This window comes from Hibiscus syriacus, unplaced genomic scaffold (genome assembly GCF_006381635.1).
Source record: "Hibiscus syriacus cultivar Baekdansim isolate YM2019G1 unplaced genomic scaffold, ASM638163v2 tig00117032_pilon, whole genome shotgun sequence".
NCBI classification, from domain to species: domain Eukaryota; kingdom Viridiplantae; phylum Streptophyta; class Magnoliopsida; order Malvales; family Malvaceae; genus Hibiscus; species Hibiscus syriacus.
The window spans coordinates 1,354,745-1,426,833 of record NW_024063532.1 but is presented as its reverse complement, the minus strand read 5'-3'; the positions used below and the strand labels follow the sequence as shown (position 1 = coordinate 1,426,833).

Here is a 72,089-nt window from a genome sequence, read left to right as displayed (position 1 = left end):
ACTTGAACTCAAAAAGGCTCGAACTCAAAAAATAATTAGAAACTCGATTGAAGCCTAAAATTCGAGCTTGATTGAAGTGAAAGAATAGTTCACTCTATGTTCACCAAAAGGCTCCATGATTTTGAATGTCAAATTACCTCTATTATTTATAGAAGTTAGTTGGAATGCTCTTCTATGTTTCTTAGCCATGTGGGATTGTTTTGATCTCATATTTTTACTCTTTAGACTTTTGTGACGTTCTTCTATGTTTCTTAGTCATGTGGGATTGTTTTTTTTAAATTAAACCAAACAATATCATTTTGTTATGATTTTTTTTAACCCCAAATTTGTTTTTTTATTATAGTTATATAATTATATTTATTATTTAATATATTTTACCTTAAATATTATGTTGTAGTTAATTTGAATCATTTTGTTTCACTTGATTGTATGGTTTTTAATTTATATATGTTTATGACTTGTGATATAAAAAATTATTTTTTATTAAATATTTTTTATATTTTTATTTAATTTTTTAAATAATTATGACGTAATCCGGTTCTTCCGACCGATCGGACCGATTCGACCGGTTAAACCAATGAACTAATAACATGATCGGTTAACTAACTAGATAATTGGTCCGGTTCTGAAAACCCTGTTGAGTAGGACCCGATCAAGGTGGCTCGCCATAAGGGACACAGACATGAAACGTGGACCCTTTGTAGACATCAATTTTTTTCATTTAAGTTTATTATTATTATTAAAATTACTATTATTATTATTATTATAATTATTATTATATATTATTTATTAAATATTACAAAGCCCATTTACAACTCGGTTACATCCAGGCCCAAACATGACCCAAAACCCTTTTAGGGTTATCAGAATCTTCTCTCAGCCGCCTTAGCTCATCACCGTTGGATCTGGCTTTGATCCAACGGTCTCCAGATGCTTCCGGTTTGAAACCCTAGGGTATCATAACCCTAGGGACCACGCGGCGCCACCTCTTCCAGGTGTCTCATCTCGCCGTTGCCGACGCTTCAGTACTGCCACGACGCCTCCGACGAACATTCCAGAAGCTCTGCTGCCACGACTCTGACCGTCCACGTCGCAGCTATGGGGTGAGTCACCACATAGTTTGGTGACTCACCGAAGCTTCCCTCTCGGGACCGGTCCGACGAGAGCCTCGGTGGTGGCTATAAAAGCCACCACACCTGCAAGAAAGACAGGGACAGAGAGCAACCAAGATACAAAAACAGAGGAAAACGGACAGAAAAAAAAGGGAAAAAAGAAAAAAACAGCCAACGGAAGACAACAACACCAACAGCAAGCAATCCAACCACCATCAAACACCAAAATAACGAGATAAAAATCGAAAGAAACCTTACCGAGGAAAGCCAAACCACCACGCGCCTCCACGCTCCACCACAAACCTTCAAAAACCGAAGGTATTTTTATAGATTTGCTCTGATTGAGAGCTTTTTTAAGGGAAACAAATACCGGAATCGTCATTGGGACGATCCGATCTATGTTGTGGTATAAAGTTTGATTTTCCGGCCACCGGAGGCGGTGGCCGGCGGTGAGGTTGGCGGTGGCTATCGGCGCCAGAATTCCCTCCGGTGAGGGAATTAAGAGAGAAAGGAGAGAGAGCTTCTTCTCTCGTTTTTGAGAGAAGAAGAAAAAGAGAACAATGAGGCTGCTGGCCCTTCGGGCCAGCTATGAAGGGGTATATATACCCCTTCTCGAACGACGTCGTTTTGGGAAGGGGTATATGCGTAATTTACTTGTATGGCTAAACCTCTTCCGTAGCCATCTAAGTTTTGTAATTATTCATTTTAGTCACTAAACCTAATTTTTTGAATGTTCTAATTCAGTATTCGAATTTTATTTTATTACGTTTTAGTCCTTACCAGTATTAAATAATATATTTAGGATAAATATCACATTTAGTCCCTAATAATTTTTAATATTTTTATTTTAATCACTGATTAAATAATTAATGGCTAATTACACTACTAGTATTTATATTTTATGATGACTCTAGCCATGTCTCTTAAATATTTATATTTTATAATTTGATCATTAAATTTTATATGATCTTAATTTTAACCATAAGTTTTATTATTTTTACATTTTAAGTTCATATATTTATGAATATGATTCAATAGTTTTAATATTATTACTTTTATTTTCTTTCATTTTAATTATTATTATTTTATTTTATTATTACTTTTGATATATGTTTAAATTATTATCTTCATGATTATTTTATTATTATTATTAAAATATATAAATATATATATAATAGTTATTTATTTATTCTATTTTTTTATTAAATAAAATACTATTTTATAAATTTAATTTTATAAATTACTTTTAAGAAAAAATAAAACATATTTTGATATGTATTTATTTTTTAAATATCTAAGAAAAGAACTGTCTTAAAATACCTAGAAGTCCTTTTCTGATATTATTAAATAAATAAATGTCCTATTTTTTATATTAATATATTTTAATTATTTTTAGATAAATGTTTTATTAACATTTATTTATTTATTAATATTAAGAAAGGAGCTGTCTTAAAGCAACTAGAAGCCCTTTTCTGATATTTCTAAGTAAATAAATATCTTATTTATAAAAATAAAGATATATATTAATATATTTTCTTTAAAATTATAATAATAAATTTAAATTAAATAGGATTATAAATTAAATATATTTTGAATTTTTAAATTTCTAATAATAGAGACAATTTATAATTAAAAAGTACCAATTTTGGGCGTTGTAGGGGTGCTAATCCTTCCCTAAACGTAACCGACCACGAATCCCTTTTTATTATTAAAAAGAACGAATTTTTGGTTATAAACGCAGATCAGTTCATTTTTAATTGATGTTTTCTTAAAACTCTTTTAAAAAATAATATTTAGGTATTCGACCTACCTGACCCTAAAGGCCGATGGCGACTCCCAAATTATTTTAAAAAACCATTTATTCATATTACTTTTCCCGCCAAATAAATATTTCGTGCCCGGACAAAAACCGGTTACGACAGTTTGGCGACTCCGCTGGGGACCGGTCAAACTTTTAAAAATCAATTATAAATTGTCTCTATTAATTAAAAATTAAAAGTTAATATATTTAATTTTTAATTCTTTCTTTTCAAAATTTTTATATTTACTTATTATTTTCATAATATTTATATGTTTTATTTTATTTGTAAGTATTTTATTTCATTATTTATTTTGTCAGAGGTATGAATATTTCTCCTCACACACAACACTTGCATTGCATAACATAAAACTCTATAATTGAGTTGTCCCTTTTAAGTGGGAGTGAAAGCGACGTCTTCGTGAGAAATTATTCTCCGTGTCAGACCTAGCAAGTAACTTTCGGGATTCATATGCTCTATGTCTTCGTGAGAATTTATTCTCCGTGTCAGGTATAGAGAAATGTATCGCCTCGAATTGAACTCGATCCGCTTAAATCTGTAATGGACTAGGATTGAGGGTTGACAGCCCAAGAGGGCATCAACAAGGACAGTTCGAGTACCTTTATTCCTAGAACTAAAAACCTGCATATAATAAACCCTAGAAACTCTCCTGATCTGAAACCATTGTAAGTAAGTATACACAAAGGAGAAATAAGTTTTAGCTTTTAATTTATTTTATTTCCTTTTTCCTGAATAAATGCATGCGAACTAGAAATCATGCGGTTAGGTTAAATTTTCCAAACAAAGCATGGAACTAGAAAGCATAAGGTTAAGATTTATACATTGATAAATAGATTTTTTTAGTTGGTACTAACTATTCTATTTTTTTTTCATGCATATTACATTGCTCTAATATGTTCATATTGATTTCTTTTGTTTGCATTACATGATCATGGCATAACCAAAAGGTGTTGGCTTGAAAGACTGTTCATCATATTGGAAAGAAATCGGAAATGTACAAAAAGTTTTATGATCAAACAAAATATGATACGACCAAGGAAAGACATCCTGAAGAAACTACGAGGATCGAGGGAAGTTATGCACACAGAGAACCGGTTATATTAATACCAAAAGTAATCCATAAAGATTCTGCCAGATTGATACCAAAAGCAGTCTATGGTAAGAGTATCAGTCGGGACATTCAGAATAGTGGAGATTTTTATGAAGCTCAAGCATGTTATTTGAAGGACTTGAACGACCAAAACGAGAAATTGAGCACAGAAATGAAAACCATGCATGAAGATTTTCAGAAGATCAGTCAAACCTTTCAAAATGCTGGCCTAGGAAGTACCCCAGAAGAATGGATAGCAGGGGTCACCAAGCTGAAAAAGAACTGCAACATATATGAAGATCTTGTTCAAGAACTTCTTGGACAGAAAAGATCTCTTACAAGGGAAAATGAGCAACTCCGAGAAGTGACACAGAAAATGAAAGAGAATGTCATGGAAGAGGTTGCAGTCCAGACAAGCAATGTCCCTTAAGTTGATAGACTAATTTGGCTTTGGAGAAGTTAGGAATGAAATATATCCCTATATGTAAAGTTTTGTTTGATGTACCGAAACTTTTGCGTTCAATGAAATCTGTTCTAAGATGATCACTCTTGAGTAACACCTTTTCATACATGCATTTGTATTTTGCATTTGTACATTTTTACGTTTGTATTTACATTTACATTTTTAAATTTACATCATGCATTAAAATATATTTAATTAAATAATAATGTTTATTTATTTTCAATATCAAAGAAAAGGGCAGTCTTAAAATAACTGGATGTCCTATTCTGGTATTTTAAAAAATTTACATTTACAATTTTACATTTGCATATTTACATTTGGCATCTTTGCATTTGTATTGCACAATTTGTATTCTTGTTATTACACTCACATATTTACATTTGCATTTGGCATCTTTGCTTTTTTTTCATAATACATTAAAACATTCATTCATTAAAATAAGGATTTCAAACGAAGTGATCTTGGTTTTTCCTTGAAGCAAGAACGCTCAGCACGACACAAGAAAAATGTCTAAAGAAACTGAAGATAGGCTAGCCAAATTTGAGATAAAGCAGAAAGAAATACAAGAGGAATTGAGGAGCAAGTTGGCACAAATCGAAGCTAATTCTCAGATCGATCTACTGAACAATATGAAAGAAATGATTGATAAACATTTGACTGCTAGAAAGAGTCTTGTTGAAAACTCCACAAATCCTTTGGGTATTACACCTGTTCATATTCCTGAGTTCACCTCTGTACCCCAGGAAATTCAATCACCGATTTACTTTGCTGTTAAGAACTCACCATATCAAGCTGGAGCATCATTCCCCACTGATTGTCCTACTACTTCTGAGTTGAAGCCTGATGAATTTTGTAATGAGGTCCTTGACCTAAACAAATCAGTTGAGAAGGAAAAATTCACTCAACTACTGGAAAATATAGAAGAGGTGATAAAATCTATAGAGACAGTTGAGACATTTTATGGGTTTGACGCCAAAGAACTAAGTTTGGTCCCTGGCCTGGTTATTCCACCAAAGTTCAAGGTTCCAGATTTTGAGAAGTATAATGGGACCACATGCCCTTCATATCATATCATTATGTATTGTCGTCATATGGCTGGCTATGTAGAAAATGAAAAGTTGTTGATCCACTGTTTCCAAGACAGTTTATCTGGGTCTGCATCCAGATGGTATAATCCACTAAAACGTACTCAAATACGTTCTTGGAGGGATTTAGCTCAAGCATTTTTGGGTTAATACAAGCACATGACTGATATGGCCCCTGATCGAACAATGTTGCAAAGCATGAATATGAAGTACAATGAAAGCTTTCGACAATATTCACAACGATGGAAAGACGTTGCTTCTCAAAGTACATCCACCATTGACTGAAAAAGAGTTCACTACTTTGTTCATTAGCACATTAAAATTTCCTTATGTTAATCACATGATAGGGGTTGTCCCTAATAATTTCTCTGACATCATCATAAGTGGAGAAATCATCGAAATGGCTAATAAGAATGGCAAGATAAGAGGCTCTGACAATACTAAAGTCAAGAAAGAAGCTGGGGTTAATACAATGAGGTCTTATTCGGTTAAACATGGTGTCAAACCTTATAGAGTGATCAAGAAGAAAAAGAATGTGCAGGGATTTCAATTTCCTCCCTTCCACTGTTCGAGTGAAAAATTGCATCCAAAAATGCTCTCAGCCAGATCAATTACTCCACAACTTGATCAATCACAATGGCCTCCAAATAAGAATTGGACCTATAAGGAAGTTCCTTGGATAAATCAGACTAGAATTCCAAATTGTTCAGCTAAGGTTCCTGGTAACCTTAAGGGAAATTTCCAAGACCCTTTAGAGCAAGCAATTCAAAAATGCAAGATAAAAGAAAAGGTTAAGGTTCAATGTTCAGAAACCATTGTTGCAACAGAGACTAATGTGACCAATCCTGCAAAGAAAATGGGAAAAGAAATCAAAAGGCTCCCATGGATGTAATTCGAGATTGGCCCATAGGTCTAAGAAGGAATGAGGCAGATATAACCCAGAAGACACCTCAGATATATGTATCAGATTTTCCGAAACCCAATAAGGCAAAGGACAACTTAAGAAATCTGGTTAATATTACCCCAGTTATAGCTAAAATGAGCATTCAGAACCCCCTCGATAACATGAGAGCATTCATTCGGTCAGAACGATCAAAGAAAGTGATAGCCTCGCGAGTGAGAAAAACTCTAAAGGTGTTTCAAGAATCTATCTCAGACCTGTACCCTCATTTGGTTAAAGGTCACTACATTACACCAAGATTGGTGAAGGTGTCACCAAAGCCTTATGTCCATTGCTATGATCAAAATAGCTTCTGTAATTTTCACTTGGGAGTATCTGGACATTCAACAGGGAATTGTTGGTCACTGTTAAAGGAAATAGAGACGCTCGTTGACAAGGGAGTCTTGACACAAGAAACAATCAAGAAATGGGGAGCAAATAAGGATAAAAATCATGGGCCAAGTACACACCCAACAATAGAGGAGTAATGATGCATAAACAAGTGGAAGTATTATTTACCACTGTAGTACCTTTGTACTTTCAGAATCTTGTTTGAATATGTTTTCTGTTCATTTCTCTGCATTTTGTGCAAAAAAAAATAAATAAATTGTGTTGCTTTTATGGTTATGAGCAAAGAATCAAGTTTTAATCTTGAGATTATTGAGTATCAAGTAGATTAAATATTCTTTTAAATTTGCAAGAGTTATAGATCTATTGGCAAGTGGTAAAATTATATCTTCAATATCCCATCCAATGTCAATTACTCGACCCTTACCAAAACCAAATCCTGACACTACATTTATCTGAGATTCTGAAGAAATGTCTCTACTTGTTTTTGAGACATCAACTCTAGATGTTTACCTTCTCGGATAAAGTTAGTTGGTTTATGAGATTACCCCTTCCACCATATACATGACTTTAAGAGTCACACATTTATCCTTCCAAACACAAAACCATCATAAACCAAAAGACCTCAAAAGAACCAAACTTTCAATTATCCGTGAATTTTACTGCAAGAAGAGACGAGATGAGGCATCATGGACCAACTCATTGATGATAATTTCGAGTGATTAGGGCATACTCAAAGAAGAAGGAGAAAGTGATTGATTGAAATAAATATATCATGCATTAATTACATTTTTCATGTAAGTAAAATTAATCTTGAATATTCATCCACCTGGAGATACCTCTTTTTACAAAGGTTTCTGTGTATGAGATTACGAACGGCATTGTTTCATTTATCCTTTAATATATATATATATATATATCCTTTGTTGTCCCCACTTGAGCCTGAATGATTTTTCTTCTGATTCAACCCTAACCAAGGATCACCCTCCACATTAGGGGGCAAGGTGAAGGATATTTGCTCACAAGAATAAAGATTGTTAATACATTTTTATTACGAAGACAAGTTTCCATGAAATCATGAAAGTTTTGAACTACAAAGTATGTCAAATACAGAGTGCTTGAAGATCAATCCAATCAAGAATAATGGAAAACCTCCAAAATACAAAAGGAAAAGGAGGTGTTCAAAGCAATTGAAGTATTATACTCATCCAGCAAAGAAAGAAGAAGAAAAAAAACAAAAAAAAAAAAAAAAAAAAGGAAAATTGAATCATGATGGGTGATTTATTGAGCCTCAAGTTACAAGGTTGATCAAATACAAACAAGAAGAGCAAGAAATGCTGGAGATATGAGAAAATGGAAATGAATCCAAAATTTGGCAGTCTAGAGGGATCCAGTTGATGGAAATTTCCCCAGCAAGGCAGATCCAAGTCAAACAAAACAAGATTGATGGCATCAGAATGAATTGATCCTTGGTTTGATGACCCTTAAACACTTATTTGGGCCTTTTTATCCCTTTCTTTCGTAACCATAAGTCATGGCCTACGTTACGTACCTAGAAAGTCCATTCTAATCATACATGGATTTCTAAGTAAAAGATGATATCTTTAGAATTCATTCCGCCTTCCAAGATTGATTTTTATTTGCAAAAATTAGTTTTTAAAATCTTTAATGCATGATATGAAAAATGATAAAGGTGGGTTCAAGATATAAATTTTTAAATAACATCTTGAAACCAAAGGAGGATTCGAGTTGAAAACCTGAAAAGGTGGCTCGAATATTGAATGGTGCAACAACGACATAAGAGACGATCTTAAGCTCTTAATGAAGCACCACACATCTAAAAAACGTTCCTGAGATTCTGGAAACGAGAAGCATCTCTACAAGATGAGCATAACAACCATTTCTTCAAGTTAGTGGAAGTCCGAAACGACATACTGAACCAACTTGAAAGAACCTACTTTACCAAAATCAACCTACACCTCAAATCAGTCAATAATTTTGACACTTGCCATAGAACTATGATTTTTGAATGATTTAAAAGTGTAGTTGATTTATTTGATATTCATTAAACTCATTGTTTATGATTCGATTATATTGTGAACCTGAAAGGGGTAATACTTTGCAAAATTCTTTCATTCTTCAATAAAGAAAGGAGAAAAAAAACATTTTCAAACAGTACAGTCTCAAATGAGGAAGGTCCTTAAAGCAATTGTTGCTTATTCTACCTCTGTTGTAGAAAAAGAATGAACGAAGCCAGAAGAATGAAGCGCTTCACATTTTTGAAGGCAAGTGGTCCAAGAAGCCAGAAAGTCTGGAGAATTGAACTTGTGACACTCTCCTATGACATTAGCAATTCATCAAGAAAGATTATCGTTTATCTCATGCTGAGGGCGATAAGCATCACCAGACAGATTATTTTCCCCAACCATCAATTCATGTTCTCTAGAAGATTACATCACAAAGCCATGAACAAGTTACTACCTGCACTCTGGTGTTAGCTCAAGTCTTGATACATCATTGTTACTTCTTCTACGCCGATCACTTTCTTTGTCAAAATGATATCCATTATGTCCTTCAGAAGATTGTTGAATTTGAATTTGAGGACTTATGGCACAGAATAAGACGTTGGAACAAATTCTACATTTGTATGCCGTACAGGATTCTAAAAGTTGAGATAACCAGTTTTACCATCAACTAAACTTTTCCATGGTTAGGGAAGAGTGGGATATGGCAGTGTGTATTTTAATAGACAGTCACTGTGGCAGTCATTGCAAGAAAATGCACTAACAAAAATCTTCTAGTTCATCATGATGATGTTTATTTCTTCTAGTAAGGTTGTTACACTGGATGCCATTTACAACAAGGTCGAATTCGACAAAACTACTCATCAATTGCTCCAACCGATCATCATTCAGTTCTTGCACATCTGTTTTCAAAAGTATGACAAGACAGTAAAAGGCAACTTCTGCATCATTGATCCCAGAGAAAAGAGACAGGACATTGATACCATCATGAAACATGTCTCTATACAGATCCTTGTGTATGGTTTTTAGGGAAACCTAGAAGCATTTCCACCTCATCAGATTCAAGTGGAACAATTTTATTCTTTTCAACCCATACCAGATTCCATTTTCAGCACTCATCAAGAACATACTTCTGGACATTCGAAAGTGGCTCTTTGTCATAAGCTTCAAGAGCCATACAGATCCTTTCTGTCAATTTAGCACTTCTTGTACATGTTTATAAACAATTCAACTTTGTTCTTGGATCCCAAGAAAGCCATCATTTCTTTGTCAATGGAAAAGCATCAGCACATTGATGAAGCAGAATAAAAGAAGATCTGTTCTTAATTGGCAGAATTATGAATATAGCTTTTTTTAGTAGCATGAAGATGCTTCGAATCTACAAAGTCTGGCTCTACATTTAGTAAAGTACTATGATATTCCAGTCCAAACATTAATTGGAGCAAGTGCCATATGCTCATAGCATCTTTTGGAAATGTTCTTTGAGTTATCTGATCTGGTTGGACAGAACAATCATTGAGTTTAGAAGATGAATTTGCCAATAGCATCTTCTGGAATTGTTCTTTGAGTTATCTGGTTTGGTATGAACCCACAAAACCAATCATTAGATTTGAAAGATGAATTTGCTCATAGTAAAAATAAGGATACTTCAATAGCATCTTCTGGAAGTGTTCTTTGAGTTATTTGATTCAGTAGGAACCCCAGAACCGATCGTTGGAATTAAAAGATGAACTGCATGATTATCTTCATTAAGAAGCTTCTTTTCAAGCTTCCTCTGCTTCTTCCTTTTCAAAAATCATAACCCAAGTTTCGCCTTTGCTTGTAATTGGGATCATTACATAATGGCTTCCTATCTTATACTGAAAGAAGTGCGTCAGCAGCCTTAGCCATTTGAGCAGCACATATAAAATCTGTCAATTTTACAATTGATGAATCTGAACCACAACTCTCCATGGTTATTGAAGCTTCAGCCTCTGAGAATCCCATTTTTGTCAAGTATAACAGTTTACTCTCCTCATCAGAATCAGAATACAGGATTTCCTCGGTATCAGAATAACTATCAATATCTGTGAAATCATCCTGAAAAATCACTTCATAATCAGATGAGTTGTTATCAGAATCAACATGTTGCATGGGTACGGATTTTTGATGAGCCTGTACCACTGTATATGTAATCTTGCCATTGCATCAGATTACTACTCGCATAAATTGGTTTCTCTCCCACAGAAAAGTATATTTCAGAGATGGCCTTCACTGAAAGATGATAAGCCACTGTGTCAGCCTGGAACGGATTACCAAGCTATTTTTACTACTCTGTCTGATTAAATCCCTCTAGATTCAGAAAATAGTCACCTCATTCAGAAGACACATATCTCAGACATTTCCGTCAGAATGATTAAGTACTTCTTAGGTTTGTGACAACATGAAGAGAATTCCTCCAGTTACTTGACAACACTGCTGTTTATTGACACCATAATGAGAGCATTCAAGATAAACAGATTTGGGGCACGAATAAATCCACAAGTACCTACAACAGTGCATTGTCAAAATTAGACCTCAAGAGGATCATGATATTCCAGTCAAACAAACATTAAGAGTAAATCAGAAGCAGAATATTGGGGCATCTCGAAAGCCCATTTCAGATAGAAATGTTTCATGTGGGACATCTTGAGGGCTCATTTCCATCAGAAATAGAATATTGGGGCATTTTGAAGGCTCACAACAATATGAATATTTGAGCATTCTTGGAGGCTCATCTCAACAAGAAGTAATGTTGAATATACTTTTGGCATCTGTATCAGCAAATGTTGGGGCATTTTAAAGGTTCCTTCAGACGGATCCATGTGGGGCATTTTGAAGGCTCAGATTAACAAAAAGCAAATGTTGGGGCATGCTGAAAGCCCATTTCAATCAGAATCAAGAATGTCGATGCATTATGCACGCTTGTATTAGCCAATGTTGGGGCATGCTGAAGGCCCACAATATCCTGTGTCAAGATCATTGACTTGAAAAAATATTTCCAATGAGATAGAAAGATATGAAGAATGAAAATGGTAAAACAGTGACAGTCGAACTGACTATACATAATTGCTTCGTTCATCAGGCAGTTATATTATGATCATGTTGTTGAACAAAATCTACTCAGCAAGTATGTTTTCAAATACCTAATCTTCTTAACCGTATGTCACATGACAGTGTGTTCTTTGATAAACTACATTACGGTTGCATGAATAAAGATGATCCCCAGGTAGACTACTTGATCCAGGGTTCAGTTCCTTAAGATCTCAGCATTGAATTTGGCCTTATGTGTGTCGGTAATAACTGAAAATATTTCTTTGAGATTCCTAGAAAATAGTTTCAACCATACTATTGAGATTATGAAGCTGTTTTTCACATCAGTTTTTGCTTCTTTGATGACATTGAAAAGGGAGACTCGACTCTCACTTATATTACTGTTATTCCCGTTGTTATTTGGGATCATCATTGCTAGCCAAGATGAATTGAGTTTTCATCTATTTTGATTTTATCATTTGTATTTCATCCCTAGCTGCAAAGATTCCACGGATATCTTTCTGTACATTGATCCTACAGTTGATGTGTTGCTACTTCCTACAAAGATCATTATAGAAGAAAATGTGATCAGTATCACATTTGTCTTTACCCAAGATGATATCAAGATCAGTTAGTGTCTCCTATTCAATTCGACACCAGCATATCTTGTGAATTTGACCAACTTTTTGGTCATACCAACATTACACTTGAATCCCCACTGAGTTTTTGTTCTCAAATGGTCTTGTGACATTATTCAAAAGCTTTGGAAACTAGGCAAAGAGGTTCAATGTTTGAGAACATCTGAGCAGAAGCCACAAAAAAATGAATGTGTTGTCAAATGTTTTACGAACATCTGAACAGAAACCACAGGAAAAGATGAATGTGTTGTCAAATGTTTTACGAACATCTGAGCAGAAGCCACAGGCAAGGATGAATGCACTGTTAAATGTTTTACAAACCTGTTATTCTGATGCTGAACCAATGTTACGATCATATGGTTTCCATTTATTGATCCAAGATGAAGTTTGTCTTCTTCAACCCCAAGATTAAAAGTGAGATATAATGAAGATTTCTTTCCAAGGAAAGCTGAAAATTTTGACAATAAGAAACTAGTTAAATATGGAGACATATTATATGGTCCAAGTTGCTTTGTTCGAGATCCAATTAGATGTGGAGACATGAAAGGAATTGGAATAAATCCTCCTTGTGATATGTTTCAAGAGTTAAGTTAGAACAGACTCTACTCTCTTAATTACTCCCTGCTGAGTCAGGCATATCTACATCTACGCTCTTCAAAGATGATAGATTCTCTTTATAAAGATGACAGATTCTCTTTTCAAAGATGAAAACTTTATGGGATTTCTACACAAGTCCAAACAAATAAAGTTGGTTTTATCCAAGACAAAATGGGGCATTAAGGTCATAATTCTGACTACGACAAGAGTTCCACAAATAAAACAATTCTTCTGATACTTTCATGAAGCAAAGAATACATAAAGATACAAGTTGATCAGATAGTTCTTCAGAAATGCAAGCTTGATAGCATAAGTTGCTACAGTGATATCCAGAGTTGACCCTGGCAATAAATGATGAAGTGGAGGAAAACCGAGTTCACCATTTTGAAGTCAAATGAAAATTGCATCAACATTCATGCATCATATTTAGACATTTGCAAAATAGGAGCATTTTCATTCATTTTATCCATGTTAAAATTTGACAGGAATTTCAAAGATTTTTAGCAAAGATATGAATTCATCATTCGATGATTCAGCATTACCAGTTAAAGTTCATAATGAGAAGAACTCATCTGAAGAAAAAAGAAGAAGTTCATAATGAGAAGAACTTGTTCAACTTTTCGCTTGAATTCATCATTCGATGATTCAGTATTTCCAGTTCGAGTTCATAATGAGAAGAACTCATCTGAAGAAGGAAGAAGAAATTCATAATGAGAAGAATTTGTTCAACCTTTTGCTCAAATCCATCTCTTGATGGATCAACATTGCCAGTAAAAGTTCATAATGAGAAGAACTCATCTGAAGAAGGAAGAAGAAGTTCATAATGAGAAGAATTTGTTCAACCTTTTGTTTAAATTCATCATTCGATGATTCAGCATTACCAGATCGAGTTCATAATGAGAAGAACTTGTTCAACTTTTCGCTTGAATTCATCATTCGATGGATCAACTTTTCCAGAGAAAGTTCATAATGAGAAGAACCCATCTGAAGAAGGAAGAAGAAGTTCATAATGAGAAGAACTTGTTCAAATTTTCGCTCAAATCCATCTCTTGATGGATCAACATTGCCAGTAAAAGTTCATAATGAGAAGAACTCATCTGAAGAAGGAAGAAGAAGTTCATAATGAGAAGAATTTGTTCAACCTTTTGTTTAAATTCATCATTCGATGATTCAGCATTACCAGATCGAGTTCATAATGAGAAGAACTCATATGAAGAAGGAAGAAGAAATTCATAATGAGAAGAATTTGTTCAACCTTTTGCTCAAATCCATCACTTGATGGAGCAGCTTTTCCAGAGAAGTTCATAATGAGAAGAACTCATCTGAAGAAGGAAGAAGAAGTTCATAATAAGAAGAATTTGTTCAACTTTTTGCATAATTCTATCACAGAAGGAGATAGATTAGCATCAGCCTTTCTAGAGAAAGTTCATAATGAGAAGAACTCATCAAGAGCTTATTCAACCTTTTGAATGACTCTATCACAGGAAATAGGTCAACATCATCCCCAGCGGAAAGTTCATAATGAGAAGAACTCTTCTGAAGAAAGAGAAGAATTTATTCAACATCTCCATATTAATCAAGTGAAGAAGAGATGGATGCAATCCACAAGAATGAAAATTATCTTGAAATTGGGGCATGTTACCCAATCAACATGTTATTTCAAAAAAAAATAATGAGAAAACGATTTCCATAGTTTCTCATTCAATCTTTTCTGAAAATTAAATTGTTGAATAGTAAGAAAACAATTTTCATAGTTTCTTACTTAGTAAACTATTTCCCACATCTATAAGCCCTTCAGTGCATGATGTTTCCAAAAAGCCTTCGGGAGCTTTTTGATGTTTTCAAAGCCTCAGGGTCATCTGTAGGTCCTTCAGTGCATGATGTTTCCAAAAAGCCTTCGGGAGCTTTTTGATGTTTAAAAAGCCTTCGGGTCATCTGTAAGTCCTTCAGTGCATGATGTTTTCAAACATTTCCATCCTGCTCAAAAGAAGCCAAATGAAAAAATTATTGTCTTTTTCGTCTTTGCTCTATTCTTGTTAACACAAGGATGAGCAAAAAGGGGCAGCTGTAGACATCAATTTTTTTCATTTAAGTTTATTATTATTATTAAAATTACTATTATTATTATTATTATAATTATTATTATATATTATTTATTAAATATTACAAAGCCCATTTACAACTCGGTTACATCCAGGCCCAAACATGACCCAAAACCCTTTTAGGGTTATCAGAATCTTCTCTCAGCCGCCTTAGCTCATCACCGTTGGATCTGGCTTTGATCCAACGGTCTCCAGATGCTTCCGGTTTGAAACCCTAGGGTATCATAACCCTAGGGACCACGCGGCGCCACCTCTTCCAGGTGTCTCATCTCGCCGTTGCCGACGCTTCAGTACTGCCACGACGCCTCCGACGAACATTCCAGAAGCTCTGCTGCCACGACTCTGACCGTCCACGTCGCAGCTATGGGGTGAGTCACCACATAGTTTGGTGACTCACCGAAGCTTCCCTCTCGGGACCGGTCCGACGAGAGCCTCGGTGGTGGCTATAAAAGCCACCACACCTGCAAGAAAGACAGGGACAGAGAGCAACCAAGATACAAAAATAGAGGAAAACGGACAGAAAAAAAAAGGAAAAAAAAAAAAAACAGCCAACGGAAGACAACAACACCAACAGCAAGCAATCCAACCACCATCAAACACCAAAATAACGAGATAAAAATCGAAAGAAACCTTACCGAGGAAAGCCAAACCACCACGCGCCTCCACGCTCCACCACAAACCTTCGAAAACCGAAGGTATTTTTATAGATTTGCTCTGATTGAGAGCTTTTTTAAGGGAAACAAATACCGGAATCGTCATTGGGACGATCCGATCTATGTTGTGGTATAAAGTTTGATTTTCCGGCCACCAGAGGCGGTGGCCGGCGGTGAGATTGGCGGTGGCTATCGGCGCCAGAATTCCCTCCGGTGAGGGAATTAAGAGAGAAAGGAGAGAGAGCTTCTTCTCTCGTTTTTGAGAGAAGAAGAAAAAGAGAACAATGAGGCTGCTGGCCCTTCGGGCCAGCTATGAAGGGTTATATATACCCCTTCCCGAACGACGTCGTTTTGGGAAGGGGTATATGCGTAATTTACTTGTATGGTTAAACCTCTTCCGTAGCCATCTAAGTTTTGTAATTATTCATTTTAGTCACTAAACCTAATTTTTGAATGTTCTAATTCAGTATTCGAATTTTATTTTATTACGTTTTAGTCCTTACCAGTATTAAATAATATATTTAGGATAAATATCACATTTAGGATAAATATCACATTTAGTCCCTAATAATTTTAATATTTTTATTTTAATCACTGATTAAATAATTAATGGCTAATTACACTACTAGTATTTATATTTTATGATGACTCTAGCCATGTCTCTTAAATATTTATATTTTATAATTTGATCATTAAATTTTATATGATCTTAATTTTAACCATAAGTTTTATTATTTTTACATTTTAAGTTCATATATTTATGAATATGATTCAATAGTTTTAATATTATTACTTTTATTTTCTTTCATTTTAATTATTATTATTTTATTTTATTATTACTTTTGATATATGTTTAAATTATTATCTTCATGATTATTTTATTATTATTATTAAAATATATAAATATATATATAATAGTTATTTATTTATTCTATTTTTTTATTAAATAAAAATACTATTTTATAAATTTAATTTTATAAATTACTTTTAAGAAAAAATAAAACATATTTTGATATGTATTTATTTTTTAAATATCTAAGAAAAGAACTGTCTTAAAATACCTAGAAGTCCTTTTCTGATATTATTAAATAAATAAATGTCCTATTTTTTATATTAATATATTTTAATTATTTTTAGATAAATGTTTTATTAACATTTATTTATTTATTAATATTAAGAAAGGAGCTGTCTTAAAGCAACTAGAAGCCCTTTTCTGATATTTCTAAGTAAATAAATATCTTATTTATAAAAATAAAGATATATATTAATATATTTTCTTTAAAATTATAATAATAAATTTAAATTAAATAGGATTATAAATTAAATATATTTTGAATTTTTAAATTTCTAATAATAGAGACAATTTATAATTAAAAAGTACCAATTTTGGGCGTTGTAGGGGTGCTAATCCTTCCCTAAACGTAACCGACCACGAATCCCTTTTTATTATTAAAAAGAACGAATTTTTGGTTATAAACGCAGATCAGTTCATTTTTAATTGATGTTTTCTTAAAACTCTTTTAAAAAATAATATTTAGGTATTCGACCTACTTGACCCAAAAGGCTGATGGCGACTCCCAAATTATTTTAAAAAACCATTTATTCATATTACTTTTCCCGCCAAATAAATATTTCGTGCCCGGACAAAAACCGGTTACGACACCCTTGTTAGGAGATATTGTCATCCTGTTTAACCTTATCCACACAAGGATGGATAAGACTTGGCAAATAGTAATATTATATTGTTCTTAACAATTCAATTCAGATTCAAGTTTTCGTTTCCGTTGTAACTTGCATAAATATAGATTTTATTAACGAGTGCAAGGAGTCTAAGCAAGCAAGCGTTGTATTTGAAGCTGAGCTTTCGCTTGCCTGGATTCACCAATCAGATCAGCTGAGTGGTGAGTATTTAAAAAATGATTTCACTTTGGAATCCGGTGAGTCCGCCAGAGCAAGCGGGCAACAAAGTTGTCTAATTGTTAGGACCAGACCTCTAACATGTAACCTTGTGGAAATAAATAAGATATATTTCAGAACATATTTCAAGTTGATGGTTAAAATTTTAAATTTGTCAATAACCATAACACTTCAAGGAGCTTATAAGAATTGATTGAGACGATGAATTCAAAACCCTAATTCAGTCTCCCTTTATAGCATGCTGTTAATTTCCTTCTTTTGTTTCGTTATTGCACAACTGTTCTGCAACTATAAATATAGATATGGGATTAATTCACTTTCTTTCTACGTACAAAAATGAAAAATCCATTTCTAAGAGGCTTTCATTTGTCCTACTCTATTTCCCATTTCAGAATAGGGATACAGGAGCGATTATTAAAGGAAGCGGCCTCCTTTGAAGCCCAAATCACGCATCAACCAAATAAGCCCAATTTAAGACCGTTGGTTTCATACGTGCTATAGCCTACAAACAATGCACAAGTTTAAAACGGAAAAATTTTCCCTTTGATAATGATTGAAATATTTATGAGCAGCCAAGGGAGAAGGATGGCTTACTCTTCTCATGATTAGGGGTGCTTATCGAGTAAGTTAATTGCGAGTTGATTGATACTCGACTCATGCTCGTTAAAAAGATTTCATTATTCGACCTTATTCATTATTCGTTGAGTTTGTTAAAATTTTATTTGACTCGTGCTCGTTAAAATAATTTATTACTCTACTTGTTTCTTATTAAACTCATTATAAATTCTAAGGTAATTGAGGTTTGATTTTTGAACGTAGTAAATAATTATTAATTTAAATTTTTATTTATTAAAAATTAATATATTAATAGTAATTATTAATTAATAATAAAAATATTTTTATTATATATTAGTAAATTAATCATTATTATTTATACATTTTTATGCAATAATTTTTAAGATAACTATTAAAAAATTATTAAAAATTTAACGAATTACTCTAAACTTATTAAGTTGAGCTAGACTTTACTCGACTCAACTCGTTAAAATCTCAAATCAAATTAACTTAATTTAAATATTAACTAAATCTTAATCTATTCAAATTCGAATAACTCATAAACTGCTTAACTTCGAGATCCATTTCCATCCCACCAACACCGGCAGACAATCTAAATTCCCAAATCAAACTAACAAGTTGGCAATTTAACTTCGCCCACTTGTTTTGCGAGACGCATTGTCATCATTGTGATGGATTTGGTTAAAATATTTACTTGTATATATAATACCTTTTGACTGGAAAGATTACGTGACAATTACCTGCCAAGACACACCTTAATTACCTGCCAAGACACCTTCCCCACTTCTCACAAGTTTAATCAATACACCGACATCAATTTAAAAGAATCAAAGTAAAATATGACAGCAACCTTTTTTCACGTTTTCATTTGGCATCTCATCAACACACTAAACATTCTTGCTTCTCAATCTTACAAAAAAAAAATATCAGACCTGCACTTTCCAGGAGCCTGTGCAGATTATACATTCACCTGTGCATTATAAAGCCAACTCCACTTGTTTTCTGGCAAGGAAAACACCAACACAATTATATATATATATATATATATATATAGTAAGACCAAAATTCCTAAAACAGAATTTCTAAACTACAGAGGTTGCTGCATTGTCACAATTATGGGACTAGTGACATTGTGCTTCCCATCAGACCACACTATCCAACCACTTTTCATGCTAGTGCTTCCGGGGGCAAGCTTGACTGCCATGGTCTCCACTCTTACAACAAAATTCAATTTCTGCCCTACCCTCCTAAACACGAGCTGCTGTGGCTCTACCGTCACAAGTGTGCCACCAGGTGGCCTGATTGTCACTTCGTACACTGAATTTGGGTCCCCAACATTAGTCACTTGCCTAATGAAGTGTGTCGACATCTTATGATTGCCAAACTGTAGGAAAACAACTGAAAAAGATGGGTAATTCAGGTTCCCAATATGGCCAGCTCGTTTTGCCCCACTGCAATCTGCATTCCTCCTGGTGATCACTTGAATGTTGTTGATTGTATAGTTCGAATTGCACAAGAAATCCACGTAATCCATGGGATTTATATCGTAAACCAGACCAGGATCCATAGCCTTTGTGGGGTGAACATGACCGGATCCAAAATCGAAAACCGTTGAAGTATTTCCGTTCGATTCATCAATCATAGTTTCCCCGCGATTATCAACAGTGTAAGATGTTGTCATCAGGGCAGACTTAATGGCTGCTGGGCTCCATTCAGGATGAGCTGCTTTCAACAAAGCAGCCAGTCCCGAAACATGGGGACAAGCCATTGAAGTGCCTGAAAGAATATTGAACTCTACCCTTCGATAATCCGATGGAAGCCCAGATGGACCAACTTTATCAGGCCAGGCAGCAAGGATGTTCAATCCAGGAGCTATCACGTCAGGCTTCAAAATTTCTGGGGTCTCCGGGTTAGGACCTCGAGCCGAAAACGAAGCCACGACAGGTGCTGGCCTGACCCCTAACCGAGTCCCTTTAAAGATGATAGTTGCAGTGGCAAGTGAGTTTGATTTTGATGCAGAATCAATGTATCGCCTAATCTCATCTGCGTTTGATGCACCAACAGCAGTAGCTGGCAAGACATGACAATCAACAACTAAACCTTCCCCATCGAAAACTCCATTAGCTAAAATCATTCCTACTCCTCCAGCTTTCTTCACAACATCCCCCTTTAGCGGCTCTGGAATTAATCCCTCTATTGCACAAAACGATTTTGGCTTTCACCAAATTGGGATCCAAAGAACCTTCTAAGCACAAAGACGAAGAATACCCGTCACCACCACCGGATCCACCATAAACCAATGGATACATCCGACCCGAAGATAAACCCGGCCCATTATACACGCCGACTCCAGGCACAACTTTCCCATTTCCAAGTTTAACATCAGCTGGAAAATCTCTGTCAATCGTCCCAGCACCAATGGTAGCCACCCATGGAGCCACATTGGTAACAGTTAATCCACCGGGACCCCCATTGCCTGCCGAGGCAGACACAAAAATCCCTTTATCCGCTGCACCGAAAGCGCCAATCGCAATGGCGTCAAGATAGTAAGGCACCACGGCACCGCCAACACTCAAAGAAATCACATCAACGCCATCAGCAACAGCGGAGTCGAAGGCGGCTAGAATATCAGAGTCATAACAACCAGCATTCCAGCATACTTTATAAGCTGCTAGTCTCGCCTTTGGCGCCATCCCGGCAGCCACTCCTTTAGCATAACCTAATGTAGAAGCTGGAAACACATACCTTCCGGCAGCGATAGAAGCAGTGTGGGTACCGTGGCCGTCCGAGTCTCGTGGGGAACGCAACTCCGAGGTTTCATTCATTTTGCCGTTAGTTGCTTCGTAGCCACTGCAGAAATACCTTGCGCCGATAAGCTTCTTATTACAAGAATCGGAACCGAAGTCTTCTGTCGTCACGCATTGGCCATTCCATTTAGAAGGAATAGGACCCAAGTCACGGTCGTTGAAGCTTTGACGCTCGGGCCAAATACCTGTGTCAATGACTCCGATAACAAGATCGGACCCAAAGTCGGATTCTTTCAAAAGGCCAGCTTTGTCGGTGGTCTTGAGTCCTAAGAAGAGAGGAGAGCGCGTGGTTTGCAAGTAACGGACTTGTTCAGGGATGACGGCTATGACATGGGGAAGTGCTTGAAGCTTGAGGGCTTCGGTCGGCAAAAGCTTAGCCGAGAAGCCGTGGAAAACGCTGTCGTATACGTGAAGAACTTGGGTAGGAGTTGAAGGGGAGAGAACAGAGGAAAGTGAAGATTCGTACCAGTGCTTGTGAGTGGTGAAAATGGAAGGCTTGGCTTCATGTTTGACTCTTACGATGAAGGTTTTCTGCTCGACCCGGGAAGCTGTAGAAGCTAGAGAGAGAAGTGACAGAAAGAAGACAAGTAAGATACCCATTGATGGGTAAAAGGATGGAGCTTCGAGAGTGTACGTTAATGGAGAAGTGGAGAATAAAGAAAAACTCGAATAAAAAGGAGAGATTTGAGCAACTAATACATCAGTGAATAGATGAAAGAGAAGCTAAATAGTAATGGCGGGTGGGGTTTGCTTTGCTGTGATGCTATTGTTGTTTTGTCGGTAAACTTACACATTCCAATGCCCTTCACCAATCCTTCACCAGCTTACAGTCGCTACAAAACTTTTTTTAAGATTAAAATAAGAAATGCTAAACGAATCAGTGATGTGATATAATAGCAATTTACACTAATTTTTATGAAATATTTATGATTCTAATGCGTACTTCATATTAATTTTTATATATTATAAAAATAACAGTGTTGAAATTCGATTCACAATTAATTATAATCATATCTATATAGAAACTAATAATGTTGTTTGCACGAAAAATCGCGGTCGTTTTACGAGACATCATGCACTATGTTTCAGTGACTGTTCAGCTCCACCTCTTGTATTTCAGTACCTATGTTGGCTGGTTTGATAAAAAAAATTATATGGCTATAATTTTTTAATATAAAATACGAAAGTTTCATATAAATGTAACTTCCACATGGATATATTTTAAAATTCCAAGATTTATTTAATAATAAATAAATAAAAATGGAAGTTTGGCCCGTGACAATGTGGTAAGTAAACTAACATATATTGTAATCCGAAACCTTCCAAAAACCACTTAATTTATTATTCTATACAATGCTATCAAGTTTTTCTTTTCCTTTAAAAGCTGACCCACACGTATGATATGAAGATTAAATGTCATGTTCATGTAGATGCCTCTTATCAAAGCTCTTTGTGTTTGGTTTTTAATTCAAATGTATATTTGTTCTGTTTTGAATTAAACCTATGGGTTGGGGGCTCTCACTCTTTGGACAAACTTTCAAAATTTCTCCTTCCAATTCCAACCATAAATATAATATAAAAACATTATATATATATATACATATTTCTCTCTTTCCCACCACTATTTGTTGAATTTGCTTTTATAAAGTAACAGAAGACAAGAAAAACAAAGCCGAGTTAAGGTGGCATTCCACGTGTTTATGTCTTTTAATGAAGGTTCATTACTATTAATTTCATTTGATGAGGCTCTGTGATATATTTTACTCACCTTCATCTTAAATCATGTCCGATTTTTCTTGGTTACATAGTTATGTCCAATTTGATTCTAGATAAAGATGGACTTTTTATATAGTTTATAAATTATTTTAATTTTAAGAGAGATCACAAATTTAAGTACACTCAAATTAATGGTTTTTAAATTATTATTATTATTATAATAAGACAAAATCAATTAATTCTAGATTAAATTGTTTGAATTATTTTTTACGCAATAAAATGGTTATATTAAATGTAATTATAAATATAAATATTCAGTATTATTTAGGGAGTAAAATGTAAGTAAAAGAAATTGAAAATAGAAAGCTACAACCTGTGTCAACCCAGTCCATGAGCAATTATATTCGGTAATCTTATGAAGAACGCTTATCATTTTTCATAAAACATATGTCTCGGGCTACATCTTAATTTTATTTTATTTTACGAAACAATTAAGGCTACATATCTTACACTTAACAGTAAGATTGATAGAAGTGGGGTTTGGTAAAGTCTAAAGACCACATGCAACTATTATTAATTTCAAGTATTAGTAGCAAAATGAGGAGAGGAAGGGGCCTTAAGTCAAAAAGGGGTTTTGTTTTGAATCAAAATTAAATGATCCTGAAAAGCTTTTTATTGTGTGTTATGCTTTAGACAAACATTTATTTAATTTAAATATAATGTCATTTCACTTGGTATTGGCATGGTCATGGTCTTGTATCTAGAGCTACACCTTTTGAAAGGACAAGTATTATTTTAGAATTTGAACATTGAGGACATAAAAGTTGTCGATATAAATAACCTTCCATGCTTATATGTGTTCTTCCTTTTTTTTCCTTCAGTCATTGTCACTATTCCTTACTATTAACATAATAACATATTATTTATCTCAATCAAGATTAAAGTCTATTAACGTCTACTTTCTCTCCCTCACCGTCCAACATTTTTAATATATATATGGAATCAATGATCCATTCTTCTTTTCTGTGCAAAATGGAGTCCCACATGAAATCTGTAGCAGTAAAGTACAGTAGCAACAGCAGTTTCATTGTAGACTTGGCGAACAAGCCGACCATGTTAGTGTTGTGAGAATTCTGGCATTTGTCTAACAGGTGTATCTTTACATAACAGTAAAGGAGGCACAAGAAGAAAAGGGAGAGCATCAACACAGTGTCGATTTATTCTGTATGAAAAAGGGAAAGGCACGTCATATTGTGCTGAATTGGATCCAAGGTTGTCTCAGACTCGGTTTCTGAATTCATCCATGAAACTCTTATGGAAATCTGTTAGACGGGTGACAATTGCAGGAATCTTTTCTTCTTGTGGGAGTATTGTGCACCTAAAATGCCAAGTACCAGGAACCTATGACAAAAATCACATGCCAATGATAGGAAAAGTTATCAAGGAATACAACCAAGAAGAAGCCTTCAATTGTTTAAGTTGATCCTATCAACTAGTCCTTTCCCAAACCCAGATTCCTTTTGATGTTTAACAGTTTTTATAGTTGCTAACTGCTGCAATGTTAAGGGTTCACAGAGTTCCCAACTAGATACAGCAGGCAAGTAAGAATGAACTCACCTGTCCAAAGCCAGAACCAGGAACAAGAACAATTCCAGTGGCAGTGAGGAGACGCTGGCAGTAATATGCATCTGGTGCCTTTTTTTCAGCTTCAGCAGATTTGATTGCCTTTTCAGGCAGCTCAATTCTGGGAAAGAGATAGATTGCACCTTCAGCCTTGTTGCATGTTACACCTTCCAACTTGTTGAATGCATCTTCCAATGTCTGCACCAGTAAAAAGGGGTATTGAATAGAAACAACAAAACCATTTCATTTCAGTATAATCTAATTGAAATAATTTTTTCAGTAACATGCTTTAAATAGGCTCCGGCTCTGCTACACTAGCAATCAACTTCAAATTTCCAAAATTTCAGGATAAAGAACCATATTCGAACGTGGAATTTAGAATTCACTTTTGCTAAATCTAAACGTTAATGCTCCTCTATTCATATGAATTAAGATGATCAAACCTAAGAAAGGACTAACCTTTGCACGCCTCGCTAAAGATGATAGGATTCCATCTCTTTCAGCACTGTATGATTCATAGGATTCATCTCCAACCTGCAGCTGCAAGTGTCCTTTGCTTTATCATTAGCAACAAATATCACAAGCCTATATAAACCATGCATGATTCAATCAATGATGTACTTTTACTTTTCCCATATGTGAACATTATATTTCACTCCATTGTCCACATAAGTACTGCCTAAAAGACCAAATTGTGTACCAGACAGCTTCCAAATTATAAATCAACCACAATAAAACACAATAGTTTAGAGACTATATGTTTTTTGCAAGTTTCTTATCTGAGAACCACTGCTTACAAGCAGCAGCTAGGAAAAGCTCAAAATTCATCTGGTCCAATGACATCGTATATTCATATGTTTATGTCAAGCAACTAATGCAACTGGGATAAACACAGAAAAGTAATTTTAAATGGCAAAAGATTTAACCTTAGGTGGACTCTTAACAAGACTAGCAAGAATTTGACCAGAGATGTTGAACGCAGATTGACAGGTGCCACTTTATATATTTGCTCCCTGACATCAGCACCGAACCCAGTTACCTCCATGTAGCCACCCCTTTTTCCACACTCGCCATAATAACCTGGATACAGTAAAAAAAAATGCATATTCTTTATGTCAAAAATTCAAAATTTTGCATAAGCTCTTTCACCTTCTAAAACTGAAATAATAGAACAATGATAAAACGAATTTTACCTTTAGAGACTGACTGAAAAGATACCAAGGATATATCCTTCTCACCATATCCCATGGACCGGGAAACCTTCTTGAAAGAGTGGAATTTCTTTAGCCACAATAGCATTTGGTGTAGGCTTGGACTCCTGCAACAGTCTCCTTTCAGTGGGACTAATCCAAGCTGGGAACTCTGAAGGTGCAGCTTTTTGAAACCCAAGCAACCTACGGTGAATGGGAACATTGAAATCAGTCAGCAAACCCGGGATTTTAGCAACGATAGCCAAACTGTTGCTGGTATATTCACTAGAGTTCTGCATGGCAGCTCTGAGTTCTTTGATAAGTGTGATGTTGAAATGCCTGTAGTGTTCAATTCCTCCAGAGTATCTAAGCATGTTTCTTGATCAGTTATCGTTGTGCTTAGCCAAGTCTTCAAATCATTGATCTTGGAATTCGACAATATCGACCCTCCTTCCCCGACTTCCAGGGAAGTTGCCGAATCATTGAGCCGATCAACCGCATCATCAAACAGGGTTCCGCATACATCTAAAGCATGTTTCACCTGGGTGTCATCGGTTTCAGCTTGCAGCTTCTTGGGATATTGAGACAACTTCGAGAGCTCGTCGATAACTACTTTCAGATACAGCTTGAAGAGGATCTCTGGGTCAGTTGCGTTTGAGGAAGCAATGGAAGAAATGCTGGAGTAGCAGGAAAGTGAGTAATCGGTCACGCCGCAAACTGCCTTTAACGAAGCTGCCGGAGTCAAATCGGTTGGGGGTACATTGTTGGAAGACGAGTTGTTCCTCTTGCGTATCAGAGTCCCTGCAACAGCGCCGATGATTACAGCTAACAGCACGACAATAGAAAGACAACGAGGATGATGAGATGCCTTCGTGTCTTTTGCTTGATAGCTCGCTCTTCGCCCTCGTCTACTTTACCATAGCCCTTGAAAGACTTGATTAAATCCGTAGCTCGTCTTTTTTATAATTCTCTAACGATCTTTGCTTGTAGGAAGTCTCTTTTATACAAAGAAAGACACAAAAAAAGAGGCGAAAGATAGGATCTCTCTTCGATGCTTCTTGTTAAGATATTACTATAATCATCATCGATTATGAAAATGGACAGAATTATGATTATATAATTTTATATAATAAATTGGGGGTAAATTACACATTAGCATCACTTTGACTGTATTTTTATTTTGGTTAGTTTTAAAAAGTTCAATTTGATCACTCTACTTTGAAAGTATTATTTTTTCACTTCACCTTTATTATTTAATATTTATATTTGACGGCGTTACGACATACATCTATCTTTTTAAATTTATAAAAAATCTTGTAAATTATGAAAATACATATGAAATATTCGTTCATAAAATTTTAACTTAAGTTTTTGGATTCTCTTTAATTGTTTGATGTTGGATCATCTTTTCATATCTCAACAACGACAAGATGAAAAAAAGAAAAGGCAAGTAATATATCAAGCAAGATTCTAAACGTTGATCAAACAAACAGTGAGGATTATAGATCAAAATAACTTTTTCTAAGTTTTGAGTTGAAGGTTCGCAAATTTTTAAGAGATTCTAAAACGTAAATTGATGAAGTGGTAAAGGATGATAAGATAATTTATTGATATTCAAAGTGGTTGAAGAAGACTTTAGAGCGTGGAGATTTTGACAACGATATAACATGATGATAAAATTCTAAACTATTTTTTTGAAAATATGATGAAACAAAAAAGAAAAAAAAATAGGTGAACGACATGTGACTTTCACATCAATGAAAACATATCACATCACCCTATCATTTTTTATTTAATGTTGGACTAAAAATGTAATACTTCAAAAGTTGAGCATTAAGTTAAAAAAAATAAAAATGAATGATCAAAATAAAAATATAATAAAAGTTAATTTACCCAATAAATTAACATCATTATTTATTTGTCTAATCTACATACATATAGGCTTCTGCCATAATCACAGCTTGTATTCAAATTTTCATAAGATAAGAAGAAATATTAGTCTTTTTGATAGACATGCGTCTCGTCTAGATAAAATAAAAAATAATAATGACAAGATTTAACCTACAAACACCGAAATGAACATGTGAGCTCTGGTAAGTATTTCTAGGAATCATTTAGTTTTCAGATTTTGTGGGCAACTGGGACATCAATTCCTTTGACAAATAGGCGATTTCAAGGGGGAAATGGCCTATTGGGATTTAACAAATTGTCCTTCCAAAGTAAGGGTGAAACTCGACTAAATTTGAAATATTAAATTTTTTATTTTGAATTATTTGAGTTAAGTTATTCTAGTCAAATCAAATTATCAATTCGGTTTTTGAGTTCGAATAAAGTTAAATTTTTTAAATTTCGAGTTACTCGAAAAAATTAAAAATTTGACTAAGTATTTTGATATTTAGTCTTTAATTTCATTATTCCATCAATTTCTCCTTCATTTTAAGCCAATCTTTTTACCAAATTTGAATCACATTATCCTAAACTATTTTAGAATACATATATACTTTCAATTTCTCTTTTTGACAACAAGTTTTTTATTTTTCAATTTAGTCCCTCGGTTTTTCATAATCTCCTTATTTCTTCAATTTATTATGTATTTTAAGTTTGTTCTTCACCAAATTTGAACTTCATGCTCATATACCACTATAGAATACCTATGTAACTTCAATTCTTATTTTTTTTTTACTAAAGATAGACTATCTTTGTTATTTAGTCCCTTAACTTTGCATTTTACTCAATTTGATCTCTTGATTGCAATTGTTTGCAAATTCTTTCATCCCATCAATTCCTTGACTCCTTTATACTCTCATCAATATTTTTATCCTCAAAATACTTTCTTTAAAATATAATGTTATGAATACATTTTATAATTATAGATTGTTTTTGATATATTAGATAACATTATAATGTGAAAAGAATATGAAATATATATCTTATGTGGTTAGAGAAAGTAAAAAAATTAGAACCAATCTTTATCATGATACTATAAATAGTTATAATAAAATTAGTATAGAAAATCGAATAACTCGATTCAAATTTCTTAATCTCAACTTGACTCGAAAAAATTTCAAGTTAAGTTCGAGTTATAAAATACTACGCGTCAACTCAAAATATTTTGAATCAACTCGATTCGATCGAATGCTCACCCCTCCAAGGGTCTTGAACTTTTTATTTCCTTGAATTTTATAAGAAAAAACCCATTACAAAACCAGGTGCCAGCATTGGGCCATGACAATGGTCAAGTGACAAACATTGCAAGCAGGCAGGAATCATTTACACCTCGGGTATTCGAAATCCCTCTCTAACCAAAGCCCGGTTAGTAATCAGCCCATTCAGTTACTGAACGTCAATGCCTTAATCTTTTGTTTCACATGGAATCTTGTCATGAACTGAAGTTGCGTCATCAAATACAAATTTGAAGAAAACCTTCCATACAAATTTAACAGATACAAGTCCGCTAAGTAATTTCAAACCAGACAAGAAGTAGATGTTGCATGACAATACAAGCTTCTAACTTATTACAACCCAATAGAGAAAGGAAAGCCTGTAGAGCTTAACCAGACTGTAGAGCTTAACCAGCCTGTAGAGCTTAACCAGCCTCCACCACCAATGAACCTGCCAGGAGTAAAATCCTGAGCTTCGGTTGCGCTAGTGATCACCTTGTACCCTTCCCAATTCGCCCTCTCAGAAGTCGAAGCACCGGCACCAGTGTTCATGTACTCGGCGTAAAACAATGTTTTCAGGGCGAAACTCCCGCTCCACTCGTGCCACCCGACAGGGTGAATCACATTACTGATAGTCGATTGCATTATGACAGTTCTTGAATATTCCTTCCAGGGTCTGCCAAGATATGTTGGGAAGTTTAAAATTACAGGCTGCAAATCAGAAGTGGCACCTATCCTACATTTCTGGATCACAATGCCAGTGTTTTGGTTAGGGTCGGTCCTGCCTTGGGCTGTCACCATATTTTTCTGCCCTGAGTTCGGTCTCCGAGCATGAATGTCGCAGTTTTGGAACACTGCTGCAGCGTTGCCGAAGATGAAATCAACGGTTCCTGCCACGAGGCAGTTGACGTAAAACTGCCGATTGGAGTGAGCGTAGAGAGTGTCCTGGTATGCCAGTATGTCACATTGGTAGAATGCCGAGAGATCCGAACCAACACGGAGGGCGACGGCTTGATGCTTTGAGGGACCTGATGTGTTTTCGAAGGTTATGTCTCGGGCAAGGAACCCTGCACCAACCGCAGCTGCAACCACATGGGAACATATATATATTAGGATGATCAGCATGAAATTCAAACTTCAAAACCTGTAAGATTAAATCAGCAATGTTTTATTTGGCAAGTAATACTCAAAGGTAAGTGTTTCTGCAATTTAATGATGCCAGCTGCCTGATAAGACATATTGCTAACCAACAAATCAATTGTTTTTTTATTTATTTAGATTTTATGGTTTCAGCTCAAACGGGGTAACGAGGGGACCAAAGCCAGGTACTATTACAGCTAAAGAAACAAAGTCTGGTTCAAATATTGTTTCATTACGAAAAGCCAAATGTTTTATGACAAACCAACACCAACTATTATGCCTAAAGCAAAGGACGAGAATCGGGGACCAATAATCAAAAGCGAAAAGTTACTAGTGCTACGATGCCATGGACTGCCTCAACTGCTCACAATATCATTGTACTGTTAAGTGTTAACGTCGCCTAAAAATGGAAATCGATTAAACGACCTCCATCGTTCAGCATGTTTTGGCCCAACATCAGCCATTGGAGCCTTATCGGTATGGCTTCGAAGTGTTTAATCATAAACGACAAAGAAAAAACAACTATTGTACTGTACGTTGGCTTGGCGTGCCGGTTGTGATGTGAATGCATGAACTGGTCACATGGTTTCAGATGAATATCATCCATTAAAGGAAAACTGGGGGGAAATTGTTATACGATTGAAGAGACAGGTAGATGAAGCAAGAGATGGAAAAGATGGAAATAAAGAAGACGAGGGGGAAAATTATATACTAAAATCAACGCTTAGAGATGTAAGTAAACCTATCTCCAGAAAAATAAGATGAAAGGATTTATCTGAAAAGTTCATTGGTAGGTTTGATATTCCGTTCAACTGTAAATAATGATGGGAAAACGACGTGCACAAGCTGTAACCAGACAAATGGTAATTCGGTGGATTATTTGCCCATTTTGCATAATATTCTTTTATTCTTATATATACTGCATATAAAGCGTAATATCATGTTTGAAGAATTTACCTTTAGTGAATCAGACCATGTGCACTTCTCCCTAAATCTAAGGAGGTGATGTAGGAAAGTTCAAACAATATGGTTTGACAATATGAATCACTCTGAAGGGATAAGCTGAGGCGTATGGTACTTTACCAAGTTCTTCATTTTTATGGAAACAAATTCTCCTGAATCAAACTAAATGATCATATGTATCAGTGTTGTTTTCAACCTAAGAACCATTAGTGGTGGACGCACACTTCACGAGAATTTTTTATAATAAATAAAATGTAACTGAGAAAATAAGGTAAATTGATGTAAAATATATAGGAAGTGAACATGGACTTACCAACTGTAGCAGAGTGGAAAGTGGTGCTTCCATCTACAACATTCCTACTCCCGGTGATGATCGTTCTGGTCCTCCCGTCTCCGATGAACATTACGTTAGTCTTCTTCTTTGGGATGTCTACGTTTTCTCTATAGACGCCTGTAGACACTCATTTTCTTAAAAGATAGAACTAGCAAGAGTTTCTCTCCTAGGAGGACTTTTCCACCACCATATCTTTTAAAGTAACAACCACACCAACAAACGTGCAACAACCGAGCAAGGAGTCTAGTTGCATTAGGAGTCTAGTTGCATTAGGATTCTATTGTTAATAGGATTCTAAAAATAGTTAGTTTTTTTTACTATAAATACATGTAATCCTCCCCATTTGTAACACAAGATTTACATACAAGATACAGAGGAAAGCACGAAAAAATACAAAGACAAAACTATTGTAAACGATTCGAAAATGAAATAAAAGGTAGCATCTTTTTACATTGATTCGTTCATTTCTCGCATGTGCATGTTATTTTTTGTTTGAATAACCCAAAGCGTGGCGCCGATAACCAAAAAGGGGTGGGGTTTCAAAGTTTCGAACCTAGATGTACTCTCGATGCATGTTCATTTTTTAAAAGTATTTAATATTCCCCCTAAGTCAATCTTAATCTTTAATTTACCTTGAAATTTACCCTTTAATTTTACTTTTATATTAATTTTGTCCCCTATATATATATTTTTAAATATATTTTTTTTATTTATTTACTATATTCCTCTTTTTTTTATTTATATTATATTATTTTTATTATATATATCTTATATCATTATATATATATAGATGTATTAATTTTTCTCCATTTACTATGTATATATTTTTTCTTAATATTATATTTTATACGTTTTTATATTTTTTTTTAATATTCTATTTTTATTTTTATTTATTTATATATATATATTATATTTTTACTTTATTTTATTTTTTTCTATTATTTTTTTTTCTTAATATCATGTATAACTTTATTTTTTATTTGTTTTACTTAGTATTATATATTTATTATTTTTATTTATTTTAGTAAATACTACTTTATATATACACATTATTTTTATTCATTTTTAATTTCTTTTACTTTTTTTACTCTATTAATTTTTTCCCTTTATCCGTGTCTTTATTTTTTTAACATTTTATTCATTTTGTTTATTTTTATTATTATTTTTACGTGTTTTGTTATTTTCCATTTTTTCTTGTTTTATTTATTATTCTCACGTTTGCACACTTGCTATCCTAATTCAATTTTATACTCCGCTACAAATCTAATATTTTTATCTTTTAAGGGTATTCAAACCAATCAATTGTAAGTAATTTGAATCGGGTCTGTTAAATTTTAATTTTAATTTCAAATTTTCGCAACTAAGACAACCGACAAATTAATTGGTACCGAAAGGGCGGTTCAATGGTGCTACTCCTTCCTTGACAGTAACTGACTCCCGAACCCGACACATTTCTGGTAAAAACACAGATCAGGTAAGATGGTGTCTAATCCATCTAAATTCGTTTTAAAAAGGTCGGTGGCTACTCCAATCCACATTTTTCAAGTCGAAGCCCAATTCCGGGGCCCAACCGAAAGACGACCGCGACAGCTTGGCGACTCCATTGGGGAGAGGTAAGTGAGTCAGACCGAAATTAATTTCCGGTTGTCTTTTTTAGCGAAAATTACAAGTTTAAATTTTAATTTATTTATTCGATTCTAATTGTTTATCTTTGATTATTTTTCAAATAAATAGTTGTACTGACGTTTTTTAATGATTCTAGCTTTTTCAAAATTTTCATCTCAGGCTCTATACCCGAGTTCTGAACCCTTTTAAGTGGGGACGAAAGCGACGCCTTCGTGGGAATTTATTCTCCGTATGGGCCTAGCAAATAACCTTCGGGATTCATAGACCTTATGCCTTCGTGTGAATTTATTCTCCGTGTGGGCATAAGAGAATGTTTTCTCTCGAGTTTAACTTAGTCCACACGATCTTGTAATGGGCTTAGGACTAAGGGTCTGGTAAGCCCAAGGGGCACCGACAAGGAGAACTGGGGTACCGTTTTTTAGAACCTAAACCGAGAGGCTATGGAGAATTAGAGCCCACCCCAAAACCTCATTCCAAACCCTAGGTTGTTTTGTTTCATGCTTTACTTTATGTTCAAAGCATGTGAACTAGAAATTTATGCGGTTAGGACTTTTTCAAAATCAACTTGAGGGATAGAGATCATGTCCGGTAGGAATAATAAGCATGTGAGGTAGATATCATGTAGGGTAGGACTTTTATTTTCATGATTGTTTTGATTATTATCTTTACCTTACTAACTCTTTTCATTTTTTCTCTCTTTTATTTTTATTTCAATCATCTGTATCATTCAAAAGAGGTGTTGATCCACAAAAAAAAACGTGTTCGTTAACCATAAATAATTTGCATTAATGGACAAAGAGGTGCTTGATCAGTTGATTGTAGGACTAAGCCTGCCAAGATGATCTGAGAAAAGAGTCCTCATCTCCTAAGGGCTATGATGTTGAAGTTGTTTGCGGTTACCACATAGGAACCCCCAAACATTCCTCTAACTATAAGGCACTGGAGCGCAAGATCCAAAACCTGATGGCTTCAGGGGCATGGACAGCCGAAGAAGGGGACATTGCATATATCATTTGCACTTAGAGGATTGTTTTGTTTGAACACGTCTTTGATCTTTCATGTTTGCTTAATCTTTTAAACAATTGAATTTATGCTACTTTCTAAGGTGGAGCAATTGAACAAATTTTAATCTTTAGTTCTTCGAATATTAAATGAATTAAGGATTCTTTTAATTCTTCAATAATTATAGATTTTTGACATATGACAAGATTATACCTTTCTTATCCTGTCTCAAACCCCAAAATAAAATACATTGATTCTTTACCCAAAATAACTCATTGTCATTACCAAAAAGACCAAATTTTGACATTACATCCCTTTAAAACTTTTGAACATTGCCTTTATCTTTTGATACACCCATACCTTTCTTTTAGTCAAATAAAGTCACACCATTATCTTTTTAGACTCAAAATTGACATTTTTATGCCATTAAAATCCAAGGCATTGAGTTTTTTCATGAGCCTTCTTCTAAGACATAACTTGGGGCATCTCGCAGGGAGCATGAACATTGAGACATGTTGGGGGCAAGAAGGAGAAAGAAAAATTCACTCGGAATAATTCTGCCATGCATTAATTGCACTGTTTTCATGTGAATAAAAATAATCCTGAAATTTATCCCCCTGGGGATACCTCTTCTGTGAAGACTTTCATGTATGAAATGATGAACGACTTTCTTTCTTTATCCCTTCACAACATGAGAAAATATATATCTCTTGTGTCCCCTTTTGAGCCTATAGTATTTTTTTCCTGATTCAACCCTAACCAAGGATCACCCTCCACATTGGGGGGCAAGGTGGAGAAAATCTGCTCGCATGAGTGAAGACATTGATTCAGATGAGATACTGAAAGGTGAACCAAATGCCAAGTGCGAAGATTCAATAAGAACAAAAAGGGAAAAAAGAGAAAAAGCAAAGAGAACATAAAAAGAGAAAAAAAATAGAGGAAAATTGAAGAAAAAAGAAGACAAGATGCATATGCAAAGATTCTCTCGATTCAAACGACGCACCGAGATTCAAACTATGAGATTGATTATGAACAATCATTTTCGAATCACTGAATCACTTCACTCGAAGATCATAGAGCATCAAATGAGATTGATCAAGCACAACCATTTCTGAATCACTTCACTCGAAGATCATAGAGCATCAAGAGAGAGACACATACGAGTAGATTCAAATTGAGCAAGATATGATTGAAGACATCAGAATGAATTGATCCTTGGTTCAATACCCTGAAACACTTGTTTGGGCCTATTTATCATTTTCTTTCATAACCATGAACCATGGCCTACATTACGTGCCTTAAAAGTCCCTTATAATTATACATGAAGTTCTGAACAGAAGAGACTATCTTCAGATTTCATCCCGCCCATCAGGATTAATCTTTATTTGTAAAAAATAGTGTAATTAATGAACGATAGAGAAAAATAACAAAAGGGGGTTCAAGACATAAATTACGAATGACGTCTTGAAACCAAAGGAGGATTCAAGTTAAAAACCTGAAAAGGCGACTCGAATACAAAAATTGGGCAGCTGAGGCGATCACACGAATTCCTTGATAAGGCATCTCATAATCCGAGCTTGACCATGAAAGCTGGGAATCGGAGAACACTTCCAATAGAGGAGCATGCAAGATACCCCATCAAACCTTTGAGCATCAAATAAACAAAAATGCCAAACCTTTGACCAAACACAATAACCTGAGACATTTTTATCCTTTCCTTACTTAACCATTTCCCAAAAATAGATTTGATCTTGACACGTATCAAACGGCTATAATTTATTAAAGGATTAACAATGTATTTAATTCTTTGATATCCAATGACCTATAGTTTTATGATTTGTCTCAATTGTAAAACAGTGAAAGAGGTAATATTTTCAAAACTTTTGAACTTTGAAAATAAAAAGAAAGAAAAACATTTTTTTTTCAAAACAAGACAATCTCTCTAGAGTAGATCTTGGTAAATTACATGTGGCTCTCAAACACAAAACTCATGCTTAGAATCAATACTGAAGCAAGAAATCAGGAACAATGAGGGCATCTTTGAAGATTCTACATCAAATGTTGGGGCATTTTTTAGATTCAACATCGAATATTGGGGCATCTTTGGGAATTCAACATCCTGATGCAAATTATCAGACCTTTTGAAGGCATTTCCTCCATTTACAGGAACAATCACACAAAGCATGAGACTCCGTCCAAGGGATAAAACAGAACTAATTCATGTTACATGCATCTTAGACATACTTAAGAGCATCACATTTATCATTTTTTGTATACATAAGTTTTTGCAGCTTTTAGAGTAAGTTTCAACTTCAAGATGAAGGATGCTCGATTCAAAAGCACATGGTGGTTGCTCTACCTCACAGCGAAGGGGCAACTGTCTGACAACAAAATAACTTTCCAGTTTCAGTTAGAGTTAATTTCAACTTCACGGTGAAGGATATTGAACTCAAAGCGACACAATTCGCTCGAGAGTAGATTTCAACTTCACGACGAAAGATATCTAGCTCGAAGCCAAACTTCACAATAAAGGGTTCATCCACGGTTTCGACTTCACGGCGAAGGGAATCGTGTCTACCCGCAATATACAATACTTGGATTTCAACTTCACAACGAAGGATATCCAAGTCAAAGCTCAACTTCACGACGAAAGGGCCACCTACGATTTCAACTCCACGACAGAGGATATCGTGTCACTCGAGTCAACACAAGTTCAACTCCACAACGAAGGGATGACTGGTTGTCAACAAATAATTTCCCAATTTCAGAGCCAATTTCAACTTCACATCAAAGGATATTGGACTCGAGACAACACAAGTTCAACTTCACAACGAAGGGATGACTGGTTGTCAACAAACAATTTCCCAATTTCGGAGCCAATTTCAACTTCACAGCGAAGGATATTGGACTCGAGACAGCACAAGCTCAACTTCACAGTAAAGGGCTGGCTGGCTGTCAACAAATAATTTCTTAGTTCCAGAGCCAATTTTAACTTCACGGCGGAGGATATTGGACTCGGAACAATACAACTTACTTGGATTTCAACTTCACGACGAAGGATATCCAATTCCAAGGCTCAACTTCACAACGAAGGGGTCATCCACGCTTTCAACTTCACGACGAAAGGAATCGTGCTCACCATTGTCTCTCTTGAGACAGTTTCCAAGTTTCCCTTGAAACAAAATATTCAAATATGTTTTCATTGAAACTAATTTCATCTCCCTTGAGACATTTTCTTTTGAAACAAAATTTTGTCTCCATTGAGACAGTTTCTCTTGAAACATAAACATTGAAAACATTCCCCTTGAAATGAATTTTGTCACTCATGAGATAGTTTCCCTTGAAACAAATTTTGTCTCCATTGAGACAGTTTCTCTTGAAGCATAAACTTTGAAAACAATTTCCTTTGAAACAAAATCTTTGAATATGTTTTACGTTAAACAAATCTCGTCTCCCTTGAGACAGTTTCTTTTGGAAGTTTTTGTCTCTCTTGAGACAGTTTCTCTTGAAACAAATTTTGTCTCTCTTGAGACAGTTTCCCTTGAAACTTCAATATTTGAATACAGTTTCTCTTGAAATACAAAAAACCTTTGAAATTGTTTCTCTTGAAACACAAAAAAACCTTTGAAAATGTTTCTCTTGAAACACCAAATCCTCGAGTTCGATTACACTCAACTTCGAGGGCACATCATTTACAGCATAACTCAAGGCTAGAAGGGTTATCTGTCACCAAAAGACCTTCAAGTTCGATTATGCTCAACTCTAAGACACATCATTTACAGTATAGCTCAAGGCAAGAAGAGCTATCTGTCAATAAAATTGTCAAATTCGATTCCATTCAGCTCGATGACACCTCAACAACACTATTATTCGGCTGCAATCTAGGTTTTTCAAGCCGAGAAGAAGGTCTGGGTTAGCCGTGCCTTAGTAGCAAGAAGCATTTTTTCCGTCAGCATAGCTTAAGTCGAGAAAAGCTATTTGTCAGCGAAGACTTTTCGAGTTCGGTTTCATTCAGCTCGAGGGCATATCAACCACATTGTGGAGTCAAGAGATTACTTTCCAGTCGAATTTTTAGCCAAGGTCTTTAAACTGAGAAGAAGACCAAAGTGTATTACAATGAGAAGCCACATTCTGATTCAAATCATTTCAAGATGGACTCGACTTCGCGACGGAGGAGCCATTCGCAATTCAATTCGACAAGGAGTTATTCTTCAACTCCACTGAACGAAAATTTATGTCTTTTTATCTTTGTCCTATTTTTCGTTACACGAAAAAGGACAAAGAGGGGTTGTTGTAGACACCCATTTTCTTAAAAGATAGAACTAGCAAGAGTTTCTCTCCTAGGAGGACTCTTCCACCACCATATCTTTTAAAGCAACAACCATACCAACAAACGTGCAATAACCGAGCAAGGAGTCTAGTTGCATTCATTCAAATTACCGTTTAGTATGAATGAGAAGTTTCAAGTTGGGATTCATTCAGATTCTTCTCGTTTGAAAACTATTTTTTATTTGTGTTCCATGCAATTACAAGTTTAATATTTATTTTATAACTTTTAAAAGTTAACTGATCAAAATATTATTGTAGAATAGTTCAATGACCGATTTTGAACTTTACTCGAGAAATAAACACATGCGTTTACCACGTTTGCTTTAAAATTCTTTCTTCTCTGTTCTTCTTCTTCTAACCTCAGAAAAATTTGCAGAGTAACAACCACATTCTTTTCTTTTTCCTTTGGACTTCCTCAAAACAACATTTTTCTCTCTCTTTTCCTCAAAATCAGCTCTTTCTTCCCCAAAATAAAGATACCCAAATCTTCAAATCCAAATATATATATATATATATATGTAGCGTTACTACAGTGCAACTCCAGTTGTAGCGTTCAAGTGTAGCTGTCGTCACAATCCAACATTAAAATGACGATGGGATAGAGTTGAAATTCATTTTCAAAATAGAGATTGCAGCAACTCGAACGATGCGCTGGAGTTGGTCTAAGAAAACAAAAACTAACATGACACAACTTGTTATTTTTTTACATTATTTGCAACTTGCAAAATTTTGAAAATATCTAGCATGGATATAGGGATGTCTTTGAAACATAACGTCCATATACATTTATAATATATTATTTATAACACGTGTTGTCTTTTAACGTTTTATAAAAAAAAATCAAATATATTTGATGAAACTATTAATAATAATTTTATTGTTTTTCTTGCATTATATTCAATGTTTCATTTTTATTTAGTAACTACATTTCATCGATTAACCAAATTATTATTTTTTATTTTTTATATATTTTAAGATATAGATTCTAGATCCTTTAGGAACATTCTTATTCATTATTCTAAAAAAATTATCCTTCCTTTACTACTCCGATTAAATTTAGAATATTATATATATATATATATATTGGGAAGGGCTGCTATACGTTATTAGAGAATTTCTAATATTATTTGGAATATCTGACAAATAACTATGACAAGTTGCACATTTTCATGGCCCAATCCAAAAGAAGTGATGATGAAGTTTCTTCCACGTTCTTTACTCATTTTACTCCGAGTCAAGGTGTCAATGTTAAAATTTAAGATTTTTTTGATCTTTTTCAATAGTCGAAGGTTGATGATATACTTGCCCTTGTGTTGCACGATTAATTAACCATCAACTTCTCTCGGAAAGAAATGTATGATTCGTATATTTCCTTTTTAGCTTATGAGTTTATTCTTCCACCATGTAAGATACGCTTCTAATATTATGTGGTGATATCGAATGAGTAGAATGTGACATATATTAATAAAGATATTAATTTTATTTAAATAATTTGTGAACTATCTAATAAAAAGAGGATTGAACTTATACCACCAGTCTATCACACTGTTGTTCTAAAACAAATAAAAATATGTTTGGTTCACAGTATATAAGATTATTTGGGAATGAGATTATTAGGATGTAACACTACCATGAGAATGTTATATTACTTTGTTTGGTTTGTTTAATAAGAATGTAAGATTACAATATTTGATTGGATGAAATAAGATTACTTGAATGCATATTTTATCAGATTATCATTACAATATATGTTTTTTTAAACTTTAATATTAAATTGTAAACATTTGAATGAAAATTCATAAAAATATTTTAATTGTTATACTATCTAACTTTTGAGAAAAAAAATACATTTAGCATATAATTAATATAATTAGTCAAACTATTATTTTTAAATAATTTTTATAAGTACCATTCATTTATATTAAAATATAATAAATTATGAACAAAATAATATTATGGTCATGAGTGAACAAAATATAATTTTTAATGTATGAGATCTATTTTTTAATCACTCAAAGTTAGATATTATTTTAAATAATTACATATTTTATAATAATATCATTTTTCACCACATAAAATTATGAATGATTAATATATTAAATATTAAAAATATAAATAATTTTTAAATTTATTAATATTTTACTAAATCAAACTTTTTGTATATTATTATTATTCTAATTTTGAGTGAAACACGAAAAATATAATTGAAAATAATTCATATGAAAAAAATTATTATTTCAAGGGTATTATTGTTTAAAGTGACGATGATTGTATAATATTTAAGAATTTGAAGATAATGAAATTTCCACCATTTTAACTAAAAGCTACTATTATTTGTAATAAGTTATTATCTAGTAATGACCATTTCTATAGATCAAATGTAAGAATGTAATTATGTAAAAAAAAATTCTCCTTAATAATGATATTTTCGAACTAAACGCCCCTAAATACCATGGAATAGGACCTTTCCGAAGAAGGTGATATGAATGACACAACAAGACATATATGTTGCAACTTGAACTTGCAAGTTTCACTTTCGGACACCCATGTTGCAACTTGCAATTATTTTATATTGCTTGAAAGAAAAACGTGATGTATTTGAAATATAAAACTCAATTCGTTTCACGTGCTTTTTTTTCTCTTCTTGCCTGACATTCTCATATTTTTGTTTTCTTGGATTCTCTTAAGAAAAACATTTTTTTCTTTCCCCCAATTTTTACGGTCCATCCCAAGATAGAAACATATTAATGATTTTTTTATTTCAAAATAGTAACTAATTTATCTCCTGGCTCAATAGTCAAACTTTACACCTTTTTTAGACCTTCACCTGGAAAGGAAACGCATGCTACCAGATTAGGGGAACGCCTCTTCAAAAGTGTCGGTGCTAATATTATTTCTATATGATTCCCATCCTTTTAATAAATTAAATTCATCATTCTCTTTTCTATACATTTTCCCCTTTCCCTCTCTTCTCATTTCCACGTGAAACAACTCTTTATCGTATTTGATATATTAGTGATAAAGGTCTTGTGGCATGTTTAGCAAGTTTGAAACAGGTATGATAAGGTGTACATTACATAATTCTCATCTGTCTTTTAAATAAATCATGCAACTATTTTTAATGAATACAAGTATCAGTTATCATTAAAGTGTGTTTTAAATATCACGTTCATTTTACTGAATTAGTTGTCCCTAGCGTGGTAGGTGTACATAATTAGTTTCATAATTTATAGCATGCATGACAGATAATATCTTGTTCCATGGCTAATTCAAGCTTTGAATTAAATAAATCGAACGAACCAATATTACATTAATTTAAGAGAAAATAACCTCAGTGACCGAAAATGCCTTATAATATACGATTTTAACCAACTTTTTTTAGATTTGCCAAAATGACCAACAAATTCGCAACCCAGTTTCCAATATCGCAACCCAGTTTCCAATATCGCAACGCGAATATGTAAATCGCAACGCGAATTTGTAAATCGCAACACAAAAGTCAAAATCGCAACGCAATAGTCAAAGCCGCAACACAAAAATCAAATTCGCAGCGCGATAGTCAAATTCGCAACACTGAATTTCAAATTCGCAACACAAAAGTCAAATTCGCAACGCAATAGTCAAATTTGCAACGCGAAACACAATATTAATTTTGCAACACAAATGTAAACAAATATTATCGCAAATCATAACCTAAAACCCTAAATCACAACTCAGTCCCATCTCCATCTCTCACTCTCTACAACGACATCCGTCCCCATCTCCGACGAAATTCGTTCCCATCTCTGGCGAAATCCGTCCATCTCCATCTCTCAGAGCAACCCTCACAACCATTCACGATCAGAAATGAAAAATCAACCACCGAGGGTTAGTTTTTTAATCTCTTATTTTTATTTTGAAATTTTTGTATTATTATTAGATTTTTCTTATATTGATGATAAATTTACTGATAATTTCAATATATATAAAGATTAATCATTTCACTGAGATTGCTTAGTAAATTCATTCGGTTGCTGCCAATACTGCTAAACTGTTTAGTCTTTAACCCTGTGAAGTTAGTATTTATCTTTGTTTTATCTTTTTGTTGAAGAAATGCAATTCATTTAAGTTTCAATTTGCAGAAGAATAGTTTTTGAAACTTAAATTCGGAACAAAAAAATGAAAATCGCAACACCAAAATCGCAACGCGAAAATGAAAATCGCAGCGCGATTTTAGTTTCGCGTTGCGATTTTCTCGTTGCGAATTTAAGTTTCTGAAACTACTCTTATTCTGCAAATTGAAACTTGAATGAATTGCATTCCTTCAACAAAACGACAAAACAAAGACAAATACTAACTTCACAGTGTTGCTAATTTAAGTTTCAAGAATAAACTACTACTCTTTATGTTGTCCTTGAATTTGCACTAAACCTATATGTTGTCATTTTAAATGTTTATATAAGTGCTTACTTCTAGAATGTTATTTGATGCATTTTGTGAACTATGATGGAATAATGACAACATATGAATAACGTGCTAGTTTGAAACATATTTGGCTTTGTTTTCACTGTTTAATATCATGTCTGTTTATAGTGTATAATTTGTAGTTTTTGGTATATCTAACTTGGTATGTTTATTGTTTTTGTAGAAATTTTTTTCAGCTGCAATGACCTTAAGGAATAAATTAAGCCTAGCCACTAAAATTGCGTCGACGCTTACACCTCTGCAAAGAAAATTGTTTGATGATACTTGCTTCGGGCCATGGCTGAAAGTACAACATACGTGTGGAGATGCTATGTTGACACATTTGTTTCTTCAGACCATGACTAACGATCTACCCGAGAGGATACAACGTGGTGATAAAGAGATATGGTTTCATTTTCCTCCGGCACCGGCGTATACTTGTTTTGGGCGGGAGGAGTTTTGCTTAATCACTGGTCTACGCTTCGAACACGATGAAGTAACCCGGTACACTAGTCATATCTCCCGCTCATCATGGTTATCTCGGGTTTTTCTTGAGCTGGCAAAGTCGAAGCCGAGTTTACACGTCGACGACTTGAAGAGATTATTTGTTAAAGATGGTTTTACTCGGATGGATGACCTTGATGTTGTCCGAGTATGCCATTTATTACTTTTTCATGCCGATTTTTTAGGCAAAGAGGGTAGACAACCTATCTCTAAAGACCTAATATTATTGGTAGAGGACCTAAATGCATGGAATATGTTTATGTGGGATTCATATCTATGGAAAACTACCTGGAAGAAGTTGTCGTCTGTCTTTGAGGGACGAAAAAGTTTGTGGGGCGATGGTTCTAAATACACTTTGGCAGGCTTTACTTAGGCCTTTAAGGTAAGAATTTCTATATAATGTTTCCAAAATTATAATTAATTATTTAACAATTACTAATGTTTGTGTATTATATTGTTTGTAGATTTGGATATTTGAGGTTTTTCCTAGCATGCAAACATATGCGATAAAAAGATCAAATGATATTCCTAGGGCTATTACCTGGAAGAGGATCCACATGTTGGATTGGGAAGCGTTTCTCCCATATACGACGATGAATGATGTAAGTTAACACACAAATAATACCATATATAAACAAGTTATTACTAGTACAAGTTTAACTTTGTTTGAGCTTTTATATTGTTAGGAGGCCAACTATCCATTACAGAGGCTGACACCCACAGAGGCTGAGCTTACCACTGATTGGTGGCAAGCTAGTAAGCGGTTTTTTGATGGGATGGATGATCGGCACCCCCCCCACTTCGAGAGCCATCACCTGATCGGGCCGATTCTACAGCTCGACACCCGGAGCCATCACCTGATCGAGCCTCTTCTCCACCTTCACCATCACCTATTTCATCACATCATCGAGCCTCTTCTCTATCATCACCTCATGATAGGCGACCGGCAAAGAGGTCATGACATTTATCTCTCTGTTCTCCACCTCCACGGGATGAGTTAGGGGAGTTACGTGATGAGGTCGGTGCTTTGCGTCATGAGGTCGGTACTTTACGTGAAGATAATGGTGCATGGCATGATGAGGTTCGGTCTTTACGTGGTGAAGTGGATTTTTTACGCGATGATAATGGTGCGCTACGTGGTGAGGTATCTACTTTACGTGATGAGGTTGACGCTCTAAGCGAGATTGTTTTATCGTTGCAGAATGAGGTTTATACTCTATACAATGACGTAAATTTGTTTAATACTATACTAAAAATGCAAATAACATTTTTTTGGTATTATTTATTTATTTATTTACTGATTTATATATTAATTTATTTTAAGCGGCCCGATAAGGTAGATGCTTTACGTCGGGTTTTTCTTATAAGACGGGGTTTACGCATCAGACGTCGTGCACGTGCCATTACGTCTCCGTTTACCCCACTAGTGCCAAGACTCCGTAAGAAGAAGCCCGATGCACCTATCATCATTCAAGAGGCGCCTCCTATCGTTCAAGAGGCCCCTCTCATCATCGAAGAGGCCCCTCCCACCGTTCAAGAGGCCCCTGTCATCGTTCAAGAGGTCTCGCCCGCCGTTCAAGAGCCCGATTCACATGGCGTCATATGTCAACATATTGATAAACCCCCTCCCGTGCCCGATATGATGGATGTGAGTTGGCTTTCGTATATGTTACCGGCCAGTACCATTCCTCAGTAGGAGAGGGAAACACTACCGGACACAATTACAGATAATACCCTTTGGGCTAAGACCACAGTTGATTTTTATCTACATGAGCGGAGCAAGAGGTGTTATTCTGACCTATGCCAACTCGACGATATTATGCATTTGTTTCTTGATCGGTCTTGGTGGGGTATTTTATTAGGGGTTGAAGATAATGGCTATCTCGAAGGGGTGGTAAGTCTTATATTTTTCTTATATTGCATTTTGATTAAGTTTTTTAAATTATTAATAAATTAACTAATATATGTATTTTTTTTATAAAACAACATATTGATGCATGGGTGTCACGTCTTCTAATAACAAGGAAATTGAGGAAAATAAGAAATACTCGATGGACTATTATGCCGACGTCTTTTCACGTAGTTCACTTGAAGGATCCGAGAGATGATTCATATACGTTGGATAATAGAAAAGCTAAACTTTATCCTGCGTGGTAGGAGGTCGATAAGGTTAGTATTTATTTTTTGAATATTTTAAAGGTTTTCATAAATTTTATTTGATGTGCGTAATTATTTATGATTGCAGGTGTTTATTCCTGTTTTGGAACGTCATTATTGGCTTCTCGTCGGGCTTCAGCTCCCATCCCTAAAGAGAATGGTATATGACAACATGTTGAATTACATACCATTGTCTGATTTGAGAGATATTATTTGTAAGGGATGAAGCTCTCATTTGACGAAATACTTAGATGCGATTGATTATTGGACTAATTCTGGAAACAAGAAGCCAAAAAAGTTCAAAGTTACAATGATCAGAGATGATACCGCGCCACAATAAACGGAGGGAGCCAGAGGGGATTGTGGTCCTCTTGTATGCATGTGCTTGGAGTGTTTGACGATAGGAAGTAAACACCTTCTACCTCCCACAGATAGAGATAGAGGTGCAGTAAGCTTATTGTTTCGACATTTTATGGCTCGAGCGATATATGCGAGACGTTGCCTACCTGCATCCGCGTACTGAAAGTTTGCATAAATAATTGGTAAGTTTGAGCAAGTGTTGTTAACATATATACTCTTTGTTGGTTTGAAAATGTTTGGTTAAGTACCTAGAATTCAATAATTTATTGTTTGTTGGTTTTAGATGTGTAGAAAGTGTTGTTTGAGCAAATGTTTGGTTTCTACAGGTTATTCCTGACGTGAGCTGCATGAAATTGATGTATTTGTGCATAAACAGCAATCTGGGGTACACTTTTTTTGCTTGTTTAATTGATTTTTACATTGAAAGTTGATCTGTTTAATTGATGAGGAAATAAGAATTATTTTTTGCTTGTTTAATTGATATGTTCAAGTATATTTGTAAAAGTTGATTTGTTTAATTTGATGTGTAAATAATAATTATTTTTTTGCTTGTTTAATTAATTTGTAAAAGTTAATTTGTTGTTTTAAATTCAATCTGCATTATGTTGAAGGCAAAAAAAAAACCTGTTGAAGGTACAAATTCGCAACGCGAAGTCAAATTCGCGTTGCGATTTTCGGTTTACTATTTCGCGTTGCGAATTTGACTATCGCAATGCTTATTTCGCATTGCAAATTTGACTTTCGCGTTGAACGCAACATACAACATCAAGTTATAAATAACATCAAACACATTCCAAGCTATAAATACAAGCTAAGGACACTTGAAGAAGCAAGAGAACAACTATCCAAGCAATCAAACACAAGAGAAAATCCCAACATGATAACAACTGAACAGATCATAGCAATGTTCAAACTCAAGTTACTAATGAATGTCTAACTGAAAATGTATGCATTGACACATAAAAAACACATAATACAATGTTTGCATTTAAAAATCACCTAAGTTAATAAGTCCCAAAAGGTGAAGCCGGTTGTGATTGGGATTTTGATTTCCTTTTGCTTGGCACCATATGAGCTTTGGATTTTGATGAGGATCCATTTTTTGGTAGAGGAAAAGATGATTGTGATGGCACTGATGATCCACAGGTCAACCTTGTATGACCACTTTCCTTGCACCGACTACATGTCGATATCATATTCTCTTCACCCTTAGACGATATACGATCGTGATTTTTTGGTCGGTCAGGTAGTCTGCTGTCTATGACTGGTGGCAAAACTATTTGTAAGTCATCTGGTATGTCCTACTCAGAAGGATATGGACATGGGTAGATAATCTTGGCATAAGTCTGTCGATATACTTCTGTAGTGTAGCAATCCATAGCGTATGTGCTTGAATCATCTTGGTTTAGATGAAGAGCAACTTTTATAACATGGCCACATGGATAACCAGATGTTTGTCATTTCTTACAACTACACGTCTTTGCATTTAGATCGACAAGCCCATTTAAGTTATTATCCAATACTTCAAACAAAGTGTTTGAACATGGTTCAACTCTCCATAACGTTGACTTCACAACACGTTTCGTTATCTTTTTTTCAGTCCATGGTGTAACATGACGTTCCAATGTTCTTGTAAATTTAAATAAATAATACTTAGTAAAATATATGATAAGTTACGAATTTAAAGAAATAATACATGCATGGTTTCTTTTCTTGTGGTACCACTGTTGAATAGAGGCTCGAAAAAACTCCATTAACATAGTAATGGGTAATTTCCGGGAATGACGACTTAGAGCGTTGATTGATTCTGCACTATTGGACGTCATGAAACCATATCTTGCTCCAAGTTGATGTACTCTTGACCATCTTTCAAACCCAACATCTTCTAGTGTTTGAGCACATTGAGGCAAAACACGTCTTAAACAATTTATATGCTTATTAAAATCCACTTCCCGATAAGCTTTTATAGCCTTCCAGTATGTCCATTTGTGATTTTTTATACCAGCATACCTTGATTTTAGATTTCTGTACAAATGAACACCACAAAATCCATGAAAAGCATCTGGGAAACACCTTCTAACAGCGTTATCAATTGAGTTTTCCATATCAGATATGATTTTTAGATTGCTAATAGGACCTATGCAATCCCTAAGGTGCCCCATAAACCATGTCCATGAATCAGAGGTTTCAGATTTGCCAACCCCGTAAGCTATTGGCAGTATCCCATTGTTAGCATCCATGGCTACTGCTAATAAGTTTACTCCAAGGTATCGACCTTTCAAATGTACTCCGTCAACTCAACTATAATAATTGGGCGCATGCAAGTAATAAACGAACGAATCTACAAAATCATATACACAAGAAATATAATCATTTAAATGTGAAATGCATACAACTAATAAAAACGAGTCAACAAAATTATAATTATTTACTAACTGCAGCACCAATGGCAATAAACAACAACTCAAAGCGTCCATCTCTATCTATTTTGATATGAGTTACCGACCCAGGATTTTTCAGCTTTAAATTGTGACAATAAGCCGGCAGTTGGGCAAACGATGCTTCTGGCGACCCCCTCAACAATTCCAAGGCATAACATTTGGCTCTCCAAGCTCGAGAATATGAGATACTAATCTTGAATCGAGCATTCATGTCAGTCATAATTTCATGTCCCCGATATACCCTTCCATTCAAAAACATTAACTCAGCCAGAAAACCACCCAACACCTTTTTGTTTGCCTGTCTATGGTGAGGAAAAACTTGGGTTCTTGAACATATATGTTTATCAATAAAAGTCCTAACTTGAAACATTTCGCAATCTTTTATCCTCTTTGCAATCATACGCCACGTACAGTTTTTGTCAATCATACACTTTGTTTCGAAACGATCTTTGCTTGATTTGTTAACTTTTAGTTGATAGCCATCTTCCACACATTTCGTATACAAAGCTATCTTCAAGTCTTCCTTTGTATCAAAACAATCATCTTTCTTGATACGAATAACTTTTGTGTAACAATCAACTGCTATCTTTACCAACTCTTCTTCCGGTATCTAAAGTAATTATGGCATATTCCAGTTATACTCCCGTGGCATTTTCTTCTTTTTCTTTTCTTCGGGGACTTCTTCTTCTTCTTTTTTCTTCTTCAGGGTTATATGAATTACAGAATAGATGTTCAACATGTTCATTCATAGTCGTAACTTCCTCCTCATTATCATCAACAACATCTTCCTCGGCAGCGGCTGTTTCATCATCAAAATTCGGGTATTGACCAATATCAAAATCATTACATGCATGGTCTGTTTCTTATTCCATCACATCATCAAAATCCGAGTATTGACCAAGATCAAAGTCTGGGTATTGACCAAGATCAAATTTCGAATACTGACTAGTACTCACAATTTTTTCTGTTGGCTCATAATCGTCTAACTAGTCAATACGAAAACCGGGATTTGGTGCTGAAAGTTGATTGGGATTTGGATTAGGAAAATGTTGTGGGTTTTGAGATTGTGTTTGATATTGTGTTTGGTATTGGAAATGTGGTGAAACAAAATTTTCTTGGTGATGAAATTGTGGTGGAACCATTAAATTTTGAGGTTGATAACAACGTTGTACATTGTGAGCACTATAAACTGGGGTTGAAGAACTTAGTTGATTACTACCCGCTACTGACCCAACTTCACTACTTCTAGGTTCAACAACATACAATGTAATATCATCTTCTTGCGAAACACTAATGTAAGCAATGAATCGTTCAACATCTTCATTGTCGGTTAACAAATAAACTTTACCTTTTCTCTGATAAGATAACCTAAATCCACTTAGAGGCTCTAAATTCAATTTCTTTGCAACACATAACATTAGAGTTTCATAAGTTAACTTTTTTAATGACAGTTTTAGTTGAAGATTCATGGGTAAAGGCACATATTGTAAAACACTATGAACATTCTCCCATGACCCTCCAAAACACAAATCTATCCAAACATGATCAACATTAGATGATTTCATTCTACAAATTGTAAATTAATTTACTAAACAAACGAGCTATAAACTAGATATCATCACTAACTTAGAGAAAAACATACCTTTATTAAGTTGATAGTTGATAATTTGGGAGAGAAATCATTGAAAAATATATAGAAATAAAATTATGTAAAAAAAATTAGAGATGGGGAAGGATGTCGTTGGATATAGGAACAGATGTCGCTGGAGAGAGTGATAGATGAAGATGGAATGAGTTGCGATTTAGGGATTTAGGTTATGAGTTGTTGCTGATGCGTTGTTATATACCTAAAACATTTGTGTTGCGAAACTAAAATCTGTTGCGAAATTAAATTCGTGTTGCGAATTCAAAAATCTAGTTGCGAATTTGAAATTTCGCGTTGCGAATTTGACTATCGCGTTGCGAATTTAACTTATGTGTTGCGATTTACAAATTCGCGTTACGATTTACAGATTCGCATTGCGAATTTGACAATCGCGTTGCGAATTTGACTTTTGTGTTGCGAATTTGACTATCGCGTTGCGAATTTGACTTATGTGTTGCGATTTACATATTCGCGTTGCGAAATTAGAAACTGTGTTGCAAAATTGGAGTTCGTGTTGCGAATTTGTTGCGAATTTGTTGGTCATTTTGGCAAATCCAAAAAAAATTGGTTAAAATCGTATATTATAAGACATTTTCGGTCACTGAGGTTATTTTCTCTTAATTTAATTAACCACTTTTAACTGTTCTTTATATTCATATATAAAAACATATTTAATTTAATTTATTCATACTATAAAATATGATCGTAGGACAAAAGAGTTAAAAATCTAATTAAATGATTTAAGAAAATAAAAAATACATATAAATATCATTGTGGTGTGCTGATAATGAATGATAAATATCGTCAGTATTAACATAATAATAGAACATGATAATATATTGATAACTGACTTTCAAGTGCATTATATCTAAATAAGAGAACCAATTCAAAAAATTTAAAATAAGATAGATTAACAAAATAATCAAATAACCAAGGACAAAAATATTATAATTTCACTTTAAACTCGCACAAAAAATACACCTTTTTATCCTGGTTGGGCCAGCTTAATTCGACCCACAAATAAATTACTTTTTGATTCTAAAGTCCATTAACCATAGTTAAATGTGATTATGGGCATACAAGTTAGCCCATGTAAACCCATTGGCAATCGAAGCCATATAACGTATTGAAAACCAGACTCTTCTTTTGGGTTCGAAAATCCTCTGCCCAGAAGGCCAACTGATTAAGACCCAACAAATGAAACAGTGCTATATATATATATATCTCTAGATATACATAGATATTAGTTTTTGGTATACGGCAAAGTGCCTCCATTGCTTGTTCGCTCTCACTCTCTTAAGCACCCCTCTTGCAGTTAGGTCTCGGCACCTGCAAACAGCTTCTCCGCCTCACTGTAAGTCTTCATAAGCTAAGCAACTTCCATCTGTTCTGGACTTTCTTTTTAAGTTTTTCATCGTTCCAATACTTTGATTGTATCTGTCCTTTTCGTTATTATTATCGTTGGGAAAAATTCCAACTTGAGTTGTACCATGCTTGCTTTATTCCTTTGTTCTCGTTTTCCTCATTTTGTATGAGACGTGAATTAATCATGACTTTAGATTTTAAAACTATTGATTCTGCTGAAAACTTATTGACACTTTTTTTTTTTTTGCATTAGGAAAGCATTGAGGAAAGTACAGTTTCTTTTCTGGTTTCTGAAAAGTAAGTTACTTCTTAAGAGGATATAACCGTATAAGAGGTTCTGGAATTAAAGGAAAATGGGGAAGAAGGCAAAGAAAGAAAGGGATGGTTATAAAAAGGATGCATCCAGGTCCGCCACTGATGAGACTGGAAAATTTAAGAGATCTTTCATGTATCACAATAATTCAGATTCACAAGCACCGCTTATCAGGTATTATTACTCTTTTGATCCAAGTTGGAAACTATAACTTGTTTAATTTGTGTCAGGAATGCTATAACAGATTTCACTACCCTTTTAGGAAACAGGTGGAGCCTGAAACAGCAAAATACTTTTCGGAGATTGCAGACCTTTTTGAAAGCCAAGGAGTAGATGTGGAGGAACGGTCGGTTATATGTGGTAATGCTCTTGAAGAAGCTAGGGGGAAGGAATTAGAACTAGCAACAGATTATATCATAAGTAATACTCTTGAGACTCTACTCGATGGCTGTAATGTGGACAATCTTTGTAGTTTTCTTCAAGGCTGTGCGAACGTCTTTCCTGCTATTGCAATGGATAGATCTGGTTCTCATGTTGCTGAGACAGCTTTTAAGTCATTAGCCAGGCATGTTCAGGACACAGAGGCATACACCATAATTGAAGAGACTCTGGAAATGATATGCAAGGTATCAAGTATTTGGTTTTGTACTCTTGTGGCTAATGAAACAAATTCTGCTATGTATTCTTGTTGTGGCACTTCGCATACCCTTTCTTTTAATGAATTATCACAGCTTCAAAAAAATTCGGGAGTATATATTTGAAGGCAGACTATGATCGAATGGTAATTTTTTCTACTTTTCCCTGAATGTTCCATTGATCTTTTTCAGGTGATTGTTGTCAACCCTGTTGATCTAATGTGCAACTGCTATGGATCTCATGTTCTTCGAAGCTTTCTCTGTCTCTGTAAAGGAGTACCACTGGACTCCTCGGAGTTTCATGGAACCAAGGGATCAAAAGCACTAGCGGAGAGGTTAAATTTCAAAGTGTCTCACTTAGATGGGAATGATTCCTGGCAATTTCAGCAAGGATTTCCAAATTTATTGAAACTCCTTGTATCTGGGATGGTAAACTGTACAATGGAAGACATGAAAAGCATACTACTTGATCAGTATAGCAGTTTAGTTCTGCAGGCATGTCTTTAATTTTTCCTGTTTTTTAATTTTATTTCATTTGTCAGTTAGTTAAGCAAAAGCAGTCTGTATGTGGTTCTGTTGCCTTATGGATTTTGGCATTAGTGACTACCATATTCAGATATGTATTAAGATATTTCATCTGTTATAGGACTATGCAGTCATGTTTTGAGTTGTCAAAGATGCAATAATCCCCAGATTTATTAGTTATTGGAACTTCATTATTTCTATTATATATCATGCACACTTTTCATTTTTGAAGTAGCTTCTCTTGTAATTGTGCTTGTAGACTCTGACAAACCCATCTCTATCACATAAGATTATTTAATTATTTTTTTAAGGGTACATCGATCATTATAATTTAGGAGATGGCTTGATGGGTGTTTTAGCTTTTTTTTTTACGAGTTTTTAAGTCTTCTACTTTTCCTTACTGACTTTTCTCCTTTTTGAAACGAGGAGTTAATGTCATGAATTAGTTTATCACTGACCTCTTCACTTCTTTCTTGACAGACAGCTTTGAAGTTATTAGCTGGGGATGATCAAGAATTACTGCAAATGATTCCAGTTATTCTTGGTTGCAACAAGCTAGATTTAGTGAAGGGAAAGTTCATTGACACGATCATTGTTGGTGAAACTGTAGAAGCAATGAAGGAAACTGCATTTAGTCATCTAATGGAAGTAAGCAACTTTTAAAAGAATTATATTTTATATATGTATTATATATATATTTATACTTCGTGACATGAATTTCCCCCCTTTTTTGTTTGTTTCATAATCTTGTTCATTGCTCTCTATGCTTGAGGTTTTATTGCATTTGTAATTGAATCGATGTCATAAAAAATCACTTTGGAAGGAAGCCACTTGATTAGATTGTCAAGGATATGAGCCCAAATAGCAATGCCATTAAACCTATTCTTAAAGAAATAAACATAAAAATTTGCACCTAATTTCCTTCATAGCCTTGTGCTTATATTATTCATGAATATCTTAAACTCATCCTTAACTTATTTATTGTTACCGAATATGCCCCAGAAGATGTTTTCTGTTGATAATTGTCAGGTTACAGGGTCAACTTTAGTAGTTAGAACCATCTTGACACTTTTCTGGATGAATGAACCTTTCCTTTTCTTTAAGTTGAATTCCCTTAATTACTGACAAAGTGAGTTGGCTGTGAGGTGAATCTTTTCCTCATTTCCACTATAATAATTTCACCTTAAGTTTCAAGAGCTGCTGCAACTTTGATGTCTATTATCCTAAAACTAAATAAAAAATAAAACAAGGACAGAGCAGTTGATTCTTTTACCTCTTTCATATCCTTTGTATGCTGCAGTTAAATCATCTAGTTTCTGCACTTTCTCTTTTGTTTATTCTTTGGGCTAGCTTCATTTTCTACAAAATGCAGGTAATTTTGGAAGTTGCACCTGAAAGCCTCTATAATGATATGTTCACAAAGCTTTTGAAGAATTCATTGTTTGAGCTTTCATCCCATCATTGTGGAAACTTTGTTGTGCAAGCGTTAATTTCCCATGCAAGAACTAAAGATCAAGTACGTATTTCAACATTCTACTATAGATAAAAGCTTGTAATCTTTGTATGCTTGAGAAGATTCAATTCATTCAAAGCTATACTTATCTCCTGAAATGATTTGATGTACTTCAGTGGATACTAGTGTTCCATCAGTGAAATTTTGTTATTTGTATTTATGTGCTCATTGTTTTATTCGGCTGCTGTTTAATTCTACAGTTTAAGAAAGCTACTTCTGGTGCTGGATGTCTTGCTAAGCTCCACTGTTCTGAGATTTGAAAAATTTTCTTTGTTTTGATTATTAGATTGAGATGATCTGGGAAGAGCTTGGGTTGAAATTTGCGGATCTTCTCGAAATGGGGAGATCAGGAATTATTGCATCTCTTATTGCTGCATGTCAAAGGCTTCAAACTCATGAATATAAGGTTCAGTGGTTAGATTCATTCCTTTAATGCTTGCTCTTTAAAGTCAGTCCCTATACATGTGATTCTGAAACAGCTTGTGGTAATAACTTCTAAATCGAAATTATATCATACTAAAAGTTCACTTTTATGTCGATATCTTGTCCCAGCCCTTCATTAATTTACATTTCCCCCCCTCAGTGTTGCGAGGCTCTTACTACTGCTGTTGGCTCAAAAGAAGAGAATTCCAAGTTCATTGTTCCTCGCATACTGTTCCTCGACAGTTACTTCAGCCATCATGACAAGTCTTGTTGGAACTGGCCTGTTGGTGCTAAGATTCATGTCATGGGTTCTTTGATTCTGCAGGCTATTTTTAAATTCCAAACTGTATGTTTCTTTACTTGAACATGTTATATCATTTTGATTCTACCCAATTAGATTATGGGCCTCAGTTTTGTTCATGCACTATCAGCAAGTTTTCAGCCACTTTTGCTTGTATTAACTAAAGTGAATGCCTCTGTGCATGTGCTTTAGCGTATCGAGTATCAAGCTTCTGATTAAGATGCCTGTTTAGTATGGTAATGCAATATTTAAGCTTTGAGATTGAGGTTAGTGCAGCAAATTAAGCTTGAAGGTTTTAGTTAGTGAAGCAAATATTTAAGCATCGGTGCAGAAGATTATTTACAGAGCTGATAGCCTGATACTTGAGCATATTTGATAATCTTTAAAGCAAGTCTTTTGAAAGGTGAAATGCCAGATAATTGACTGATTAAATATCTTGGGAGGCAATCCTGAATTGTGATTATTTTTCCCCTGAAAATTCTCAATGGTAAACCAGTATCCTATATGCTGTTGTTTTCAGTTTGATCATATGCAATGTGCAGGATTTGCTATTTAGATATATGGTCTGGCATTACAGAGCAGAGATATGGTACCTTAGTTATGCTCAGTTTGTCTGTATATTGATTGTTTTGGAACTCGTCAATTCTCTACGATGTTTGCTTGACTACCTAAAACAAAAGTGTGGATAGTTGGCTTTCTAATTTTGCTATGCAATCTACTGCTTCTTGGTTACAGGAATGGGTACAGCCTTATGTTTTGAGTATTACATCCATGGGAACTGAGCATGTCCTTGAGGCAGCTAAAGATGCTCGAGGAGCACGAGTTATTGAAGCATTTCTTGCTTCAGATGCTTCCACAAAACAGAAGCGTAGATTAGTTGTGAAGTAAGTCAAAATGCTGCATTGGCATTTTTATTTGAGTTTTATTTCTCCCAGGAAGTTCTTATCTGTCCTTGTTTCATTTGGTCCATGGTGAAATGTGATACCAATGGAACTTGTCTGCACAAAAGTAATGGCCTTTGTTTGAACTTTTTGGTCTGGCTTTTTCTCCATATGGAATAATATCTTCTACTCTCCTGTGGTCCCATATCAAACTGTTATTTTGTTGCATGGTTAAATATATGAGTCAATTTCTGCTAATATTTACTTTACGCCGTTTGTTTGCTGTTAAATATGAAGGTTACGTGGACATTTTGGGGTGCTTGCGATGCAGCTCTCTGGATCATTTACGGTTGAAAAGTGCTTCAGTGCTGGTGGCCTGTCACAGAAGGAATCCATAGCATCTGAACTGTTAGCTGTTAGAGCTGAACTCTCCAAAACAAAACAAGGCCCCCATCTACTAAGGAAATTAGATATTGACAGGTATGTAAGTTGCAGTCTGCTGGTTTGGTAATCAAGGTTTAATTCTTGTGTTATGTCGCCGGCTAAATTGCAATGCATGTCAAAGCTTAGTCTAGTTTGGACCGAAGTTTGATAGGAACAACAAACTCAAGTTTCAATTGCTTGTTGCAGTTTGTCTTATATTTATGGTTTGTTTCTTCACCTTCGCTTTGTCATGGCAGATACTCTACCAACCCTGATCAGTGGAGGTCAAAACAAACATCAAAAGAATCAGCTTACAATGAATTCTATGCTGCATTTGGCCCTACTGTATCCAAATCAACAAAAAACAACAAGTTCCTTTCTGATGCATCTATGGACACATCAGAGCTCGAAGAATTGAGCACGAAGAAAGAGAGAGACAGTTCACTCACTTCTACGTCCATGCTTGATGATACCTCGGCAGATAAGAAAATGAAAAAGAAGAGAAAAAGAGAGGGGGCCTCTGAAGATGCTGTCAGCTCTAACAAAGCGGTTGAAAGGGCTGTACAAAATTTTCTCTCTTCTGGTCAACCAGATAAGAGACGACACGGAGCTTCGAAACAGAGACTGAAAATTTGAGGTTCAGGATGCTCTGCCTTTTTTGCTGACGATTTTGGTAGCTGTCTTGAGGTAGTCATTTGCGTTTGTTTCATTCTCCGGGTTGAGATAAATTTCGGGTGTGCCAAACGTTTTTGTTGAGTAGAAACATAATCCTTCCTGGAAAAGTCACAAAACTATTTTTGTATCCAGTTATTATACCGAAATATTGCAGTTTAACAATAGAAATTGACGGATTATGGTAGCACAACTGTTAATTGCATTTCCTTTTACTAATTGTTGCTTAAGCTATTATCGGTGTAACAAGAAATTATTAAATATTTTATTTTTTATCTATTTTTCTTTTTAAAATTTCGTTCACTAACATAAAATTTTAATCGTCTCTAGTGACCATGCAGGTGCCTTCATCGTCCTATCCACCTGTCTATCTAGTGGCATGGTAGGGTGTTTCTTTTTCGATTTTAACTGAATTAATTGATCGAACTGAATTAGTTTAATTAAAATGGTCGGTTATCGAATTAGTTTGATTGGAGAATGGTTAATTTTTTTTCAATATTCAATTAACAGTTAATTCCATTCAAAATCGATTAATTAACCGAAAATATTAAATATTATATATATATATATATATATTAAATACATATTTTAAGTTTAAATCTATTAAAAATTATGACCTATTTATTTTTCAATCACTCAATATATATATATATATAATGTCACCCACGAAATTAATTGAATTTTATCTGATTCGGTTAAAATTTTAAAAAAGAGTTCAATTTGATTAATAGTTAAAAAAATAGTTTGATTAATTCAATTAATGAAAATTCAGTTCATTCGATAATCGTATTAGCTGTTTGAACAAATGACGGAAGATTTGACATGGGCCTTCTGCTTTAGATTCGCCAATAAAACTTGCGGACAACTTACACCATCCTCCAAGCTAAATGCAGAGGACGAGCAGATAATTGAAATGGATTTTCAGCACTCTACAATAGTTCTGATGTACAAAAACTAATAAAGGTAAATAATACGTAAAAAAAAAGAACAATTCTCTGAAAAGGGTTTCTTAACCCAAAGCATTATATGATTGCTGCACGAATAATAATTTGGTGATGAATTGAATTAATAACTTAACTGCAGAAAAAAATCCAAACTAAAACAAAGTCTTCACCAAGAGAAGAAACTGTTTTTGATCCATATTCTTTTACGGGATAAAAGATTCCCCATCCTCTTCATAAACATCTTGTGCAATAGTTTCAATGCTTCAAAATGCCTAATGCAATTGGTTTCCAAGAGACCAACACAATTCTCTAGGAATGGTGGACTTGATTCCAATTTGATAATCTCCAGCCATTTCTGATACTCAAACCTATCTAATTCTAACTTCAAACATCGATGGAACCATTGGTTCCTGAACCACTTGGGACCATCCTTTTTTCCCTGCTTAAACGCCTTTTCAAAGACCTCAATCTTGTCGGCATTGGTGACTTTGATTCCTCCTCCGGAAAATTTTCGTTCGCATTCATTGGAACATTAATCACCAGCATGCCTTCTTGCCTGCCACTACCGGATGCCATTGATGACGAAGCAAAAGCTGCAGATGAGGCCGAGGCCAAAGCAGATGCAGATGAACCCTCTTCCAAGTTGGCACCGCCGCTGCTAACCTGGCCTTGATGATTACCCCAAAACAACACATTTGTAGGGAAAGTAGGAGAATCTGTGGAATACCCAGAAGCCAAACCATCATCATGTGGAGACTGAATATGACCAATGTTAACTTCATCTCCTGACATGGCAGAACTTGGGTTCTCACCCTCAACAGCAACAACAGAGTTCCTACAAAGAGGACAAGTTGAGTGTGACTTAAACCACATGTCAACGCACTCAACGTGGAATCCATGGTTGCATTTTGGAAGCAGCCTCGCTTTCTCTCCTTCTACTACCTCGCACAAGCAAACCGCGCATTCGAGCCCTTCTTTGAACTCTTCTTGGCTGTATATTAAAACGGGAAGGGAAGCGAGGATTGTGGGATCAAGGCCTTTTGTTGCACGCAGAGGATGAGCAGTGTCTTGTCCCGGAGCAAACACGAAACGACGTCGGCGGCGTGAAGAAGACTGGGGAGTTGGTTCTTCGACGCTCCACCAGAACCATTTAGCATAAAGATGAAGAAAAAGCACAAAAACCACCACTAAGAAGAGAATTATTATGGCGATGACCATGATCTTCCCTGTTATTGCCACTGCTCTTGATTCATCTGAGTCGGGTTCCATGACTTGCAAAAAGAAGGGGAAGAAAAAAGCTTTTTAACTTCTTAGCAAATGAGAGCAAATAAGATACAACTACATAAAAAAACAGTGAAGAATTGCAGAATCAATGAGGAAAATGAGAGATAACCAAACGGGATTTTTAAGAAATATTTCGTCAGAAAAAAAGAAAGAATAGCTCTCTATTATCTTATGTTCAACGACAAGAGTCCAAAATTGCAGAAATCAACTGGGATTTTGTTTCTGAACAGAGGAAACCCAGATAGGAAAAGTTATAAAGTTTGTTAACCAAAACTGGGATTTAACGAGTAAAGAAAGTAATGAAAATAATATAGAAAAATGGAAGAAATTAAGGAAACCACAGATCATAAAATGGGGCACTAAATACTTAAACCAAGATAGGGCAATAAAATGCAACTTGGAAAGGTGGGTTTAAAAAGGATAAAGGAAAATGTAGATACAAGTTGGAAGAGAATTCAAAGAAGGGATCCCCCCAGAGAAAACGTCCACTTTGAGGACTCTTACGATGCTGAAAGAATCAAAAAAAAAAAAAAGAGAGACTTTTTGGACTTTGCCTTTGAAAGAAATGTTGGACACAGAGCGCTGAGTTGAAACAAGCGAAGAAGATGACGCATCTATGGTCCAACTCTATGACTCTTGTTAATGTTTAGCATGAGGGACTTGCACTTGCATAGGAGACTGCCTCTGCATGGTGGGTAGTTCTCCTGTGCGGCGCCTAAAAAACGGGCGTGACCGATTAAATAAGTGTCCGGTTAAAATTTATACTGGTTATGTTATATTATTTAACCGGAAATATTATAAAGTACAATAACATACTAGGTAGCGCTTATATAATGTAATAGGTAGTGCTTATATTTACCTATTTTATAAGTAAACCGGTATATTTATACCGATAGTATTGCAAATTTACCTATTACATTATATTATATTAAAAGTGTCCATACTTTTTATAAAAAGGATCGATACTTCTTTTAAAGTTATGTAATTTATGTTTCAATTTTTTTAATAGCGTTTCATGTTTTCCACCTACAATATTAATTTAATAATTTCATTTGCACAAAAAATTATTTGATTATTTGATATTTTATAAAATATTATTTAGAATTTTTAATTTAATAATAATATATATCGTAACGTAAAAAATAAATCATTAGACGCCTATAATTACTAAATTAAAATCTTAAAACTCACTCAAAAGATAACCTTAAATTAATGTTTTCCACAGTGAAAAAAGTATGGACACTTTTATAAAAAGGATAGACACTTTACAATATAACCACTACCTATTACATTATATAAACGATACTTATTACATTATATAAGCGCTACCTATTACATCATATTTTTACCTATTATATTGAAAGTGTCCATACTTTTTATAAAAAGGATCTATACTTCTTTTAAAGTTATGTAATTTATGTTTCAATTTTTTTAATAGTGTTTCATGTTTTCCACCTACAATATTAATTTAATAATTTCATTTGCACAAAAAATTATTTGATTATTTGATATTTTATAAAATATTATTTAGAATTTTTAATTTAACAACATTAACCAAAGATAATAATAAATATGTAATATATATATGTTTATTGTTTTTAATTTAATAATAATATATACAACATCAAACACATTCCAAGCTATAAATTACAAGCTAAGGACACTTGAAGAAGCAAGAGAACAACTATCCAAGCAATCAAAAACGAGAAAATCCCAACATGATAACAACTGAACATATCATATCAATGTTCAAACTCAAGTTGTAGATTTTGATTTCCTTTTGCTTGGCACCATATGAGCTTTGGATTTTGATGAGCATCGGAAGTATTTCAGACTTATGATTTGGGTGGTACTCAGAAGCATTTCGGACTTAGATTTTAGTTGATATTTGTTTACCACCCAGATCATACGCCCGAAACGTTTCTGACGCTTTAAAGTTGACCAAAAAATACAATGGTCTGGATTTCCCTCGCGTTTAAACGTTAGAAAAAAACAATGGAAATTAGGAATAATCAATGATAACATGCATATTGGCTTGGGCTAATATTTATAGTGGAGCCGAAATATATATTGAAATTCAAACTCAAATTGAAATTTAAATTCAAACTCCAATTACATATGAAATGAATTTGAAAAGCAGTGTTAAATTGAACATGAAAATTGCATAATTGATTCATACTGTTCAAGTAACATGCTTTATGAACCATCAAGCTAAAAGACAATATTGATTGAGTTCAAAGCTGAGTTGTGAGTTGATGGAGTTGTCACACTTGTCACATGGTTGGAATAAAGTAATTTGATGTAATAATTTTATTTGCACAAAAAATTATTTGATTGTTTTGATATTTTATAAAATAATATTTAGAATTTTTAATTTAATAATAATATATATCGTAACGTAAAAAATAAATCATTAGACGTCTATAATTACTAAATTAATATCTTAAAACTCACTCAAAAGATAACCTTAAATTAATGTTTTCCACAGTGAAAAAAGTATGAACACTTTTATAAAAAGGATAGATACTTTACAATATATAAACGATACCTATTACATTATATAAGCGCTACCTATTACATTATAAAAACGATACCTATTACATTATATAAGCACTACCTATTACATTATATAAACGATACCTATTACATTATATAAGCGCTACCTATTACATCATATGTTTACCTATTATATTGAAAGTGTCCATACTTTTTATAAAAATGATCGATACTTTTTTTAAAAGTTATGTAATTTATGTTTCAATTTTTTTAACAGTGTTTCATGTTTTCCACCTACAATATTAATTTAATAATTTCATTTACACAAAAAATTATTTGATTGTTTTGATATTTTATAAAATAATATTTATAATTTAAATTTAACAACATTAACCAAAGATAATAATAAATATGTAATATATATGTTTATTGTTTTTAATTTAATAATAATATATACCGTAACGTAAAAAATAAATCATTAGACTCCTATAATTACTAAATTAATATCTTAAAACTCACTCAAAAGATGTATATGAATATGTAGTTAACAAACATACCTAAATATGTAGTTATTGTACATACCTAAATTTAATGATAATATATACTTGTAGTTATTGTACATACCTAAATATGTACTGCGAATTTAATGTTGTACCCACCCTTTAACTACCACTACCAATGCCACATCATAGTGAAAGCAGCACGACTGAAACATGTTCAAAATGAACCTTTGCTTACATCTCCATCAACTCCTGGAGCACTGAACTTGCACAACAAAATTTTTGCCATGTATAATACTGATGTAGACAATGTTAAGCCAACCGAGGAATGCCATGAAGTACATAATGTTGATGAATCTGACAGATTGGTTGGTCAGCTCTTCTGTTCACGTGATCAAGCTTGGCACTTTTACAAGGGATTCGCACGGGAACATGGGTTTAGTGCACGTAAGGGAACAACACGGCTTGACGTGGAAGGGAATGTGAAGACACAAGAATTTTGTTGTTCCAAAGAAGGGTTTCGAGTATCAAAAGTCAATACTGTTGATCGCCAACGTGCTCATACGCCAGTCACAAGAACATGATGTAAGGCTAGAGTCGTAGTTACAGCAACAAATACAAACGATCAATGGGTTATAAGTAAGTCTGATCAGAAACATAATCATGCATTGTGCACATCTGCTATGACACCATTTATGCGTTCTAATAGAGCTGTAAGTAAGGCTGATATCGATGAGGCAACAACATTGAAAGAGGTCGGTGTTGGCACGTCACAAGTAATGAACTATTTAACGCAGCAGGCAGGGGGCTATCATAATGTTGGATTTACACATAAAGACCTCTACAATGCACTTCAAAGAGGTAAAGCAAAGGAAATCGTCGATGGGGATGTGAATGCGCTTATTGCCTACAATGCGTTTCTTATTATAAGAATCTAATATTTTAATCTGCATTAAAATAGAAGAAGTTATGCACCAAAAAAATTATGCATTATAATTTACATAATGTCCTTTCATACATACATACATACATACCAATCTCTTAGCATCCTTCACTCTCTGTTTAGCTGCTTCAGTTGTAAACATACTATCATATATTGTTACAACATGATCTACCATATCCAACACCAACAGATACCAATGTGAATTATGGTAGTTTATTGTGATCATGATCTGCAACAAATTTCACACCCAATTTGACAAAATTCAACATTCTATATCCGAAAACATCATTTGCAATTGGTATGGTGTCTTACCTTCTCACAGTCGGTGAATTTCACATAGTTATCCAATATGACACCCCAGAAGGTAGAAATACTCTCAACACTTTCTTTGTTGTTGGCATCCAACGCCTGTTGCTGTAATTACGCAACAAACATTATTAATTTACCGTCTATAACACTACTTTTCAATATTTATTAATTTAACTCACCACTAAGAGGTATGGAAGGTAGCCAATCCTCCGGAGTGACTTTTGAGAATCGTAGCATATGGTCCAGGCGAGCAAATCGATAACCTAACAAAATTAATTACACAATCAGAACATATTCAATAAGTTTTAACATTTTCTACTTTCTACTTACCACACCGCCAACCCATTCCGTAGGCTTCAACGTTGCAACGTCGTATACAGTAGCGAATTGATTTCCTATTGAGATTACAGAATATCTGTATGAATCATTAGGATTAATATGTTGTCATGAAATATTTAAATATCACTCACAAAACAATATATTTCACTTACCCCGATTCTAACTCGCTATTCCATAAATAATCACAAATTGCAGCTTCGATGTCATCAATTCCGCTTGGAATATCCGCTTTTTCAACCTACAATTTTGCATACAAATTTTTGTCACAACAACATAATAAAAATCAAATTAAGTATTCTTTTATTAAACTTACCTTCTGCTTCTTCTTCTGGGGTGCAGGACATTCCGAATCCAAAACTGCTACTATAACACTCTCCGATGTATAAATGACATCGACTTCCTTCCTCCTCATTTCTTCCATCTCTTCTTCTTCCTCCTCCCTCTTTTCTTCTTCATATTTTTTCAGTTCATCGTACTTTTTTTCTACATAGCTCTTCATCTCTTTTATTTCACCCTTCAATTGAGCTCCTTCATCCGAGTATTTATCAACCACCCCCTTCACCCCCGTAAGTTCACTCCTCAAATCCACAACCTCCTTCACCACTCCCTCAAATTTTTCTCCCGTCACCATCTTAATATCACCCCTTAACACCCCAACTTCTTTCACCACTTCACCCCTTAACACCTCTACTTCTTTCACCACTCCATCTATTTTTCCTTCCACTACCCCCTTATGCCTCTCGAGTGTATCTTCGACTCTCTCGAGTTTCTCTACGACTTGATCAAGTTTCTCTTCGACTCTTGATTATCTTTGCATGATTTCAAATTGGATTTTTTTGATATCAGCCAATTCAGACATCAAAATGTCGAAGTTACTCTGTTTTCCCTCACCGTCGTCCCACTCACCGTCATCCCCCAATACAACCATCCCTCCTTTCTTCTCCTCTGCCTCCTCTACATCCTTGCCAATAACCTTCAAAATTAAATTACAATATTAAGACATTGATTATATTCTTAATATTATTTAATTACATTTATTACCATTTCTTGCTTCTTCCCTCTATCCAACTTCAACTTCACCATCACTCTAACCACCTCTTCCTTCCCCCATGCACGGATGCGTGCCACTCCGGTTCTTTCATAAGCCGGCACTGCCTCACAGCCCGACCAAAAATCAAACAGTGCAACCTGCATTTATAATAAAATTTATATTTTTATATAAAAACACAAAAAAGTGATTCAACTCATTTACCTCTAAGATTGCTATGCACCCTTTGAGGTATCTCTGGCTGCCCTTTTTAAAGGTGATTATTGATTCAATCAATCTCGAATGGATATATTCAGCCCAATTGAATTCACCCTTCAAGCCTTCATCGCAAATGAGCTTCATATATTCCTTGTTCGTTGACGTATCACCCGTTGGACAAAGAAATATCCCGACAAGGTACAATAGAACTCGGGCCTTCAGCTCATCCCCCCAGTAAGATCCACTTTTGATATCCTCTTCAACTTCAGCATATGTCACCTTATGATTCAAACCATATTTGGAGGCAAGTGCTTTCCAGTTCTTACTCCTACAGACTTCTATAACACTTTTGCCTTTGTTTTGTACCCCCAATACGGCTGCAGCAGTCGATACCCCCAGAGGGAATGAATAATCACCATACTTAGCCATACATTGACTGACGTCAAATTGTGCCATCAAGGATCGACACAATTCCCTCCGAATAGGTCGATCCCTTACTCCGATCAACGATCCAAAACCTATTTCTCCCAGCACATTCAACTGACCCTTCTCCTTAAGGTGTTTAATTAATAAATTCACCCTTTTAATGCTGCATCTTGTCGACACTTCCTACATTTTTTAACAATATATAATGTTATAGTTCTTATATATTTTGTATCAACGTATTTACAAGTTTAAGGAATACCTTATTTTCATGTGCTTTCCTCCGTTCTTTGTATTCTTTACTATCATTCCTTGACTGTGTGATGTAAGGTTCCTTTTCAGCATCACTCATTGAATTCCATTTGGACCTCACATCTTTTTTCACCTAATATTAAACATAAACGTTTCTTAATCAATACATTAACACTAAATACTAATACTACTCAATGTCAATTTCATTTTACATACCGAACCGCTCTGTGTGACATCTCCCTTCATCCTTTTGCATTCGGCCATACTGTTAACATTTAAAATTTGTAATCAATTTAAAGTTTATCGATACTTTAATCCAATTACCATTTCAACAATAATAACAAAAAGACATTGATACTTACTAGAAGTACATATATCCACCCTTTGGTTGCTTTCGAGTCTCGGCCTCAATTTCAAAGTCATCTGCTCCACCAACAATTTTCCAACCCATTGACTCCATTTTTCCTTCATATATCAGTTTACGCAAATCAAATTATTTTGTTACATACACTTTATTCAATATACAAATATAGATAACTACTCTTGTGGTAAAACGGTTTTCTTCAAAAGAATTTGAATGGCCACACCAAAATGTGTCGGCACATTTATACAACCTATAATATCATTTTCTACCTATAATATTTAATAAAAGTATCGACATTTATATTTTTCCTTGAATATCTATTTCTACCTGCAATCGGTCCCAAATGCTTCCTTACTCCAAAACCCCAAACAACACATAAAAAACCCTATCGCGATTACTGTAATAATAAAAAAATTAGGGTTTCGACAACATACTTTTCGATTCGACTGCAGCAACAAACAAACAAACTTCGCTTTAGAAACGCCTTCTGAAATGCAGCAACAATTACTCTTCGATTTCAAAAACTCGTCCGTTCTATCTTTTTTCAGAGGATATTTAGCTATGGCCTTTATATTTTCATCGGATATGTTATTTATATTTAATCGATACAAATACAAAAGTGTCGATACTTTTATGTCAGGTGTCGATACTTTCGAAAGGATAATTACCTATTTCTTTGAAAGTGTCGATAATTTATTACACGTACTTACGAAAGTATCGACACTTTCAATATATCCGGTATCATTTTACCGGTTTTATCATTTTGATACCGGTTTTATCATATTTTTACCTGTTATATCGTTGTGGATCGATATATTTTTTTAATGTATCGACACATTATAGGCGCTATAACTGCTTCTCTTTTAAATTCACAAAGTGTCGATCCTTATATAAAGTATCGACACTTTTAAATTTACCGGTTTTATCATTTTGTTACCGGTTTTATCATATTTTTACCTGGTATATCGTTTTGGATCGATACATTTTTTAAAAGTATCGACACTTTATAGGATTTAAAACTGCTTTTAAAGTTATGTAATTTATGTTTCAATTTATTTAATAGTGTTTCATGTTTTCCACCTACAATATTAATTTAATAATTTAATTTACACAAAATATTATTTGATTGTTTTGATATTTTATAAAATATTATTTAGAATTTAAATTTAAAAATATTAACCAAATATAATAATAAATATGTTTTCAACAGTGAAATAAGTATGGACACTTTTATAAAAATGATATATACTTTTTTAAAAGTTATGTAATTTATGTTTCAATTTTTTTAATAGTGTTTCATGTTTTCCACCTACAATATTAATTTAATAATTTCATTTACACAAAAAATTATTTGATTGTTTTGATATTTTATAAAATATTATTTAGATTTTAAATTTAACAATATTAACTAAAGATAATAATAAATATATTTTCACAGTGAAATAAGTATGGACACTTTTATAAAAAGGATAGATAATTTACAATATAACAGGTAAAAATATGACAAAACCAGATTCATTATGACAAAACCGGTAAAATTTACTTGATATGTTAAAAGTATGGACACTTTTATAAAAAGGATAGATACTTACCGATAACCAAAGTTTACCGGTTACCAAATTTTTTAATAGTTTTTCATATTTTCTACCTAAAACATTATTAGTTGTCAACATAATAGGTACCGCTAAACCGAATTTATTAAATACATTTTAATGTATCCGGTAATGCTGTATATTAGCCGTATATTAACCCGCCTTTCCTGAGACATTCCCCTGCATGGTTGAATTAGAAGTTTTCGTAAAACAACTCAATAAATATTGAATCTAATGGTAATATATTTTAAATTAAAGACTCGAAGTTTAAAATTTAAGAAGATATTTTTAAATAAATAATTATGGAGTTTGAATATATATCGTTAAATAAACATAAAAAAATATATAAAAGAGACGTAAATGGACTTTAAAGTCTGATATTTAAATATGACTGTACATGAGTTTAATCTAAATTTATTTGTGGTATATTAATATAAATGTAGTTAGATAATCAATTCAATATTCATAAGGATTGTTTTGTGTTTAAAATTGTTGATATTTGTTTCTATCGTAGTGTAAATGTGCTCGTATAAACCATTCCGCGGGAGCCATAAAAATTTTAAACAAATAAGGTCAACTAGTTTGATGGGAAAAGCCACGGTAAGAATTTTCAATAAATAAATTTTGACTTTGATTGTTGTGGCATTGACTAGTACAATATTGCATTTTGTTTGTTTCTTAGAAACGAGGATGTAACCCAAGTGGTTCATGTAATTAATTATGCATCAACCAAGTAAATTTAATAATAAAAAAATTATTATTATTTTTTAGGATCTCGAATTCGAACACTATGAATGTTTAAAAAAATTTCTCCTTTTAAAGTAAAAATTTTAAATTCATTTACTTATTTTCGAATAATAATATCTTTTGCTTTAAAAAAATAAACTGTTTTAACCTGGGTAAACTCTCAAGATAAATACGACGAAAATCATTGCTTTTGTAAAGGATATTGGAGCTCCCATTTGCGTTCCATAACTGACAGTGGAATTGAAGTTATAGTCTTGACTTGTGACTAAGACTCTGAATACTGAAAACTCATCGTGTGGCTTCGGCAGTTGAATTAGTCAAACGCAGGTAATCTGTCAAAGCAACATCACCAAAATCATTGCAGTTTTTGAACCCTACTTTTCGGGAGCACTCAGGGTGCTACCAAAATATCAAATCGCATATATTGACCGCAAACCCCAAATTAACAGAATTCTACTGCTTGCTGGGGCCGATGGGCGTGGACTTAAAATAACTGAAAACTTGATTTTGTAAACGTCAGGCAGGCATTGTTCATAGCCAACACTGAGTGTTGAAAATTAAGCAAATGGGGCGGTGGCTTCAACAACCCAAACTGAAAAGCAATGTTTGGTTTCAATTTAGACTTTTCTAATTGATCGAAGTTGGCATATAATCATAGGACGCAATTGGTTTTGGTCATAATTAAGTGTAATTAAAGTAGGACTAATATACTTTTCAATTCCTATATGATTTAAGAACTTGAAGAATTAACCTAATTAAACACGATGACCTTCTAACTTGTTTTTCATTCATTTTTAGTTTGTCACCCTACATTTTTGCCAACCGCATAATTCTTTACAAGTATAAGGTATTATATATAATTATATATTTAGTCCTCATTGTTTATATATTCTATAAAATTAATCATAATTTTAATTTGATTCAATGAATTTATCGTCATACATGTCATAATTTTTATTAAAAAATTAAAAAAAAAAATAAAGTGCGACAGCAAGAAGGGTTAAAACTCAAAAAATAGGGGTGAGATTTAGGAGCACCTATTATTGAGCTAAACCTATCACTTGATTAAAGTAACATAGTTATTTAAAGTTAACACCATCGGTTTGTGTTGCCTTGGGACACGATGAACTACTTTCAAGTAGTGCTACAGTCATGCATGATCTCTCAAGATAGTGCTCAAGACCCCTTATTACCAACAACCCTAGCAGGAACACTTCCCTCAAGGTAGTGCCTTCTGTATTGGTGAAAGCCATACAAGGCCCATTGTTACCAACAACCGTTGCAGGTGAAATCGACTACCATCCCATAGGAAAACCTCTCGATTCTTTACCAAAGACGTATATTTAGCTGCAGTATGGCAGTCGGGCCAAATCCTTGGGTTCTCCATTACCCTGATTGGTGTATTTACCAAAGACTTGTTTATCCGGTGAGTTGCGGCCAGTTTCTCTGTGTGGCTCTGCATCACCTTCTCCTTTTCACTGTCATCAATATTCTGATAAACGCACTTGTCATCAGGCTTATACCCAAGCTTCTTCATTTCAGAAACCAGATGCTACAACTCGTAATATATCTCCCTGTTGAACCTTGATTTAATTAATGCCTCATCTTCTTCATTTCTCAATTACCACATATATAGCGTTTTACAAAAACCTGCTAGAATGTTCTTAGCTGGAGCAGTTACACTAGAATGCCTTGCTGGCATATCCTTCCTAACAACCAAATAACAACCTATTTGTTATTCACTGCTATTCTCATAATAGTTAACATTCTCCCTACTGTCTATGGACTCTAGAACTATACAATAGATTTTGAGATTGCAGCAAAACAAAGAAAAATAAGCCCGAGACAAAGACTTGGTGAATCCATCAGCTTTTTGATGTTGAGCAGGAATGTAATTAACTCGAACTTTATCGGCAGCAACCTTCTCCCGAATGAAATGGAGGTCTAATTCAACATGTTTCGACCGAGAATGCAGAACAGGATTGGCACTCATCGCTATCGCACTCGTATTATCACTCCAAACAACGGGAGTACTTGATGGCGGAATTCCCATATCTGTCAACAAAGCTTGAATCCAAACAACATCAGCCACAACATCCGCTAACGCACGATATTCAGCCTCAGTAGTCGACCGAGAGATTGACCGTTAACGCTTGGAACCCCAAGACACTAGATTACCTCCAAGAAAAACGCAAAACCCGGATATCGAACGACGATCATCAACATTGCTTGCCCAATCGGCATCCGCAAAAGCTTCCAAGTGTAGACCCAATCCTGTCTTTTGAAACAGTAGACCATAATTAAGTGTCCCGCACAAATAACGCAAAATGCGTTTCACAGCCACCCAATGTTGAGTACAAGGCGCATGCATGTACTGAGCTACACGATTGACACTATACGCAATGTCGGGTCGCGTATGATTTAAATATAGAAGGGCTCCAACAACGCTCCTATATAGTTGAACATCTTGTAACTGACTCCCTCCATCTTTAAATATATCTCCCCTTCATCAGGATGGTTTTCTTATGCACTGAATAAATGAACTATCTGATTAAATATTAAAAAAATAAAAACCACCTTATTCTCACTCTAGTCCCTTGGTAATACAGTTTTGAATTGGTGCAGGTACAATCGAATTTCTCTGGAACTATATCAGCTCTCAACGATACTTATACTCACTCTAATTCTTTGACTCTAGTTCGTGTTATCTTAATGTCGTAACGATGAAGATGGGTACTTAAGTTTATCTGGATCCCACGAGAAGTCAATCGTCCAGCTTGTCGTAACCGGTTTTCATCCGGGCACGAATTTTTTACTTGGCGGGAAAAATAATGTGAATAAATGGTTTTTAAAATAATTTGGGAGTCGCCATCGGCCTTTTGGGTCAGGTAGGTCGAATACCTAAAAATTATTTTTTAAAAGAGTTTTAAGAAAACATCAATTAAAAAATGAACTGATCTGCGTTTATAACCAAAAATTCGTTCTTAATAATAATAAAAAGGGATTCGTGGTCGGTTACGTTTAGGGAAGGATTAGCACCCCTACAATGCCCAAAATTGGTACTTTTTTAATTATAAATTGTCTCTATTATTGGAAATTTAAAAATTCAAAGATATATTTAATTCATAATCCTTTTATTTCAAATTTATAATTTTAAGAAAATATATTAATATATATAAATAAGATATTTATTTATTTAGAAATATCAGAAAAGAGCTTCTAGGTGCTTTAAGACAGCTCTTTTCTTTGATATAAATAAATAACTAAAAAAATTATTTTAATATAGTAAGATATTTATTTAATTAAAAATATTAGAAAAGGGTTTCTAGTTGTTTTAAGACAGCTCTTTCCTTCAATATTTAAAAAATAAATAAATATCTAAAATATAAATTAAACATATCTAATTCATAAATAGGATTTTTATTTCATAGAAAATAAATAAATAAATAAATAAATATTATTTATTATATATATTTATATGACTAAGATAATAATACAATAATAATTAAAGTAATCATTTAAACATATTGGATTTGAAATGATAATAATACAAATTAAATTGTAATTAAATAGGGACTAAAACATATTAAAATAAATAAAAATATTAAAAAATTAAAATTTACAGCCCTTATTTATAGTATTATAAAAATATAATTACTAATGATGTAATTAATCCTAATTATTAATAGGTGATTAAAATAATAATCATTAAAATTAAAGGTTCCAACTCGAATGATAAAAA

General features: G+C 34.2%; 4 protein-coding genes and 1 pseudogene across 4 annotated transcripts; 1 reads left to right on the top strand and 4 right to left on the bottom strand.

Annotated features, from left to right (window-relative positions):
• Positions 1 to 19,473: 19,473 nt before the first annotated feature.
• Positions 19,474 to 21,859, bottom strand: LOC120196338 (subtilisin-like protease SBT1.5). Its single transcript, XM_039198158.1, is given in 2 exon segments — positions 19,474 to 20,586; positions 20,588 to 21,859. Coding segments are annotated over 2 exon segments (2,319 nt in total). The 5' UTR covers positions 21,824 to 21,859; the 3' UTR covers positions 19,474 to 19,503.
• Positions 21,860 to 24,167: 2,308 nt separating this feature from the next.
• LOC120196379 lies at positions 24,168 to 29,022 on the bottom strand (annotated as a pseudogene).
• A 191-nt stretch (positions 29,023 to 29,213) lies between these two features.
• LOC120196377 (pectinesterase-like) lies at positions 29,214 to 32,802 on the bottom strand. Its single transcript, XM_039198195.1, has 4 exons — positions 32,739 to 32,802; positions 31,330 to 31,467; positions 29,330 to 29,995; positions 29,214 to 29,293 (listed from the first exon to the last, which is right to left on the bottom strand). The coding sequence occupies exons 1-4, from the start codon at positions 32,800 to 32,802 to the stop codon at positions 29,268 to 29,270; spliced, it is 894 nt and encodes a 297-aa protein (XP_039054126.1). The 3' UTR covers positions 29,214 to 29,267.
• Positions 32,803 to 51,121: 18,319 nt separating this feature from the next.
• On the top strand, positions 51,122 to 57,095 carry LOC120196317 (pumilio homolog 23-like). Its single transcript, XM_039198144.1, has 11 exons — positions 51,122 to 51,211; positions 51,476 to 51,709; positions 51,798 to 52,161; positions 52,363 to 52,665; positions 53,176 to 53,343; positions 54,068 to 54,211; positions 54,495 to 54,614; positions 54,792 to 54,977; positions 55,668 to 55,816; positions 56,111 to 56,293; positions 56,494 to 57,095. Exons 2-11 carry the CDS (start codon positions 51,576 to 51,578, stop codon positions 56,870 to 56,872), a joined length of 2,130 nt encoding a protein of 709 aa, XP_039054075.1. The 5' UTR covers positions 51,122 to 51,211; positions 51,476 to 51,575; the 3' UTR covers positions 56,873 to 57,095.
• A 982-nt stretch (positions 57,096 to 58,077) lies between these two features.
• LOC120196318 (RING-H2 finger protein ATL3-like) lies at positions 58,078 to 59,180 on the bottom strand. The gene has a single exon (XM_039198145.1). The coding sequence runs from the start codon at positions 59,119 to 59,121 to the stop codon at positions 58,237 to 58,239; it is 885 nt and encodes a 294-aa protein (XP_039054076.1). The 5' UTR covers positions 59,122 to 59,180; the 3' UTR covers positions 58,078 to 58,236.
• Between the last annotated feature and the right edge of the window lie 12,909 nt (positions 59,181 to 72,089).

Bases quoted from the DNA above. Each gene is read 5' to 3' on its own strand.
- LOC120196377 (XM_039198195.1), bottom strand. From the start codon at position 32,802: ATGTGTCGGGTTCGGGAGTCAGTTACTGTCAAGGAAGGAGTAGCACCA. The intron at 31,468-32,738 runs GTACCAATTAAT...GAGTGTCTACAG, and splicing joins ACCATTGAACCGCCCTTTCG to GCGTCTATAGAGAAAACGTA. The intron at 29,996-31,329 runs GTAAGTCCATGT...ATGTGGTTGCAG, and splicing joins TTTCCACTCTGCTACAGTTG to CTGCGGTTGGTGCAGGGTTC.
- LOC120196317 (XM_039198144.1), top strand. From the start codon at position 51,576: ATGGGGAAGAAGGCAAAGAAAGAAAGGGATGGTTATAAAAAGGATGCA. The intron at 51,710-51,797 runs GTATTATTACTC...CTACCCTTTTAG, and splicing joins TCACAAGCACCGCTTATCAG to GAAACAGGTGGAGCCTGAAA. The intron at 52,162-52,362 runs GTATCAAGTATT...GATCTTTTTCAG, and splicing joins CTCTGGAAATGATATGCAAG to GTGATTGTTGTCAACCCTGT.
- LOC120196318 (XM_039198145.1), bottom strand. From the start codon at position 59,121: ATGGAACCCGACTCAGATGAATCAAGAGCAGTGGCAATAACAGGGAAG.